Source organism: Myotis nattereri (assembly GCF_964212035.1).
Source record: "Myotis nattereri genome assembly, chromosome: 12".
Taxonomy (NCBI): domain Eukaryota; kingdom Metazoa; phylum Chordata; class Mammalia; order Chiroptera; family Vespertilionidae; genus Myotis; species Myotis nattereri.
The window spans coordinates 4,409,167-4,478,567 of NC_138087.1; the positions used below are offsets into that span (position 1 = coordinate 4,409,167).

General features: G+C 56.9%; 2 protein-coding genes across 4 annotated transcripts in view; both read left to right on the plus strand.

Moving 5' to 3' along the window:
* The first annotated feature begins 7,446 nt into the window (after positions 1–7,446).
* FGD3 (FYVE, RhoGEF and PH domain containing 3) lies at positions 7,447–50,625 on the plus strand. Of its 3 annotated transcripts, XM_081103213.1 has the most exons (16): positions 7,447–7,830; positions 11,233–11,717; positions 22,884–22,973; positions 23,643–23,779; positions 25,186–25,342; positions 28,998–29,136; positions 29,602–29,660; positions 34,459–34,605; positions 34,725–34,817; positions 35,841–35,920; positions 36,926–36,956; positions 37,915–38,022; positions 38,761–38,823; positions 43,913–44,035; positions 46,093–46,233; positions 49,848–50,625. In XM_081103213.1, exons 2-16 carry the CDS (start codon positions 11,280–11,282, stop codon positions 49,971–49,973), a joined length of 1,932 nt encoding a protein of 643 aa, XP_080959339.1. In that variant the 5' UTR covers positions 7,447–7,830; positions 11,233–11,279; the 3' UTR covers positions 49,974–50,625. The 3 variants fall into 3 exon arrangements, with proteins under 3 accessions (XP_080959339.1, XP_080959340.1, XP_080959341.1); XM_081103214.1 differs by lacking the exon at positions 46,093–46,233 and having other exon boundaries at positions 43,913–43,986; positions 50,346–50,613; XM_081103215.1 differs by lacking the exons at positions 37,915–38,022; positions 38,761–38,823.
* Positions 50,626–64,934: 14,309 nt separating this feature from the next.
* SUSD3 (sushi domain containing 3) overlaps positions 64,935–69,401 on the plus strand; it is a gene marked incomplete at both ends in the record, with an annotated part of 16,836 nt that continues 12,369 nt past the window's right edge. Inside the window, one exon of the mRNA XM_081103984.1 lies at positions 64,935–65,022. Coding sequence (XP_080960110.1) covers positions 64,935–65,022 — 88 coding nt within the window. The remainder of the gene's footprint in view (positions 65,023–69,401) is intronic.

Below are 69,401 nucleotides of genomic sequence, written 5' to 3' on the forward strand. Positions count from 1 at the left end.
TTTTGAATCCAGGTCAGGGCACATACCTAGGTTTTGGGTTCAATCCCTGGTCCCAGCATATATGGGAGGCAACTGACTAATGTTTCTCTCTCGCTCGCTCAAAAACAAAAAAAAAATCAATAAACACATGCTGGGGTGAAGATAAGAAAAAAGAAATCTTGCCATTTGCAACAACATGGATGAATCTGAGCAGCGGTTCTCAACCTGTGGGTCGCGACCCCTTTGGCGGTTGAACGACCCTTTCACAGGGGTCACCTAAGACCATCCTGCATATCAGATACTTACATTACGATTCATAACAGTAGCAACATTACAGTTATGAAGTAGCAATGAAAATAATTTTATGGTTGGGACACAACATGAGGAACTATATTTAAAGGGCCAGAAGGTTGAGAACCACTGAATTCTAGAGGGTATTATACTAAATGAAATAAGTCAGGCAGAGAAAGACAAATTCTGCATGGTTTTACTTATGTAGAATCTAAAAACAAAACAAAAACAGAATCATAGAAACAGAGACCAAGGGATGGTTACCAAAAGAGAGGGGTTGGGGAATTGGTGAAAAGTTTATATAGTGACTAGAGGCCCAGTGCACAAAATTCATGCACGGAGGGGAGGGCTGTCCCTCAGCCCAGCCTGCACCCTCTCCAATCTGGGACCCACTGGGATCGGGCCTAAACGGGCAGCTGGACATCCCTCTCACAATCCAGGACTGCTGGCTCCCAACCACTTGCCTAGCTTCCTTCCAGATTGCCCCTAACCCCTCCCCTGCCAGCCTGATCAATGCCTAACTACTCCCCTGCCGGCCCAATTGCCCCTAACTGCCCTCGCCTGCCAGCCCGGTCACCCCTAACTGCCCTCGCCCGCCAGCCCGGTCGCCCCTAACTGCCCTCCCCTGCTGGCCTGATTTCCCCTAACTGCCCTCCCTTGCCGGCCATCTTGTGTCCACATGGGGGCAGCCACCTTGTGTGTTGGAGTGATGGTTAATTTGCATATTACTCCTTTATTAGATAGGATGGCTGATTGCTGAAATTAGTGGGGTGATCTTGCAAGGCATAGAGATGTTGGATCACTATGTTGTACCACTGAAACTAATATAACCAATATAAAATTGTATGCCAACTACACTTAAACAATTTTTAAAAAATTTTAAGAAAGAGGAGAGAATGACTCCAAAGAAATTTTCATGGTCAGCTGTTCTGAAATTGAGAAGTTTCTAAAAGAAATTGTTGTAGTGTGCCAAAATTCAGAGAATAGGGGGTACAGTACATATTCCAGATGAAGGCAAAATATGCTGTAATGGTGTCCATAAGAATCGGCTTAAGAAAGAGTGTACCTTTGCCCTGGCTGGGTGTCTCAGTTGGTTGGAGTATCATCCTGTACACCAAATGTTGAGTGCTCCATTCTGGGTCAGGACACATACCTAGGTTTCAGGTTAAGTCCCTGGTCAATCCCTGGTCATGGCACATGGGGGAGGCAAACGATTGATGCTTGATGCTTCTCTCTCTCTTCCCCCTCCCTCTCTCTTTCTCTCTCTCCTCCTCCCTCCCCTCCCACTCTTCCTTCCTTTTTAAAATTCAATGAAAACATATCCTCAGGTGAGGATTAAAAAAGAGAGAGAGAGTACAGCTCTGGCATTAAATTCTGGCATAAACCCCACACAGTTACAGAGACTTATCAGAATGCCTTTATTCATTAGTCCAACACAGAGAAAACAAAATATCCACTAGCCAACCATTTTTGCAAACAGAGCTTAAGTGTTTTTCAACAAAGTTCTTTTTCTATGCATAATGTCAACTAGAGACATTTTGGCTCCTATCACAACATTGTCACAAAATGCTTTCAGTTAAACATTTTTTCTTTCTCTTGGCTAAAAATAGTTTCAGTTCCTAAAAGGTAGAATTTCCTTTAAAATATGTCTCCAAATTGTTGGAATATTTATACATAGAAATTTTTAAATGTCAATGATTCTGAAGCCAGAAATCAGAGCCCATGAGATTTTTCTGTGTTCTTAAGAAAGACTCAAGTCCATGTGAATGCCTCATATTTCAATAAAGTTATAGTTCCTTCAATTTCCCTTTAGGCTTTAGTGGATGGGATAGAATAATTGTAACTAAGAAGAAAAAAATCAGTGAGCTTGATTCACTGGTAGCTGAATAAGTCTTAGCCAGAAAGTTATTTTTCTAAACTTTGATTAAACATTCTATAAAATACCAAATAATTATACCTATACTAATAAAAGGATAATATGCTAATTAGACCAGACATCTTCTGAACGACCTTCTGGACATCCTCCTAACAAAGCCGGGCCCGGGTGAAGTTGCTCTGCCCCCATTCCTGGTCCCGGGCACCTGCAGCTGCAGCTCGGGGAAAACTGCCCTGCCCCCGGTCCCAGTCCAGGTCCCAGACCTGGGCTCCTGTGGCTGTGGCCCAGGCAAAGTTGCCCCACCCATGGTCCTGGTCCCGGATCCCAGGCACCTGAGGCTGTGGCTGCAGCTGGGCAAAGCCGCCCCACTCCCCATCCAGGTCCCAATCCTGATCCCAGTCCTGGTCCCGGTCCCTGGCACCTGTGACTGTGGCCTGGGTGAAGCCACCCCAGTCCGGATTGTGAGAAGCATGTCCAACTGCCGGTTTAGGCCCAATCCCTGTGGGGTCCTGGACTGGAGACATCCCCCGAGAGGTCCCGGATTGGAGAGGGTACAGGCCAGGTTGAGAGACCTCCCCGCCCCCCCCCCCTCACAAATTTCATGCACTGGGCCTTTAGTATATATATAAAAGCCTGAGTGACCGTCCAACAATCTGATCATTCAACCTTTTGACTGTTCAGCCGGTAGCTATGATGCACACTGACCACCAGGGGACAAATGCTCAATGCACAGGCATGGAAATATGGAACAGACTGATGAATCTCACAGGGAAGCGGGGAGGGGAAGGGCGGGAAGAGATTAACCAAAGGTCTTATATACATACTAGAGGCCAGGTGCATGGATTCATGCACGGGTGAGGTCCCTCAGCCTGGACTGCGGGGAACGGGCAGAAACTGGCAGTCTGACATCCCCCAAGGGGTCCCAGATTGCAAGAGGGCGTGGGCCAGGCCAAGGGACCCCACACCTGGCCTCTTGTGTTCTTATAAAGACCAGATACTTCTTCCTAAGAAGCTCATGGTATCTATGAGAAAAGTTTCTATATTGACAATTATCAAAAGACAATGAAATGGTGATCACAAATCACTCTTCTGGGTAATCCAAAATGAGTGTATCTACTGTTATATGACTAGTGGTCAGGGCCAAGATCAGGATGTCAAGAAGAGCCACTGTTTGGGGTCAAAGTGATTATAGAACTGACTGTTCAGGAGCTAATTTACAGGCAAAAATGTCTTTTTACTGCAGTGGGCTATTTCTGAGTTCTCTGTATTCCTAAAGTTCCTCTTGGTCACATTATTGGCTACATGAGAGAAGCAAAAAGGGGAAAAATTAGGTTAGGGGAACAAGGACCTATCACCTCATACTCCAAAAGCATGAGTGCTCACTCATATAGTTATATATTGGGCTCCTATATGATTCCTTTTCTTAAAAATATAATTTTATTGATTGCAGAGGGGATGGGAGAGGGAGAGAGAGAGAGATAGAAACATCAATGATGAGAGGGAATCATTGATCAGCTGCCTCACTGGGGATCAAACCCACAACTTGGGCAAGTGCCCTGACTGGGAATCGAACTGATGACCTCCTGGTTCATAGGTCTATGCCTAACCACTGAGCCAGGCCAGCCAGGCCCATATGATTCTTTTAAAAAGGGCTTCCACTAGCCGGAAGAGTGAGGGTGAGTATATAGGATCAATGTTAAAACTTTGGCTCTGCAACACAGCTCCCATTCAGCTTGTCATCCCCAGATTTGGCCTCCCCACCTCACTGCAATCAGATAATGGACCTGCTTTCACATCTCAAATGACTCAACAGGTCTCCTCCACTCTGAATATGCAGTGGAACTTACATGCCCCTACCGGCCCGAATCTTCAGGCAAGGTAGAAAAGACAAATTCCTTAATTCAGTCTCACCTAACTAAATTAACTCACAAAACTAAAGAACCTTAAACTACTCTCCTACCTCTAGCCCTTATGCACATCAAGGCAACCCCCCCCCCACACACACACACACACACACACATCATGCACCCTCCTTTCTTAGTCCCTTCGAACTCATGTATGGAAGACCCTCCTATTAGGAAACTTCCCTTCCACAGGGACCCCTCTAAGGGCTATGTCCCCATTTTAAACCTCATCATACAATTACTGAAGGACATGCTGGTCGGGCCTTCCTTCGGAGACCCTGACAGAGGGACTCGCACCCCGAGGGAAAGTAGGCTGTGCTCGCTGCCGAGCGTCTGCACAGCCGGACATCTGCTCTCCAGAGCATATTAAAAGTCTCATTCTCACCACACGTTTGCTTCTGAGTCTGTTATTTGAATTCAGACAGGTGAGCATTTCTCACAGTCATAGAGCATTCCATGAACTTGAACCTGAGTTCAGCTGAGGCGTCCCTGTGTCTGTTTCTCTGTTTTTAGCTGATGGTGCAGAGAAATTATAGTTTCTACCTCGAGAGGAGCCCAAAGCTGACAGAGTGGCCCGGCGGGGGGCGGGGGGGGGGGGGGCGGGGGGCCTGGTAGAGCAGGGCTGGAAGGGCATTGGTGTCCAAGGGATGGGCATCTAAAATGGGGTGCGGGTGACACTGTACCTGGTTGGGTGTGGCTGCCACAAGCTGGCTATTTGGCTCAGATAGTCTGGCTAATCCTGGTCACTGGGTGAAATTAGGGTTGCTTAGTACAATATAGGGTGCCCAGTTAGATCAGAATTTCAGATACACATTCAATAATTTTGTTAACCTAAGAATGCCCCAAATGTTGCCCTGGCCAGGGGGCTCAGTGGTTGGGCATCATCCCATGCACCGAAAGGTCACATTTCATTCCCGGTCAGGGCACATGCCTGGGTTTTGGGCTTGATCCCCCGGAGGGGACGTGCAGGAGGCAGCCAATAGACATTTCTCTCTATCATTGACGTTTCTCTCTCTCTCCCTCTCCCACGTCCTCCCCTGTGAGGCTGAGCTGGGCAGGAGCCTCCCCTTGGGATGTGGGCTCCCCTGGCTCAGCCTTCTCCTGCCCAGGGTTTCTTGCCTGTCCGGGCCCGCCCCTCGGGTCAGTGCTAAGTGGAGCGACTGGCGCCCCCGGTTGAAGGGCCGCTGTGCACCTGCTTTTCCGGTTCTGGCCCCACACAGGCGCTGAGGCCTGCGGGAGGGGGCTGGCCAGACACGGCCGCCTGCCGCCCGCGGGAGGTCCCTCTCCAGGGGAGCTGCCGCCCCACAGCAGGCTGGGGAGGAGGAAGCAGCCCCGCAGCTGGCGCTGAGCAGGCGGGGGCAGAACAGGGGGGAGACCTTATCGAGAGCAAACAGCACAAGTGGACCTTCACCATTGTCACCAGGAAACCCTTCAGGGATGAGGACCCGGTTTGGACCAGTGAGTCAGCGATGAAGTAATTGGACAGAGAAGTAGGAATGTGTGCCAGTAATTCCCTGTGGACACTTCTCCACTGTGGGCTGATGCTCCCCCATCCTTAGATCACCCCTTGCTCCTTTTTTTTCTGATAACCATGTTATATCACCTACCACTGCATAACAAATTATCCAAGATTTAGTAAACACTTATCAACTCAGTTAGTTTGGGCAGGTCAGGAATTTGGGTGCAGAGTGGCTCTAACTCGAGGTCTCCCTTAGGCTGGGGTCCAATGTTGGCCCGGGGCTGAGAGCTCATCTGAAGGTTTGACTGAGGCCAGGGATCCACTTCCACATGATTCACTCCCTCATGGCCAGCAGGTGCAGGCTGGGGGCCTCCTCACACGGGGCTCTCCTCACAACAAGGCAGCTGGCTCCCTAGAACGAGTGACTCAGGAGAGAAAGGTTGAAGCTGCAATGTGGTGCCTGGCCTGGTCTCGGAGGTCACCACTCATTTCTGCAGTGTCCTACTGGCTCCATCACAGGTCAGCCCTATTCGAGGTGGGCATGGCTTCACTGGTTCGGGTCACCAGGAAGTACCTGCCACGAGCACGCTCTTCTTGGAAAGCGTCGCCTCCCTGGTGGAGACACCCCACAGGCTGAGAGGACTTTCAAGCCCAGTCTACTTTCCAGCCACACCCCTCATTTAACTCCACCTTCTGTAGTCACCTGCCAAGACCCCTCACCTTCCAGGTCATTACACCAGGCCTGCTTTCGTGATGCCAACACTCCCACTGCCTTCTTAGGCCATTTTAAAAAGTATTTTACTGTTTAAAATTGTTACTGATTTTAAAGGGAGAGCGAGAGAAATGTCAACTTGTTCCGCTTACTTATGCCTTCATTGGTTGATTCTAGGGCAGGGGAGGGCAAACTTTTTGACTCGAGGGCCACAATGGGTTCTTAAACTGGACCGGAGGGCCCGAACAAAAGCATGGATGGAGTGTTTGTGTGAACTAATATAAATTCAAAGTAAACATCATTACATAAAAGGGTACGGTCTTTTTTTTTTTTTTTTTTTTTTTTTTTTAGTTTCATTCATTTCAAAAGGACCGGATCCGGCCCGCGGGCCGTAGTTTGCCCACAGCTGTTCTAGGATGTGTCCTGACCAGGGATGGAACCCACAACCTTGGCCTATCAGGATGACGCTTTAACCAACTGTGCTGCCCGGCCGGGGCCTCCGGGCCGTTTCTGGTCAGTAGGTCCTGCGGCCAGCCTCCGGCGCAGCAGTGTCCGCGCGGCCCTTGGGGGATGGCTGCCGTGCTGTGCTCCCACAGGCCGGCCGCCGCCTTCTCTCCGTTTCACAGAGCGACCGGGCCAGGAGGCTCAGTGCTGTGCGTGTCGGGAGCTCTGGAAGGTGGGCTCAGGGGCCTCTGAGACGTGGCCACAGTCCGCTGCTGCCCGCTGTGGGTGGTCTGAGTCCTCAGCGATGGTGGCGGCCAGCGGGCCAGGAGACGTGTCCGCACCCTGTCCTGCGGATTCCTGGGTGAAGTCCCCCCGAGAGCTGGCTCCGGGTGGGTGGTGGGGCTCACTGACCGGCTAGGAGGGCACCGCGACCTGTTTGCGGAACCCTTCAGGCCTTGGGATGGAGGGAAGTCTGTCTGGAGGGGAGTGGGCCGCATCTCCCAGCACACAGCCTCGGCACCATTGGTCAACATTTGGAGGAACCGAGGGAGGGAGCAGCCCCGCCCAGCTGCTGTGAGCCTCTCTCAGGATGTGGGGGCACTGGGGCCCCAGGGAGCCCGAAGCGGACTTCAGCTGTCACTCAGTTCCCTGTGTGCGGCGCTGGGGGGGGGGGGAGGGGGGGGCTCCACGTGACCCGTGTGACAGTGAGGAAGCCGGAGCGCAGGAAATGACTGTTTGTGAAAGGCCTGTAAGGCTGGGTGACGAAACCACCGTCTGAGCTGGGTAGGGGCTTGTGGCCTAAGCCTCGCAGGACCCGGGTGGTTATGTGCGCGTACTGGCTCCCAGTGGGCGCTGGGAGGCAAGTCTGGCTGGAGGGCTGGCGTCACCCCTAGAAATAAGCATTTTCAGGGGCCTCTCGAGTTCCCACCCCTCTGTGCGTGGTCCCCGTTCCTGCCCGGGAGGGCCCTGTGCCCGGCCCTCGCGCCCGCGGCCGGCGCCCTGTGGGCCGCGCTGAGTGCCCCGGGGCCGGTCTGCTAGGAAATGAAGCCCTCGGCCGGCGGGCGGGCCTGGGTGTGACCGCGGAAACGCACCCCTTGTCGCCGTGACGGCACCGGAACCACAGGAGGAAGTGCTCTGCCCGAGGCCGGAGCAGCCGCCGAGGCAGGTGAGTGGTGGGGGCTCCGTCCGGCGAGGGCGCTTCTGGGCCGGGAGCATCCGGAGCAGGACGGGGGCGCCTCGCGGCGGGCGCGGCCCCTGGTGAAGGTGTCCCTAGTGGAAGCTTTGTCTGGCCAGGTTGGGGCTGACCTCCTCCTCCCAGGCCACACTGCTCCCTGAGAAACGTCCCGTCTCACACACTGACCAGCTCCCAGCTCGCCCGGCATCGGGGCGCTGCCAGGGAGGCACGGTGGAGTCTGGCTGTGTCCGTGCCCCCAGGCCACTGCGCCTGAGTGGACAGTCGGGTCACTGTGCAGAGGCAAGCGTGCGGGTCCCTGGGGGACGCCGAGAGCGGGGACAGCGCTGGGTCGTCGGTGTCTCCGTCTCCAGGAAAGATGATCTGAGCCCAGGAGTGGCCGACCCCACTCCAGCCGGGCTTCCAGGCCTGAGCCAGAAAGGGGGGGCGGGGGAGGGATGGTCCCACACACAGTTCTGGGGCTGGGCCCTCCACACCCTTGGCCCGGAGCCTGCAGCTTTGTCTGGGTGGTGCCTCGGGAAGAGGGTGCGCCGCAGGCCTCCCAGGGCCCACGGTGTGCGGACATGGGGACGTGGAGCAGGCAGCAGGCCGGGTGAGCAGCTGGCTCTGGGGTGGGGGAGCCAGGGCAAGGCCAGCGCTCAGACTCTGCAGTTCTTGCCCGAGAGAAGGCGCGCACACAGCACCCCACTACCTGCTCCTGACCCCCAACTCCAAGCCTCCCGAGTCTGACAGCTAGCGGGGCTGGGTGGGGCGGGCGCAGAGGAAGTGGTTGTCCCCGGCTGGGGAGTCGCAGGGACCCAAGGCCCTGGTTCCGCTCAGAGGGAGGGGTCGGGGCGGGGGGCGGGGCTGACAGGCCTCTGACCACAACCAGCCCCTCCTCAGGCAGCAGCTCCTCAAGCTGCCCAGGCTGCACCTGCACCCGCACCTGCACCCACACCCAGAGGCCTGGGTCGCGGGTCCTTCCAGCACGGAGCGGAGAGGCGGAGCTCCGTGAGTCCGCAGGGCCAGGCCGGCCTGGCTGTCCTGCGCCCACTGTGAGCCCAGGTCCCCGCATCCCCACTGCAGAATTGTGATCACCGGGCGGGAGCAGCTACCTCCTGCAGCCTCTCCACCTGCACCAGGTGGGCTCTGGCGGCCACCACATGGCATTTGAAGAAACAGAGGGTCCGACATAAAGGGGATGAGCTTGGGGCAGCCCTGACCGCAGGGCAAATGTGAGACACAGACCTGCCTCTGCTGGTCTGAATGAAATGTCACTCAGCTCACATCCTGTCTGCCTGGGACGCCGTTCCCTCTGCCTGGGACGCGGTTCCCTCTGCCTGGAACGCCGTCCCCTCTGCCTGGGATGCCGTCCCCTCTGCCTGGGACGCGGTTCCCTCTGTCTGGGACGCCGTCCCCTCTGCCTGGGACGCGGTTCCCTCTGCCTGGGACGCGGTTCCCTCTGCCTGGGACGCCGTCCCCTCTGTCTGGGACAAGGTCCCTAGGGCGCTGTGTATGCATGCACACATGTGTGCTGTGGAGGGGTGTGTGTATGTGGGAGCTCATGTCCACATGTGAGTGCCCTTCCCTTCCCAAGCCCACTGCCCCCTGAGCTGTGTGGAGGGAAGCGGGGCAGCCTGGCCTGCCCTGGTGCTCACTTTGACCTGGGGAACGCTGCAGCTGGGAAGTCCACCCTTAGTTGAGTGAGGCCATGGCTGCATCCCTCAGCTTCCTGATCTGATCCGGTGGTCTCGGCTGTTCCCCACCAGGACCTATCCCTGGCCTGCTCCGCCCGCACCAGGGCTCCCCTGTCTGGCCCAGCATCATGGCTGCCCTGGCATTAAAGTCCTGGAAGATGAGATGATCATGGTTCCAGGCTCCACTGGAAAGGTGCATGCCTGTCCTTGGGAAGGGATGTCCACACGTCTGTCCTTGGGAAGGGACATCCACATGCCTGTCCTTGGGACGGGGACGTCCGCATGCCTGTCCTTGGGAAGGGATGTCCACACGTCTGTCCTTGGGGAGGGATGTCCACACGCCTGTCCTTGGGAAGGGATGTCCACACGCCTGTCCTTGGGAAGGGACGTCCACACGCCTGTCCTTGGGACAGGGACGTCCGCACGCCTGTCCTTGGGAAGGGACGTCCGCACTCCTGTCCTTGGGAAGGGACGTCCGCACGCCTGTCCTTGGGAAGGGACGTCCGCACGCCTGTCCTTGGGAAGGCACGTCCGCACGCCTGTCCTTGGGAAGGGACGTCCGCACGCCTGTCCTTGGGAAGGGTCGTCCGCACGCCTGTCCTTGGGAAGGCACGTCCGCACGCCTGTCCTTGGGAAGGGACGTCCGCACGCCTGTCCTTGGGAAGGGACGTCCGCACGCCTGTCCTTGGGAAGGGACGTCCACACGCCTGTCCTTGGGAAGGGACGTTGCACACCTGTCCTTGGGAATGGACGTCCACATGCCTGTCCTTGGGAAGGGACGTCCGCACGCCTGTCCTTGGGAAGGGTTGTCCACATGCCTGTCCTTGGGTAGGGATGTTGCATGCCTCACCTCGTGCTCTGGACATCAGCGCCCTCTGTAACATGAGCGCTGACACTAAGGATGCCAGCTGCTGGCCAGGCCCCCACATCCAGAGGCATCCTCTGCTCTGAGGTATAACTGACACATCATTCATGGTCCAGTGGACACTCAGTGTTTTGACTACATGTACACCATGAAGCCGTCCACCCAGCCCCGCCCGCGAAGGCTCTGCTGCAGCCCGCCCCCTACCCGCAGTCCCCACTCCAGGTAGCCCCGCTGCCAGACACCGCACTCAGCAGGCTTTTCCTCCCTGTGAGGGGCAGAGTGTGAGCGCAGGGTGTGTCTGAGGGGCAGTGAGGTGCTCAGGTGCCCCGCCTGCACCCTGGGTGAGCTCTGCACACTCCAGGGGACCCGGCCGCTCGGGCAGGCGCCGCCTGTGGCCAGGGACCAGCTCAGTTCTGGCCTGAGAGTGTCCAGATGGCCCCAGGCGCTGCCCACACCAGGGGACACTGCTTCAGCGCTCAGGGCTGGGAAGGCAGCCTGCCCGCCCTCCCTGCAGGCCCTCTCCACTGACGGGTGCTCCCACGGCCTCACTGTTGTTCTGCGCGTATATTTTGAATTCTTTGGGCGGCAGGTAGCTTCTACTGTAGGATGTCCTCCTCCCAGCACCTCCCTTTCTTCCTCACTCTCTTCCTCCTCTCTGCCTTTCTTCCGCGTTTATGTCGAAGAGATTTAGTTTCCATTGGCCATTGCCCCAAAGCCCCAGGCAGGGAGCGGAGGCCACGGAGGCTGACCCCGGGGAGGCATCCTGGGTGCTGCATCGGGCCCCAGGGGCGGGCCCAGGCCCAGCGGCACTGACCTCGCTCCTTTCTCCTACAGGAAGCCCCCGCCCCCCAGCCCCTCCGTCAGAGAGCTCAGCCCTGAGGATGGAGGCAGGAGGAGGGGTCTCCACAGCCCCGGCCCCCCGCGCCGCCCCCGAGGGGCCAGAAGATGGGCCTGGCGGCTGCTCCCCAGAGCTGCCCAGCACAGACCCAGGGAAACTGCAGGCGCTGCCCATAGGGCCCGGAGCCCCCCGTGCGGCCCCTGCCCCGAGGAGCCCTGGCGGCCAGGCTGCTGTGAGCCCCGCCAAGATCCCTAACCGGGACAGCGGGATCGACAGCCCGACCCGCAGCGCGCCCACTGGGCCCTTCTCCTGCCAGGAGGGCAGCGAGGCGGGGGGCCCCACCCTCCTGGCACTGCACCCCGAGGCGGCCCCAGGCAGCAACACCACCCGGAAGGAGGCCAACAGCGACATGGGCCAGGACAGCGGCCAGGAGCCAGCGCCCGAGAACAGCCCCCCGGGGGCCTGTGCAGACCTGGCCAAGGTGGGTTGCCCTCCTGCCCAGGACGGGGCTCCTCCAGGGGGTCTGTCTGAGGTGGCAGTGGCCTCACTCCCGCTTGGTGCCAGTAATTGTGTGCCTGCTCAGACACCACGCTCGCAGAGGCCCCTGGACGAGTTGGAGGGGGGGGGGGGGGGGACACACCCAGTCGGCCCTGGTCTGGAGCCTGGCTGCCTGTCTCAGCAGGAGCCGTGCCACCGCCAGCGCCCTGGGCTTGCTGTCCACCTTGAAGGGCTGCGAGGAAGGCACACACACGGGTCATCGGATGGGGTGGGGCGGGAAGGGAGCCGGTGGGGCGGGTGGAGCACCGAGCAGCAGCCTGGGGAGCTGCTGTGTCCACGGCAGGGAGCCCAGGGCTGGCCTCACAGAAAGCCCTTCTGCGTCCCGTTAGCATCCCGGGCTCTGACGCATAAGGACAGAAACAGAGCAGACACCCTGCGAGGGAGGCCCTGTGCTGGAAGGGCCAGCGCTGCTCCCTAGAGAAGCGGGGTGTCTGACGGGTGAGGCCGGGCCCCTGGCTGTGTGCTGGCTGCTGTGGCAGCACCAGGAGACGGGCCTGGGGCCAAGGGCAGCTGCCAGCCTCACCGCCCAGAACAAGCCTCTGGGGGCTGCTGCCCCGGCTGTAATCCAGGTCTCATTATCCTTTGAGTGTGATGAGGCCACAGGTCAGGAGATGACAGCCACTGAGAAACAGTATGACTCCCAGTTCCCAGGACAGCGCCACCCAGAGGCCCCAGGGGAAGCTGCAGGGCCGCTGGGGGAGGCAGGGGGGTGGGGGAGGGCAAGAGGCTTTCCTGTAACTTCTGAGGGAAGGACCAGGTGAGGCAATGAGCACATTTAGGACTGGCCAGGTGGTCATCCCAGCGGGCTGAGGCACAGCTGTCCCTGATGTCTGGTACAGCCCAGGGTGATTAGAGCGGGGGTGGGGGAGGGCAGGGGGGATGGGGAGAGGCAGGGACCAGCAAACAGGGTGAGCAAGGCCCCAAAATGCCAAAACATCGTAAAATAAAAATAAATAAATGCTGTGTTTACTGTGGGCCCCACCACCTGGGCCTCTCCAGGGAAGCTGACTGCCTGTCCCAGCTCCTGGGCAAGTGCAGGCCTCAGGGTGGCGCTCTGCCCACCCAGCCTCCGGTGCTCCCGGGGCAGGCTCTGTGTCTGCGACATGAAAGTGGCATGTCACATGGCCACGCGGGGAACGGTCCACGTTCTTCATCATGGGATTCTGATTTGTCGCACGTCGGCCCATTTATTGCACACGGGCCCAACCCTCAGGGCGGGGCTCTGGACCAGGGGCCTGGACCCTGTGCTCAAGTTCCCACCCAGCGGGGACGAAGGGGTGCTGGCATGGGGGGGCCACCCAGGCGTACATCCATGTCAGATTGGCCTGTATTATGTGGAATTAGTTTCCTTGTTCTAGTCCTAATTTGTTGATTGTTCTTGTTACAAAAGGATATTGCATCTTGTCAAATGATTTTTCTGTGGCAATTTTCCCTTCATTCTGTATTACATTGACTGACTTTCATCTAGTGAACCATTCTTGTATTCCAGAAATAAATTCCACTTGGTCATGGTAGATGATCCTTTAATTTTTTATTTTTTTAAAACATGTTTTTACTGATTTCAGAGAGGAAGGGAGAGAAAAAGAGGGATAGAAACATCAACAATGAGAGAATCATCAACCGGCTACCTCCTGCCCGCCCCACACTGGTGATCGAGCCCACAACCTGGGCATGTTCCCTAACCGGGAATCAAACCGTGATCTCCTGGTTCATGGGTTGACAGTCAACCATTGAGCCACACTGGCCAGGCTGATCCTTTTAATATGCTACTGAGTACAATTTGCTAATATTTTGATGAGGATTTTTGCATCAATATTCATCAGGGATAATGACGGATAATTTTCTTTTCTTGTGACATCTTTGTGTGGCTTTGGTATAAGGGTAGTGCTTATCTTACAGAATAAACTTGGACGTGTCTCTTCAACTTTTTGGAAGTATCTGAGACAAATGGTTCTCCAGTGTTATTAATTCTCTAGTGAAGCCACTTGGGTTTTTTCTGTTGGAAAGTCTTTAATTGCTTATTCAATCTCTTTACTCATTACTGGTCTGTTCAGATTTTCAGTTTCTTTGTGATTCAGTCTTGGTAGGTTTTGTGTTTCAAAGAATTTATCCATTTCTTCTACGGTATCCAATTAATTATTCATAGTATTCTCTTATAGTCCTTTTTATTTCTGTGGCATCAATTGTCATGGTTTCTCTTTCAATTTCTGATATTAGTTACTTGAGTCTTCTCTTTTCTTCTTAATTAATTTAACTAAGTGTTTGTCAATTTAATTGATTCTTTTCAAAAAAACAACTCTTAATTGTGTTGATTTGTGTCATAGTTTTTCTATTCTGTTTCACTTATACTCTAATCTCTACTGTTCTCTCCTTTGGAGCTGCTTTGGGTTTCGTTCTCGTTCTTCCAGCTTCGTGAGGTGTTGGGCGGGGCTGTTGGCTGAGGCCTCTCCTTCTTCCCATGTGCACTTGCAGCTCTAAGCGGTCCTCTCGGCGGCTCGGCGCCGTCCACACAGGGGATGCTGTGCTCTTACTCCCACTTTCCTCAAGGCACTTTCTAGTTTCCTTTGTGACTTTTTGTTTGTTTGTTAGTTAATCCTCACCTGAGGATATTTTTTCCATTGACTTTTTAGAGAGAGTGGAAAGGAGGGAGAGAGAGAGAGAGAGAGGGAGAGAGAGAGAGAGAGAGAGAGAGAGAGAGAGAGAGAGAGAGAGACATTGATGTGAGAGAGAACATTGATTGGTTGCCTCCCACATGTACCCCGACTGGGACTGGGGATCGAACTACAACCCAGGAATGTGCCCTTGACTGGGAATCGAACCTGTGACCCTGTGGTGGGCCAACACTCTAACCACTGATCCACATCAGCCAGGGCTATTGATTTCATTTTATCCTATTGTGATTAACAAAGATATTTTATTTTTTAAATTCATTATTTTTATTTTTTTTCAATTACGGTTGACATACAATATTATATTAGTTTCATGTTTACACCCCAGTGATTAGACATAAAATTTATTAAATGATCATCCCTATAAATATCATACCCTTCTAACACCATCCACAGTGATTTGGAACTAGAGGCCTGGTGCATGAATACATGACCAGGTGGGGTCCAGCCGGCCCGCCTTGGGGCCGATCGGGCTGGGTGGGCCATGGAGAAGGGCCACAGGTGGTTGGCAGGCTGGTCAAGGGGACAACTTGCATATTAGCCTTTTATTATATTGGATTGCCATTTTATTGTTTATATATGCATACATATATTTAAATTTTTATTATTGAAAATATAACATATTTCCCCTTTTATCCACCATTGACCACCTCCAGCCCACTCCCACCCTGCCCCAGGCCTCACCTCCCCACTGTCTGTGTCCATGGGCCATGCATATATGCATACAAGCTCTTTGGTTGATTACCTCCCAGCCCCCACCCTCCCTGCCTTCCCTCCAAGATCCTGCACTCTGTTCCATGCTTCCATGTCTGTGGATCCACTCTGTTCACTTTATTTTGTTACGTAGATTCCACATATGAGTGGGATCATGTGATACTTGTCTTTCTCTGACTGACCTATTTCACTTAGCATGATACTCTCCAGGTCCCTCCATGAAGTCTCAAAGGGTAAGAGAGCCTTCTTTTTTACTGCTGCATAGTATTCCATGGTGTAAATGTACCACAGCTTTTTTATCTACCCATCTACTGATGGGCACTTGGGCTGTTTCCAGATCTAAGCTATTGTAAATTGTGCTGCTATGAACATCGGGGCGCATACATTCTTCTGATTGGTGTTTTGGGATTCTTAGGATATATTCCTAGAAGTGGGGTCACTGGGTCAAATGGCAGTTCCATATTTAATTTTTTGAGGAAACTCCATACTGTTCTCCACAGTGGCTGCACCAGTCTGCATTCCCACCAGCAGTGCATGAGGGTTCCCTCTTCTCCACATCCTCGCCAGCACTTGTCATTTGTTGATTTGTTGATGGTAGCCATTCTGACAGGTGTGAGGTGATACCTCATTGTTGTTTTAGTTTGCATCTCTCTGATGTTCAACGGCTGAGCATTTTTTCATGTGTCTCTTGGCTGTTTGTATGTCCGCTTTGGAGAAGTGTCTATTTAGGTTCTTTGCCCATTTTTTAATTGTATTGTTCAATTGTATAAGTTCCTTATATATTTTGGATATTAACCCTTTAACAGCTGTATCATTGCCAAATATTTTCTTCCATATAGTGGGCTCCCTTTTTGTTTTGTTGATGGTTTCTTTTGCTGTGCAGAAGCCTTTTATTTTGATGTGGTCCCATCTGTTTATTTTCTCCTTAGTTTCTTTTTTCCTAAGACAGTGGTCACCAACCGGTGGTCCATGGACCACTGACGGTCTGTGAGGCCCGAAAGGTTGGCGACCGCTGACCTAGGAGATGTATCTGTAAACATATTGCTACAAAAGATGTTTGAGATTTTGCTGCCTATGGTTTCTTCCAGGATTTTTATGGTTTCACAACTTACATTTAAGTCTTTTATCCATTTTTAGTTTATTTTTGTATATAGTATAAGTTGGTGGTCTAGTTTCATTTTTTTGCATGTATCTGTCCAATTATTCCAACACCATTTATTGAAGAGACTGTCTTGATTCCATTGTATGCTCTTGCCTCCTTTGTCAAATATTAATTGAGCATAATGACTTGGGTTGATTTCTGGAGTCTCTGTTCCATTCCATTGATCTATATGCCTGTTCTTGTGCCAGTACCAGGCTGTTTTGATTACAGTGGCTTTGTAGTATAACTTAATATCTGGCATTGTGATCCCTCCAATTTTGTTCTTCTTTCTCAAGGTTGCTGTGGCTATTTGGGATCTTTTTTGGTTCCATATAAATTTTTGGAGTATTTGTTCTAGATCTGTGAAATATACTGTTGGTATTTTAATAGGGATTGCATTGAATCTATAGATTGCCTTAGGTAGTATGGACATTTTAATGATGTTGATTCTACCAATCCATGAACACAGAATATTCTTCCACTTGTTTATATCTCCTTCTATCTCTTTTTTCCCCCAACGTCCTGTAGTTTTTCGAGAATGTCTTTTACCTAAGTATCTTAATATTTTGGTTGCAATGGCAAATGGGATTGTTTGTTTAGTTTCTCTTTCTGAGAATTCATTATTGGTGTATAAAAAAGCCATTCATTTTTGGGTGTTGATTTTGTATCCTGCTACATTGCCAAATTCATTTATTAAATGTAGTAGTTTTTTGGTGGAGTTTTTAGGGTTTTCTATGTATAATATCATGCCATCTGCAAATAATGAGAGTTTTACTTCCTACTTTCCAATCTGGATGCCTTTTATTTCTTCTTCTTGTCTGATCGCTGTGGCTAGGACTTCCAGTACTATGTTGAACAAGACATCCCTGTCTTGTTCCTGTTCTTAGGGGAAATGGTTTTAGTTTTTACCTGTTGAGTAGGCTGTGTGCTGTAGGTTTGTCATATATGGCCTTTATCATGTTGCGATATACTCTCTCTATTCCCACTTTACTGAGAGTTTTTATTTAAAAAATGGGTGTTGGATTTTGTTGAATGCTTTTCCTGTGTCTATTGATATGACCATGTGATTTTTGTCTTTCAATTTGTTTATGTGATGTACCACATTTATTGATTTGTGAATATTGTACCATCCTTGCATCCCTGGAATAAATCCCACTCTATCATGTTGTATGATCTTTTTAATATATTGCTGGATGCAATTTGCTAGCATTTTGTTGAGAATTTTAGCATCTATGTTCATCAGGGATATTGGCCTGTACTTCTCTTTTTTTGTAGTGTCTTTATTTGGTTTTGAAATTAGGATAATGCTGGCCTCGTAAAAAGAGCTTGGAAGTGTTCCGTCCTCTTGGAGTTTTTGGAATAATTTTAGGAGGATGGGTGTTAGTTCTTCTTTGAATGTTTGAATGTTTTCTTTCTTCTACTTTTCTTGTTGTTCTCTTTCTGCTCTTTAAGTAGTAGGGTTAAATAGTTTATTGTTACTTTTTCTTGGTTTTTGAAGTATGCCTGTAATGCTATGAACTTCCCTCTCAGGACTGCTTTTTCTGTGTCCCAGATGTTTTTGTTGGTTGCATGTTCATTTGTTTCCAGGAAGTTTTTAATTTCTTTCTTGATCTCATAAGTAACTGATTCATTGTTTAATAGCATGCTATTTAGCCTCCATGTGTTTGAATGTTTCTGGGTGTTTTTACTGTAGTTGATTTCTAATTTGATTAACTACTGTGATCTGAGAAGATACTTGATATGATTTCCATCTTCTTGAACTTGTAGAGACTTGTTTTGTGTCCTAACATGTGGTCTCTCTTTGTGAATGACCCATGTGCACTCGAGAAGAATGTTTATTCTGCAGCTTTGGGGTGAAAAGCCCTATAAATGTCAGTTAAATCCTCCTGATCCAGTGTGTCCTTTAAGGACCCTGTTTCCTTGTTAAGTTTTTGTCTGGAAGATCTATCCAGTGGAGTCAGTGGGGTGTTAACATCCCCTACTATGACTGTATTGCTGTTGATCTCTCCCTTAACGTCCTCTAGAAGTTTCTTTTTATATATTTAGGTGCTCCTATTTTGGGTGCATATATGTTTACCAAGGTTATATCCTCCTGTTGGATTGATCCCTTTAGTATTATGTAATGACTTTTGTTGTCTCTTGTGATGGACTTCATTTTGAAGTCTATTTTGTTGGATATGAATATTGCTACCCCAGCTTTTTTTTTCTTTTCCATTTGCATGGAGAATTTTTTCCCATCCCTTCACTCTCATTCTGTGTGAGTCTTTTGTTCTAATGTGGATCTCTTGTAGACAGCATATAGTTGAGTGATGTTTTTATAGCCATTCAACTACCGTATGCCTTTTGATTGGAGAATTTAATCCATTTACATTTAAGTTTATTATTGATAAGTACTTACTTATTGCCATTTTAATTCTGTATGTCTAGGTTTCTTCTCATTACAGCAGTCCCTTTAGCACATCTTGTAATGCTGGCTTGGTAGTGATGTACACTTTTAGCCTTTTTTGTCTGGGAAGCTCTTTATCACCATCTATTTTGAATGATAGCCTTGATAGATATAGTAATTTTGGTTTCAGATGTTTGCTTTCCATTATCTTGAGCACTTCATGCCATTCCCTTCTGGCCTATAGAGTTTCTGATGGGAGCTCCTTTGTTGGTAACAGTTTGCTTTTCTCTTACTGCCTTTAAGATACTCTCTTTGTCTTCAATTTTTGGCATTTTAATTACCATGTGACTGGGCATGGACCTGTTTGGGTTCTTTCTGCTTGGCACTCTCTGTGCTGCCCTCATTTGTGTGACTTTTTCCTTCACCAGGTGAGGGAAGTTTTCTGCCATTATTTCATCAAACACGTTCTCTATCCCCTTTTCACTTTCTGCCTCTTCTGGCACACCTGCTATGTGAATATTGTTACATTTCACATTGTCCCACAGCTCCCTTAAGCTGTCCTCCTGTTTGTTTGTTTGTTTGTTTGTTTGTTTGTTTGTTTAATCCGCACCAGAGGATATTTTTCCATTGATTTTTAGAGAGAGTGTAAGAGAGAGGGAAAGACAGTAATATTGATGTGAGAGAAGCACATTGATTGGTTGCCTCCTGCATGAGCCCCAACCAGAGCCCAGGCCGGGGAGGAGCCTGCAACTGAGTTACATGCCCTTGACTGGAATTGAACCTGGGACCTTTTGGTCCGGAGGCTGATGTTCTGTCCACTGAGCCAAACGGGCTCAGGCTGTCCTCCTGTTTTTTAATTATTTTTTTTCTTTTTGGTTCTCTAATTGAATGATTTTTTCAACTCTGTCTTCTATTTTACTGATCCTGCTTCTATTTTACTGATCCTATCCTCAGCTTCCCCTAATCTGCTGTGTATTCCTTACAATTTGTTCTTTATTTGTGCTATGTCATTCTTTATTTGTGTTTTCATAGTTACTATATCTTTTCTCATACTGTTGAGCATCTTTACCATCATTATTCTGAACTCTGCATCAGATCAATTTCTTATCTCTGTTTCATTTATCTTGTCTTCTGGAGAATTCTCTTGTTATTTCATCTGGGGGTTGTTTCTTTGTATACTCCTTTTGGCTGCCTGTTTGGGTTTGTGACTATGTAATAGGTAGATCTAATATGCCTCTCAATCTCCAGTGCAGGGCAGTGCCAAATGCTTTCTGACTAATTAGATCAGGCTAAGACTCAAAGCTTCCAGTGTCCACTTATGTTTGCAGACTGATTGGACTTAGCCTGGACTAGCCTGCCATCAATTGTCCACAGGTGTGAAGAGAGCTTTTCCTCACAGGGCTGGGTGATTGCTTCTGCCCGGAGGCTGGTTGTTATTCTTAGGCTCTTAGTGGGACTCAGCACCTTCACACCATGGGGCAAGGTGTTTTCCAACAGGGTGGGTCAGCTGCCCGCGCCCCCAAGACCCCCACCCCCCCCACCCCCGTCCCCAGCAACACTGCCTGGATAGCAATGTCAGTCTCTATGGGGTCTCCACTTTCGGTCCTCAGTCATCAGGATTCTCTCCAGCAAGCCTCCAGTTGATTATTCAGAAAGTTTTTCTGTGTTTTAGTTGTAATTCCAGTTTGGTCCTGGAGCGTGTCCGTGCAGCATCTACTTACTCCATCGCCATGTTTAATCCTTCCTGGATGCTATTTTTTCAATCCATTCATCCAATTTATGTCTTTTGATTTAGGGGTATAATCCATTTTCAAGTAATTACTGATAAGAAAGGAATTATGGTTGCTTTTTGTCCCTCTCTCACTGCCTTCCTTTGTTTCACTGAATTTTGTCCTTATGTGCTTTGATTTCTTCTCATTTCTTTTTGTGTACTTTTTATAGCTATTTTCTTTTTTTTAATATATTTTATTGATTTTTTACAGAGAGGAAGGGAGAGAGATAGAGAGTCAGAAACATCGATGAGCGAGAAACATCAATCAGCTGCCTCCTGCACATCTCCCACTGGGAGATGTGCCCACAACCCAGGTACATGCCCCTGACCGGAATCAAACCTGGGACCTCTCAGTCCGCAGGCCGACGCTCTATCCACTGAGCCAAACCGGTTTCGGCTATAGCTATTTTCTTTATAGTTACTATTGCAATTATATAAAATATATTAAAGTTATACCTTTCATTTTGAACTGATAACTTGAATGGCATATAAAAATTCTACTCCTTTACAGCTCTCCTTCTTCCCCACTCTGTTATGTCAGAAATTACATATTTATACATTGTATACTCATTAATAAATACTTATAGTTTCAAAATATTCTTGTCATTTAAATTTTATGTACCAAAATTACAACAGGGCATGTTACTATATTTACCCATGCATTACCTTTACTGAGAACCTTATATTTTTGTACAGCTTATGTTGCTTTCTACCATCTTCACAATTTCAAGACTCGTTAAACATTTCTTGTAGAGCAGCTCTAGTGGTAATGAACTCTTCATCTTTAGTTTATTTGGGAAGGTCATAATTTCTTCATTTTAAGGCAGCTTTCCTGAATACAGTATTCTTGGTTGACAGTTTTTTTCTCTTAGCATATTAAGTATATCATCTCATTCTTTTATTATTATTACTAGAGGCCCAGTGCACAAATCTGTGCATGGGTAGGGTCTCTCGCTCTGGCCAGTGATCGGGGCCAATCAGGGCCAGCCGGCTAGTGGGAGGGACTGCGGGAGTTTGGCTGTGGGAGTGCACTGACCACCAGGAGTCAGCTTCTGCATTGAGTATCTGCCTCCTGGTGGTCAGTGCGTGTCATAGCTACCAGCCAGTCGTCCGGTTGTAACAGTCGCTTAGGTTTATAGAGAGAGAGAGAGAGTAGAGGCTCAGTGCATGAATTTTTGCATGGGTGGGATCTGGCCAGCCTGGCCCCAATCAGGGCGGATGGGGGATGGGCCTGTGGGGGGGAGGAGCTGGTGGGAGGTTGGCCAGCCAGCCTGCCCCGAGGACACAATCAGGGCTGGGCCAGCTGTGGGTAAGGGCCACGGCCGATTGGCCAAGGGGGTGGGGGGGGGGCCGATTGGGGGCAGGGCCGGCCGTGGGGAGGGGCTGTGGGTGGTGGGCCAGCCAGCCCCACACCAGAATGGGGTGGTGGGGCCAACTGGGGGCCAGGGGAGTGGCAGTGGGAGCTTGGCCGGCCAGCCCCACCCCTGATTGGTGTGGGGGTGGCCGATTGGGGGCAGAGCTGGCTGGGGGGTGGTCTGCAGGCTGATCGGGGTGGTGGGGGCCCATTGGGGGCAGGGCTGGGGGGGGGAGGGGTTGTAGGAGGTTGGCCAGCCGGCCCCACCCTCTGATCGGGCCAGTTTGCTGGCCACAGTGGGCGTCATAGTGACCAGTCGTTCAGGTCATTCTGGCATTCCAGTCATTGGCTTTTTATATATATAGATAATAGATCTCAGTGTGGTTCTTTTGTTTTAGTTTTTTAATCCTCACCCAACTATATGTTTTAGAGGAGAGGAAATGAGAGAGAGGAAGAGAGAGAGAATAGCAATGTGAGAGAGAAACATTGATCAGTTGCCTCCCATACACACCCTGACAGAGGATCAAACCTGCAACCTTTTTGGTGTACGGGACCATGCTCCAGCCAACTGTACCACCTGGCCAGGGCTCATTCATTTTAAATACAACCTACTTGAAGTTTCTTGAGCTTCTCAAATTTGTATGTCCATTTCTTTACTCAGATTTAGGGAGTTTTCCGCCATTATTTCCTCAAATAAGCTCTGTTCTCCTGTTAGGACTTTCATCATGAATATATTAGTCTTTCTGTTAGTGTTCCATAAGTTCCTTAGGTTCTCTTTGTTTTTATTCATTCCTTTTTCTCTTTGCTCCTGTGACTTGATGATTTCAAATGACCTATCTTCAAGTTTGCTGAATCTTCTGCCTGATAAAATCTGATATTAAATTCCTCTTTTTTATAGTTTCTGTGTCCTTGTTAATCTTCTGCACCTTCCAATCCCAGAAGCCTCCTCTGGCCTCACAGCACCCCTAGTCTTCCCTGGTGCAGAGCGGCCCTTGTCAGATCTGCTCTCCAAGGCTCACCTTCCCCAGTTCATCTCTGGCTCTTCTCTCCCCAGCGCTCCAGGTCCCAGGAGCTGCTCCACATCGCCCAAGAGCTCCTGCACACCGAGGAGACCTACGTGAGGCGGCTGCACCTGCTAGACCAGGTAGCCTTCTGGCTGGGGCGTGCCTTTGTCTACGTTCATAGTTTCATGGGCAGTTTCACAGGCAAACTCCCCATCTTAACATTGGCTAGGCCATATATTTGGAATACAAATGACTATACTAAAACTCAGACAAATTTAAGTACCCTACAGAAACTTATACTTCTTGCTTTTAGAGCTTGTGGCTGTGGCGCAAAGGTCTTGCCTGGTCCCCTTGCGGGTTTTTACTCCTTATTCCTGGCAGTCACATTATATGAGCATGTGAACGGTCTCTGGACATCTTTCTGAATAAACAGTGGGATCTGTGGGTGGCACTTTCTCTGTCCACGTGACAACATGGGATTTATGAGCTCAGGCAGTAACTCCAAAGGACGCACAGGGTGTTACAGGTGTTGCCTCTGTTTGGACCTCACAAGTAGAGAACGGAAATTGGGACCTTCCATTTCCCATGAAGGTAGACGGAGGAAGAATGGTCTGTCCCCATCTGCCTCATCCCCGTCCTTAGCCATAAGGAAGCTTGCTGTAAGACCCAAAGGTTACTGGAGCCACTTTGCTGAAATGGGAGGTTTATTAGGGGAAGGGGAGGCGTCACAGCCTCTCCTGGGCACCCGCACCCACAGAAGAAGCGTGACCGCACCACGTGGCCACCCTCAGTGACCATTGTGTGCCCAGGTCTTCTGCACCCGGCTGACAGAAGCAGGGGTCCCTCCGGAAGTCACCACAGGCGTCTTCTCTAACATCTCCTCCATCTACCGCTTCCACGGGCAGTTCCTCCTGCCCGCGCTGCAGACGAGGATCACAGAGGAGTGGTGAGTGCGGCCTCTCCGGGAGCTTGGCTCTGCGCCGCGGACAGTTGGCTGTCCTGGTGATTGTGTCATGGTGCTGTTGTTTCTTAATTCTCTTTGCCAAGTGGCTTCTAAATCTGGAGGTTTTATGTCTTAAAAAGCCCGGAGGCACTTGGGCCTGCTTCCCAGCTCTGACCTCAGCGACCCACGGCTGCTAGTGTCTCCCAGCCTTAGCTTCTTCATCTGAAAGGGACCTGCTTAGGGCTTCATGGGATTAAGTGGGGTTAGACATCTGCAAGCACCCCAGCAGCCAGCAAACCGAGCCTTTTTCCTCCTACGGACACTCCACCTTTGCCTTAAAATATTAGGCTTCCCCTCAGTGTACACCTTGGGTCCTCCTCTGGGGCGGGGCCTTGCCCTCTGCCACTTCTGTGCATTCTCAGCGGGGCTGCAAGTCATAATCACAAAACATCCCGGCACAGTGCCACCAGCCCTCCCCACCGGCCCCCCAACTGGCCCTCCCCCCCACCGGCCCGGCTTTCTGCTGTTCTGCTTTGGTCTGTGGCTTCCCGCTGCTGCCCTTTGCTGGCCCTCAGAGCCAGTGTCCTGGCCCCTCTGGCTGCAGCCAGGCCCGGGCTCCCCCCACCAGGACCAGCTGGACACTGGGTCCCTATGTCAATCTTCAGAGGTACAGGCTGCACCTATGGAGCAGGCGCCCAGGCCTTTGGGCTCAAGCTCAAGGCTGGGCTGGCTGACTCGTCCTTCTGGAGAGAAAGGGGTTTTCTCCTCCAGGCCCGGGAGAGGCCATCCGCACGGTGCCCGCAGCTGCTGGGCGATAGCAGTGCAGGGGCAGCGCCTGCGGCCACCTTCCCGGCTGGGCCTTGCCTGAACCCCCGGGCACATTTCCGGTGAGGCCGCAGTGGCTGGTTTTGTCTGTGTGCCCTTTTCCTTCTTTTCGATGATTTATTTAGGATCAATTCCCCCACAGTTCTAAGATCAAAGAATATTAATTTACGTTTATGCTTTTTGCGGCTTATTTCTCAATCCCTGGCCCAGTCATGGTCAGGGGTGCGCAGTGCCGCGTCGTCCATGCTGAGCTTTGCTCCTGGGAGGGGTGCGGTGCGGTTCCTCGCGTCTCTTTGAGGCCGTGGCGTCATGACAGTGGCTCCCGCCTGGGTGTGAGCGCGGCTCTGTGCCTGCCCTGGTGACGGTTCAGGCACCTGCGTTTGCCATCGGGCATCTGCTGTTTTCTCCTCCCTGTGAGTCGGGGAAGGAGACGGAGGCTCTGGATGGCGGATGGCGACAGTTTGCCTCCCGCCACACAGAGGGGGTCAGGCCGACGCCCCCCCTCCTCGCCCCCCAGTGAAGTCCCTCTCACCTGACCCCTTGCCAAGTGGTTTCTCTGATGATCTCACCCCCCCCCCCCAAAGGGACGTGAACCCTCGGTTCGGGGACATCCTGCAGAAGCTGGCCCCGTTCCTCAAGATGTACGGCGAGTACGTCAAGAACTTTGACCGGGCGGTGGAGCTGGTGAGCACCTGGACCCAGCGCTCGCCCCTGTTCCGGGACGTGGTGCACAGCATCCAGGTAGGGCCTGCGAGCCTTGGTGTGTGTGTGTGGGGGGGGGGGGGGTGCGGGGTGCTGGTCTCCACATGGAGGACTCGGGGCCATGGCAGGATGTGTCCAGATGTGCTGTGGACACTTTGATTCACAGACTAACTCCCAGAGACATATCATCCTTCTTATGCCCCCAGTGGGGACACCGTGGCTAGAGAGGTGTGCGATCTGTGCTGTGTCCGGCTGCTGTGGACAGACCTGAGCCCGGGCTGTGGGCCGCGGGCGGCTAGCCAGGCAGTTGGGAAGGTGCTGCTAAGCGTTTCCTCTCCTGCAGTCTGTTCGCCTCTGGCTGCTGCTGTCTCCTGCTGTGGCGCCTTTTTGTGTGGATTCATGAGGTTTCTATGTTAAGAATGTTAATTGCCACCTGTCATATGTGTTACAAATGATTTTTTCCTATTGATTTTTAAAAACTTTTTAGCTTTTTGATGTTTTCTATACAAAAGTTTTGGTTTTTAATTAGCCATATTTGCCAATTTTTTAAAATAAAGTAATGCTTTTAAAGTCTTTAAAGTAATGCTTATAAATGCATTTTTCACCTCCCAACGTTATAAAAATTGTTTTCTTCCAATGTATGGCTTCATTTTAAAAATTAAAAAATGCTATTTCATGCCAATCAGAAAGGATATATGCACCCCTATGTTAATAGCAGCACAATTCACCATAGCTAAGATCTGGAAACAGCCTAAGTGCCCATCAGCAGATGAATGGATTAGAAAACTGTGGTACATCTACACGATGGAATACTATGCTGCGGTAAAAAAAAAAAAAAAAAAAGGAACTCTTGCCTTTTGCAACAGCATGGATGGAACTGGAGAGCATTATGCTAAGTGAAATAAGCCAGTCAGAGAAAGATAAATACCACATGATCTCACTTATTTGTGAATTATAGAGAACAACATAGACTGATGAAAAGGGACAGACCCAAAAACTGAGAAACAGCGATCAGGCTATCAATCCCCAGAAGAAAAGTAGGGGAGGGCGGGGGTAAGGGGAAGAGATCAACCAAAGGACTTGTATACATGTATATAAGCCAAACCAATGGACATGGACAACAGGGGGATGGGAGCATGAGTGTGCAGGGCGGGGTGGGGGGGGGGAGGTTGGGGGTTAATGGGGGGGATGAGGACACATTTGTAATACCTTAACTAATAATAATAATAATAAAAAAGAATTAAATGCAAAAAAAAATGCTATTTCAGAACAATTTCCCGGTGGACTGTGGGAGGAGGTACGAATCTAGTTTTATTTTTGTGAATAGTTAGCTGCTTACCCTAACATCACTAGCGCGCGCGCGCACGCGCGCACACACACACACACACACACACACACACACACACATGCTTTAGTATGTCCTGGAGGGTTAATGGGCCCAGAGACCCTTCGTGCAAGGGCTTGGAGACCAGACAGGTCTGGCCTGGCTCTTCCACACTTTCTGCATTTCCCAGACCCTCTGTCAGCGTGACTTCCCGTGTGGAGTCCCCGAGCCTCCCGTGTCCCTCAGCACCCTGGCCCTCTCCAGAGAGGAGGCTCGGACCCGACTCCTTCCTTCTCCCATCCACCCCCCCTTGCCCCCCTCCCCTCACTATGTCTGGGTGCTCCCAGCTTTCCCCATGGAGGTTTCTCTGCCTCCCTGAGCTGTGCCTGGGTCTGACCCACAGCCCCGAGGGTCTCGTGCTTCCAGGGCCTGCAGGCCCAGTCACCCTGTGGCAGGGCGGGTTGGGGTTGGCCCAAGCAGGGCCCCCCAAGGGTGGAGGTCTAGGTGGTGTGAGTGCCATGGCTCTGCACCTGTCGAGGCCAACAGACGGAGAACAAACCCCACTTCCTGGGACACAAATCACAGCGCGCTCTCCTGCCCTGTGTGCCCCTGTGGCCTCGCCAGCAGTCACTGTCCGGCTGACCGCTGTCTGGCAGCATCGTAGTTGCCAGAAGAGCTGTGGGCTCACCCCCAGCCTCACAGACCCAAACTCCCGGGGCTCCACTGCCCTCACAGCCCAGATGCCTGTGTTTGTTAGTTTTCTTTTCTCTTCCTACATCTCTTCTTCTTCTTCTTAATAATAATAATAATAATAATAAAGCTATAACTGAGGAAGTTGAAACCTGTCTAATTTGCATTGGGCAGTTGGTATCTGATTGGTTATCCTGAGGAAGTAGAGAAGCAAAGGCAGCATGGGGTTCCATCTGGTGCAGCTCCCCGCTAAGGCCAGGCCTCGCCGCCTCTAGATGCTGGGCTGTGGTGGCCGGGCCCTGGGCGATGCCTAGAGCGCCCTCCTGGCTGGGGCAGCTCACCCCGCAGGCCAGGTCCTGGGTCTGCAGCCTCGGGGGTGGGATGACCAATGTGTTGTCACAGGCAGACATGGTCCGGGTCAGAACCAGGCTGGACACTGCACCCCACACCCTGGACAGACCTGGGCCCTGGATGGTGCGCGGTGGGGACTCCATCACAGAGCAGCATGGTCTGCGGCCCTCAGAGGCCACCCGCTCCCAGGCCCTGTGGCGTGGCACCTTCGTGGGTGAGGCTGGGGTGTTCTGGAGGCCTGGGCACAGGGAGCCCCCCAGCTGAGAACCCCTGTGGACAAACCAGGGAAGGCGTGGCCTTTGGAGGGTCCCTTGGTTCCATCCAAAGCATAGTCTAAATTTTTGGAACTTTTATTTTGAAATAATTTCACATCTTTACAAGAAGGTTGCGAAAATAGGGAACTTCACATTTTGTCTTGTTTACTTTACAGTCTTTCCAACCACACACATGGGGTCATTAGTTTTGAACCTTTAGACCAAGTAGCAGCTGTGTAGCCACTGGGTGAGCACGGCGCGTCCTGCTCGTCGGCCCGCGGCGCCGCCATGCTGTCCCCCGCCCTGCAGACGCCACCTGTTGTCCATGTGCTCCATTCTCTGGCCCACACGCCAGCCCGGGACCACGGCGCCTTTGCTACCATGTCTCCGTCTCGTCTCGGCCTCGGCCCTGCCACTCCTGCAGGAGGCAGCAGCCGCGTGTGCGCACTGTCTCTCCATCTGTGTTTGTCCGCGGGTTCTCCACGCCATGAGCACCCTGTCCTGCCCGGGGACAATCTCCAACTGCCCACTGCTGGGGTGCTCCTGCAATTCAGGTGCTGCCAGCCCCCCAGGGTGCTGGCCTCGAAGCTCCTTTCCACGTCGGGGGTGGCGGGGGGTGGGGGGGGCGGGAGTGCAGGTGCCCCGGACAGCCAGAGGACAGCACTCACACTTGTGGTTGGTCTGGAGGAGGTGCTGAGGCCAGAGGGAGGGTTGTGTTGAGGAAAGAGAGGGGGAGCCTGGGAGCACCTCATCCCACCCACACAGCTTCCGTGGGGAGGAGGCCAGGCTGGACCCTGGGCTTCCCTCGGGGGTTGGGGAAGCTCCTGACTTCCTGGGGCGGGGGGGGAGGGGGGGGGCGGGGGCAGGGCTCAGTCAGGCCCGGCAAATGTGGTGGGGCGGCACTCAGAGGGAAAGTAGGGTCTCTGTCCCGTTGAGCATCCTCCCCCAGGGCGAGGTGCAGGAGCCAGGTGGCAGGCTGGGTCGTCCTGGCGCCACTGCTCCGCCTCTCCAGGCCTCGGGCAGCTCCTGGAGGCGGTGGGGGCCCCTGCCCCACGTGGTGCCCTCTGTCCCACAGAAGCAGGACGTGTGCGGGAGCCTGACGCTGCAACACCACATGCTGGAGCCCGTGCAGAGGGTCCCCCGCTACGAGCTGCTGCTCAAGGACTATCTGAAGCGGCTCCCGGCAGACGCCCCGGACCGGCGGGACGCGGAGAGTGAGCAAGCCCCGAGGCCACGGGTCCTGGGCGGCGCAAGAGACAGCCACAGGGACACAGACAGACTGGGAGGGAGAGAGCTCCAAGTGCCCCGGAACATTTGGGAGGCGACCGAGGGTCTTGGAGACGGAGGAGGCCCCTGTTGTGCGCAGTGTGGGGGAGACAGGGTCCTGGGAGGCGCTAAGTGCCTGGGCTCAGGGAGGGCCTCGCTGGGGGCCGGCCACTCCTGGCCCGAGCACAATGGCCGGCACACAACACAGCACAGGGCGCACCCATGGGATGAGGTGCGCGCCCCCAGGCCCAGCAAGCCAGGTCTGTCTGCAGGGCCGCATCCCTGCCTCCCCAGGAGCCAGGCCTCTAGAGCAGGCCCCACCCGTGGGACAGGCAGGGCAGGGCAGGTCTACAGCCTCGCGGGTCCAGGGGGTGTGGAGCCGCTGGCGCCCTGAGCCACGCTTCCTCCTGCAGAGTCCTTGGAGCTCATCTCCACAGCCGCCAGCCACTCCAACGCTGCCATCCGGAAAACGGTGAGTGGGAAGAGACCCCAGAGGGTGTGAGGGCCCCTCAATGTGAGGCAGGGAGAAGTGGGGGGGCAGTGCCATCGGCGAGCAAACACACCTGTCCCCAGGTGGGCTCCATCAGTGAGCACACACACAGAAACACACACACACACACACCTGTCCCCACGTGGACTCCATCAGTGAGCACACACACACACACACACCTGTCCCCAGGTGGGTTCCATCAGTGAGCGTGCGCACACACACACACATGCACACACACACCTGTCCCCACGTGGGCTCCATCAGTGAGCACACACACACACACACATACACACACACACCTGTCCCCACATGGGCTCCATCAGTGAGCACACACACACACACACACACACCTGTCCCCACGTGGGCTCCATCAGTGAGCACACACACACACACACACACACACACACACCTGTCCCCAGGTGGGCTCCATCAGTGAGCACACACACACACACACACACACACACACACACCTGTCCCCACGTGGGCTCCATCAGTGAGCACACACACACACACACACACACACACTTGTCCCCATGTGGGCTCCATCAGTGAGCACACACATGCACACACACGCACACACCTGTCCCCAGGTGGGCTCCATCAGTGAGCACACACACACACACACACACACACCTGTTCCCACGTGGGCTCCATCAGTGAGCACACACACACACACACACACACACACACACACCTGTCCCCAGGTGGGCTCCATCAGTGAGCACACACACACACACACACACACACCTGTTCCCACGTGGGCTCCATCAGTGAGCACACACACACACACACACACACACACCTGTCCCCAGGTGGGCTCCATCAGTGAGCACACACACACACACACACACACACACCTGTCCCCACGTGGGCTCCATCAGTGAGCACACACACACACACACACACACACACTTGTCCCCATGTGGGCTCCATCAGTGAGCACACACATGCACACACACACACACACCTGTCCCCAGGTGGGCTCCATCAGTGAGCACACACACACACACACACACACACACACACCTGTTCCCACGTGGGCTCCATCAGTGAGCACACACACACACACACACACACACCTGTCCCCAGGTGGGCTCCATCAGTGAGCACACACACACACACACACACACACCTGTTCCCACGTGGGCTCTATCAGTGAGCACACGCACACACGCACACACACACTTGTCCCCAGGGGGTTTCATCAGCATGCACACGCTCCCACATGTCCCTCAGGGCAGACCGGGCCCTGCTGAGCACTAACTAGACAGGCTGCCCGTGAGCTCGGTGATCACCGCTAGGTGTTCAGCGCTCCGTGCCTTAGTCTGTAAAACAGTCACTGGCAGACCTGTCTCACTGGGCTGTTCGGGGGCTAAATCACGGTGGGAAGGAGAACAGGGCCGGGCACAGGTTCCCTCACTTCCATTCACTCACTCGTCCACTCACCTGCCGGCCAGGTCAGGGGCTGTGACAAACCCACAGACGGGGCAGCTCACCCAGCGCACATCTCGCACTCTGGAGGCCCAGATCCAGGTGCCAGGGCTCGGCCTGGCTCCCAGCAGCTGCCTCTGCACTGTGTCCTCCCGGCCGAGGGAGCAACCAGTGCCCTGGGGTCTCCTCTCAGGCTCCAGCCCCGTCCCGGGCTCTGCCCCAGGGTGACCTTTCCTCCACATGCAGCCTTGCTGAGCGAGCCTCTGTGTAACGGGCTCGCGGGGCGTGGAGCCCTCGCCGACCCCGGGACTCGCGGCTCCGTCCCATTGGGCCCGCACACCGCGCTCTCCGGCGGCCGCGTCCCACCCAGCCCCGTGCCCGTGTTCCACCCCTGAGACCTGGCTGCGTGCACTGCTGCTGCGCTTGTTCTTTCCGGCAGTTTACAGTCAATACTATTCTGCAGGGCACTGTTGTTTTTTGAGAGAAAAAAGAAAGTGAAATACCTTTTTAATCCCAGTTTTCTCAAAGGTGAGATTGAGGGTGGGCGGCTTGGGTTGGGACAGCTCTGTGTGTGGTCTACTTCCTGCATCCTCATTCCCCATCTGCTCCCAGGTCTGGGTCTGGGGCAGGTCCCTGGAGGGTGCCCATGACAACCATCAACAGGCCATACTTTACTCTGGGGCTTTTAAAATCTAACCCCCCTTTTCCTACCCAAAACTGAGTCTAGGGAAGGGGGAAGCTGCTCTGCAGAATGGACTGTGGACAGCGGGCAGCTTCCTGGGCCTACATCTCGGAGGGGGATGGACAAGCCCTCCCTTTTGGGTGGCCTCCGTCCCACCTGCTGTGGGGCCTCCGTTCCACCTGTGCCATGCCTGCTACATGGCATCTCTCCCCCCAAGTCCAGGGAGGCCTCCTCCCACCAGGTGTGAGCACGGGAGGCTCCGGTGGAGGCCCAGTGAGCGCCCAGGGGTGGCACTAGGGAATGATCAGTGTGTGCTCACTGGGCTCCTCATGCTTTCATCCCTCCCCGCCTACCCTCAGCCTCGGCCACAGACCTCCCCAGCCTCCCCAAGCCACCAGTCAGCCCCCTGGCCTCTGACCCACCCTTCTCCACTCAGAGATTTCCCAGGGGCACCTATGTTGTCATTCTTTTTTCAGAACCCTCTGGCCTGCAACTGCTTCCCAAGTGCAGACCAGCTCTCCCACAAGCCAGGTATCTGCCCAGCCCATCGGTGCACCCCAGGTGCGCACCCAGCCCCCAGTACACCCATGTGCGCACCCAGCCCCCAGGACACCCAGGTGCGCACCCAGCCCCCAGTACACCCAGGTGCGCACCCAGCCCCCAGTACACCCATGTGCCCACCCAGCCCCAGTACACCCAGGTGCACACCCAGCCCCCAGTACACCCATGTGCGCACCCAGCCCCCAGTACACCCATGTGCGCACCCAGCCCCCAGGACACCCAGGTGCGCACCCAGCCCCCAGTACACCCATGTGCGCACCCAGCCCCCAGTACACCCAGGTGCGCACCCAGCCCCCAGTACACCCAGATGCGCACCCAGCCCCCAGTACACCCATGTGCGCACTCAGCCCCCAGTACACCCAGGTGCACACCCAGCCCCCAGTACACCCAGGTGCGCACCCAGCCCCCAGTACACCCAGGTGCGCACCCAGCCCCCAGTACACCCATGTGCGCACCCAGCCCCCAGTACACCCAGGTGCGCACCCAGCCCCCAGTACACCCAGGTGCGCACCCAGCCCCCAGTACACCCAGGTGCGCACCCAGCCCCCAGTACACCCAGGTGCGCACCCAGCCCCCAGTACACCCATGTGCGCACCCAGCCCCCAGTACACCCAGATACGCACCCAGCCCCCAGTACACCCAGATGCGCACCCAGCCCCCAGTACACCCAGGTGCGCACCCAGCCCCCAGTACACCCAGGTGCGCACCCAGCCCCCAGTACACCCATGTGCCCACCCAGCCCCAGTACACCCAGGTGCACACCCAGCCCCCAGTACACCCATGTGCGCACCCAGCCCCCAGTACACCCAGGTGCGCACCCAGCCCCAGTACACCCAGGTGCGCACCCAGCCCCCAGTACACCCATGTGCGCACCCAGCCCCAGTACACCCAGGTGCGCACCCAGCCCCCAGTACACCCATGTGCGCACCCAGCCCCCAGGACACCCAGGTGCGCACCCAGCCCCCAGTACACCCATGTGCGCACCCAGCCCCCAGTACACCCAGGTGCGCACCCAGCCCCCAGTACACCCAGATGCGCACCCAGCCCCCAGTACACCCATGTGCGCACCCAGCCCCCAGTACACCCAGGTGCACACCCAGCCCCCAGTACACCCAGGTGCGCACCCAGCCCCCAGTACACCCAGGTGCGCACCCAGCCCCCAGTACACCCATGTGCGCACCCAGCCCCCAGTACACCCAGGTGCGCACCCAGCCCCCAGTACACCCAGGTGCGCACCCAGCCCCCAGTACACCCAGGTGCGCACCCAGCCCCCAGTACACCCAGGTGCGCACCCAGCCCCCAGTACACCCAGATGCGCACCCAGCCCCCAGTACACCCATGTGCGCACCCAGCCCCCAGTACACCCAGGTGCACACCCAGCCCCCAGTACACCCAGGTGCGCACCCAGCCCCCAGTACACCCAGGTGCGCACCCAGCCCCCAGTACACCCAGGTGCGCACCCAGCCCCCAGTACACCCAGGTGCGCACCCAGCCCCCAGTACACCCAGGTGCGCACCCAGCCCCCTGGTCCATACAAAGCCCTTCAGCCCTACCCTCCTGGTCCTCCTCGCTCTCAATGCCAGTTCCCTTCTTGTCCCCGCACCCACATGTACCATCTGTTTCTGTACCAAAAGCACAGGGCTGGCCAACCAGTCTGCTCCTGGAGTTTGCAGGCTGAGATGACTCCGGCTCGAGGGCAGAGGCTGCTGCGGTGTGTGGGTCAGCACTGCGTGTGGGTCGGGGTCCCTCGGGTGCTGCTGCCTCTACTGCACTCCCCCTTTATTCCTGGCTCAGGCCCCGTGGGAGTGACAGGCCAGGGCCCCTCCCTCCTGGCTCAGGCCCTGTGGGAGTGACAGGCCAGGGCCCCTCCCTCCTGGCTCAGGCCCCGTGGGAGTGACAGGTCAGGCCCAGGGCCTCTTGGCTCAGAGCTGGGGCACAGTCGCCGACTCTCCCGTCACACCCCTGGGGCACTGGTTGGTCATGCTGCCACCAGCCAGCCGTGGGCCAGCGGGAGATGGGCGGCAGGCAGAGGGCGGCCTGGCTCTCGGGCTCGTGGAGGGGACAGCGCAGCCGTGCCGGCCGCTCAGCCGCCTGCCTGTCCCGCAGGAGAAAATGCACAGGCTTCTGGAAGTGTACGAGCAGCTGGGCGGGGAGGAGGCCGTGGTCAACCCGGCCAATGAGCTGGTCAAGGAGGGCCCCATCCAGAAGCTGTCGGCCAAGACGGGCGCCGCCCAGGACCGCCACCTCTTCCTGGTGAGCCCGCCCGCCTCCCCACCCCGTCCCCCACCCCGCTCGCCAGCCCTGCCCCTGCCCAGCCTTCTCTGAGGGCCCCTGGCAGCAGCCTGCCCCTCACCCTGCTGTCCCTGTGGAAGTTCAACAGCATGGTCCTCTACTGCGTGCCCAAACCGCGGCTCCTGGGCCAGAAGTTCAGTGTCCGGGAAAAGATGGACATTTCCGACCTCCAGGTGGGTGAGCCCCCGCCAACCCCCCTCCCCCCCCCCCCCCCAGAGGCACAGAGCAGGCTTGGGGACACGGCTCTGGTCCCCGCTGTGCAGCCAGCACTGGCCCGCTTCTGTAGCCTGTGCTCTGTCCGTGACCCAGGCACAGCAGGGCTGCCGCCGAGCTGCCTGGCCTGGCATCCTGGGCCCGTGGGCAGGATCCCGTCCCTCTGCTTGGCCCACCTGCCAGGGTAGGTCCTGTGGGGCTCATGCTCACAGCTGAAGGATGGCCCAGGACCTTGGCTGGCCCGTGGCCCCTGTGCGGTCAGTGCGCAGGGCCCCCTGACAGCACCACAGGTGAAGTCGAGGTGGGTGCCTGACCCGTCCATGCTCCCGTCTCCTGCCCCAGCTCGGGGCCCCATGAGGCTCCAGGGCCTGCGCCTGAGCCGGGGCGGCAGCTCAAACATAATGGCCAAATCCAAGTATTTGATCCGTTCTAGAAAGGGAAGTTTCGCCCTAGTGGTACAAAAGAATTCTTCTTACTTTGAAATTCTCTGAATCCAGGTTTAAGAAATACCATTCAAAGTAATGACTAACTAATGACCATAGTTAGAAGCAACTAGTTTTCTAGTGTTTCCCTGTAAAAAAAGAAAAGAAAGAAAAAGTCAGTGTGTGTGATCCACTGGGTGTGTTAGAGCAGCGGTCCCCCTGTGCGGCCCCCTGAGCAGCCCGGCCCTGCCCCGAGCGCGGGCCCTGGTCTGCGGGTCACGCTGAGGGCCCCCCGGAGCCAGGCACTCCTGCCGGCATGGGCACCCTCCCCCTCTCCTCCTGCTGTGGGTTCCTTGGTGGGGACGGGCTCAGCTGGTCCAGGGCGCGGGGCAGGCGGGCTGAGGGGGAGAGGTCCTGGCTCACCCTCCGCAGACCTGCCGGTGGCGCCTTCGCTCATGGGACCCCGAGGGCGGGCGCCTCCTCAGAAGGCCTCCGTGGGGGAGAGCGGGGGGAGTGCAGGCCCTCGGTGACGGCTCCGTTCTGTCCTCTGCGGTCCTGTAGGTGCAGGACACCAGCAAGCCGCCAGCAGCCCCCACGTTCGCCCTCACGGGAAGGACCCGGGCCCTGGAGCTGCGCGCCCGGTAGGCTCAGCTGCGCAGCCTTCGCTGCCCTGTGAACGCAGTCCTTGGCCGGGAATTTCGGCCGGCGGCTTCTCTTTCCAAACCAGAGCACCCTGCCGTGTGTTTCTATTTATTCATTTATTTGTGGTTTAGGCCGTACCTGAATGAGGGGGGTCCGTGCAGGATAAGCCCCCTCCTCACCCCCCAGGGGGCACCCTTCCCACCCCTCACACGCCCGCAGGGTCTCTGTGCTCACACACGTGTATCTACTTTTAGAGTCACAGATGGCTGTTCACTGTATAGCCTGTTCAGCATCTTGCCTTTTTCACTTAATTTATCAGAAATCATCTCAGTCAGAGCACCTTTCCTAAAGGGCGTAATGCTTCCCAGTGGTCACTCACTGGCTCTCTGGCGGGCCCCAGGCTCCACGGGGTCTGGCCACAGCACCTGTCCCAGGTGAGGTGCAGGTGCGCTAGGCCTGCCAGGTGGGCTCCTGACACAGAACTGTGGGCCATAGGGCAGCACGTCTGCTTTCGGGGCCGGTAGCTGTTGTCACACCACCGTGGAGGGCCGTGCCAGGCTGTGCTCTGACTGGTGACAAAGTGTGGAAGACCCTTCCTCCCACCCAGGGCCTTGGGGATAATCCACTGTGTCCAGGAGGCATTGCCTCACCTCCACTGCAGAGGCCTCTGCACTCCACACCTGCCCACCCCAGCCACTCCTGACCCCATGTGACCCATGTGACTATCCCTGACCCCACCTGTTCACACCTGACCCCATCTGACCCACGTGACTCTACCTGACCCTATCTGGCCACAATTGACCCCACCTGTTCACACCTGACCCTCCCTGGCTGCACCTGACCCCCTCTGGCCAGTGTCCTGGAGCCCTGGGGGCTGTCTTCTGGGTCTGAAACTGCCCTTGGAGACAGTGCAAGGCTCGGGCATGGCGGCAGGGTGGGGAGGAATCAGGCGGTTACTCAGGATCCAAAGCTGAAGTCATAAAACCTGTTTCTGTTTCTCCTAGGACGGAAGAGGAGAAGAAAGAATGGATTCAGGTGAAGCTCCTAAAGTCACCTAATTCTTGAGCAGTATGGCCATTTCCTGTTGGAACAAAGGCTTGAGTAGCCCCAGGCCGTGCCCTACCTGTCTGCATTGAAGTGGTGGAGTGACCAAGTTCATAAGCACCTTTAGACACCGCGAGCCTTTCGATGTGCTTGCTTGGCCCCCTGGTAAATAGAGAAACATAAAGAGCTGGCCAGCATGGCTCAGTGGTTGAGCATCAACTATGAACCAGGAGGTCATGGTTCCATTCCAGGTCAGGATATATCCCAGGTTGCTGGCTCCATCCCCAGTGTGGGGCGTGCAGGAGGCAGCTGACCAATGATTCTCTCTCATCATGGATGTTTTTCTCTCCCTCTCGCTCTCCCTTCCTCTCTGAAATCAATGAAAAACATACATATGCAGGGTCTGGAGGTGGGCATCAGGGAGGTGCCCTCCGCTTGGGGTGGACGTCTGCTGTCAGCTGGCTCTGGGGAGGGGCCACACTGCCCTCTCCACGGCCTGGCAGGCAGGGCAGGACGAGGGGTGGGGCTCACAGGGTGGAGCCTGTGCTTCCAGGGGCGATGGCTGGGAGGTGGGCAGCACCCGGGGCAGCACAGGGAGCCCGGAGTGCCAGGCCAGGCCAAACCCTAATTGTTAGAGACTGTGGCTTCCAAAATGCGTAGAAGAGTATCTGGGTGGGAGAGAAGGCAAGTCAGAGATCAAGTGGAAATGGACTGCAGGAAAGGGAACAGGCCTCACACCCACAAAGAACATCCGTGGCTGGGAGCACCACACGAGGAGCCCGCTGCACTGTGGCACCGGACGGTGCGGGTGGAAGGCCCAGCTGCTGTCGGTCATGTCCCAGGGCCTCACTTTCTCCTGTCAGGGGGTGCTTCCCGTGTGCAGGGTCAGGGGACGTGGGCGCACAGGACGCTGTGGGCACCGCTGAGGCCTGTGCCCTGCCTGCTCCAGGTCATCGAAGCCACCATCTCGAAGCACAAACAGAACAGCCAGACCTTTAAGGCCTTCAGCGCCGCCTTCAGCCAAGACGAGGACCCCTCCCAGACTCCAGAGCCCCCTGTGAGTGCCCGAGCCGGGGGCTGTGCGGGAGGCGCCTGGGTGGGCATGAGGCTGCGGGAGCCAGTGCCCAGCACACTGCCCAGCCTGCGCGCAGGGCTGGCGTCAGGAAGGGAGGCTGCCCCCATCCGGAGTTATCCTCATGCCCAGGGCCAGGGCTGGTGGACAGCTGACGTCTGCCCACTCTCTACCGAGTACCTCCGGGGACCACTGTGCCTCCAGGCAGGTGGTCCCAGTGGGGCCGCAGCGGGAGGCAGCGCTGTGGGCTGCTCACTGTCCCACCCAGGACGCCTGGGCCTGGCGGTGGGGTCAGGGCTGTAGCCACCCCTTGTCCCTTGGGGGCCACCTGGGGTTTCGGCACAGCCTCTGTCTGGGCTGCAGAGTAAGGTTGCCCCCCGGGTGTCTGAGCTGCTGGGTGCCCCGCCAGCCTGGCCAGCAGCCCCGAGACCCAGATGCCAGGTGGCACCCTTTTCTGCGGCCAAACTTCGGCCTGCAGGCCACCTCGCTATCTGCTTAATATTTGCATTAAATCTGCTCACTTTTTTCTGCTTTCTGGATTATTTTGAAAGAAAATGGGCAGGTGCAGAGCTCTCTACAAGGACACCTGAGGGAGGAGCTGGAACCAGGGCTGCTCACTGCAGGGCTGATGGTCAGGTGCAGGTCTGGGCTGATCCCAATGCTGCCCTGGACTTTGGCATGTGGCCAAGCCTCCACTCTGCCAACTGTCTCTGTCCCTTTCAGACGACGAGTGCTGGCTTTGAGGAGCCTGCGGTGGCCGCCGACAGCAGAGGGGGTGCTGCAGGGGTGAGTGAGCCCAGCAGAGGCAGGAGGTGGACACTTGGGTCTAACTAGGGTGGCCTGAAGGGTGAGTTCAGACCATAGTGACCTGTGTGTGAGCAGGTCCCCACAGTGATGATCCTGGCCTGTTGGGGGAGGGTTGGGGGGCCACTGGGACCTGAATGTGCGTGTCCTCGAGTGGGTGGAGGTCCCAGCTGAGCTCTGGAGACCTGAGCTCTTCTCCTTGTGTGATATGTGCTGAATCAATGTGAAACGAGGCAGTTCCACCCTAAAGGGCTCCACCGTCCAGAGAGGAAAGGTCATCCCATGGACAGGGATTTCGGGCAGGCAGGGGCCCTGTCAGGAGGGCCTGAGGGGTGCTATCAGGGAAGGCTTCTTGGAGGTGGCATCTGACCAGTCTGTTGGGCCCAGGAGGATGGGTCCAGGCAGGCATGTGCCCAAGACCCCTATCCTGAGCCTGCTCACCTTCCTCAGCCCGGGCAGTGCAGGCAGGAGGCACTGCCAGGCTCCTTCCTGGAACAGCTACAGCGGTTCTCAACCTGTGGGTCGCAACCCCTTTGGCGGTCAAACGACCCTTTCAGAGGAGTCGCCTAAGACTATCCTGCATATCAGATATTTACATGACGACTCATAACAGTAGCAACATTACAGTTATGAAGTAGCAACGAAAATAATTTTATGGTTGGGTCACAACATATGGAACTGTATTTAAAGGGCCAGGTGGCTGCACAGGGGCTGAGCCCTGGATGTGGTGCAGTGCAGCCCATGGGCTGCGTGTCAGGGGGACCCAAGGTGCGGAGAGAGGAGCAAGAGGTGGGTGGGGTGTGTGGGGCCCCCTCAGAGAATGTTCTAGGTGGAAGGGACCCCTCCGATTGGCCGCCCCCCTCCTTTGATGGGTGAGAAGGTGGGTCTGCCTGAGCCAGGCTTTGACCAGTAGAGCTGTGGGGCAATGGCCATGCTGGGCCAGTGGCGCACAGGCTCCGCCTCCTCCTGTCCAGGGCTCAGCCTTCCAGGGGCTCCAGGTCGCAGTCCAGGTCTCCTTGTTCCGGGGCCCTTTACCCACCCAGGTTGGGGCTGGGCCCCAGTACGAACAAACAAGCAGCAGCCGACGGCCTGTGGGGCCCGGCTGCGTGTGGCCCGGCTGCGCATGGCCCGGCTGCGCGTGGCCTGGCTGCGTGTGGGGCCGGCCCAGCTGCACATGGCCCAGCTGCATGTGGCCCGGCTGCAAGTGGTCCAGCTGCACGTGGTCCGTCTGCATGTGGCCCGACTGCACGTGGCCCGGCTGCGCGTGGCCCGGCTACACATGGCCCGGCCACGGTGTGCAGCTCTGCGTCTCGGGGCAAGACTCAGTGACGTTGTAGGAGGCACTCAAAAGTGGGCCTTAATTCTGACACCCAAAAAAGAATGATCTTTGCTACAAGATGCCAGGCATAAGCTTTTTCTTAGCATATTTGGAGAGGAAGAGGAAGCTCATTTGTGGGGTGCTGGTCTGATCCTGGGGTTCTCAGACACAGTCCCTGCAAGCTCCTCTCTCCTACGAGAAGTTAAGCCCCACCAGGAAGCCCCGCAGGGGGCCTGAGCCAGAGCCTTCTCGCTCTGTGCTCTGTGCAGGAGCATAGAAACATCCCCTCCCAGGCCAGACCCCCTGTGGGCGCAGGCCCTCTTCCCGCTGCTGCTGCGTGAGCACCTCCCCTAGCTCCCAAACAGTCTGGCTGCCTCACCCTCTTCCTTTCCCTGGGGCTCAGCCCTTCCTCCCGCTCCGCACCACAGACCCCAGCAGTCCTGAGAGACGTCTCCAGGGAAGGAGCCCTGATAGGGGAGGGCTCAGTGTGGCTGGGGAGGACACCCACAGGCCTTCGCCACCCTATTGTCTGTGTCTGTAGGTAATGCATATATGCATATAAGATCTTTGTTTAATCTCTTCCTGACCCCCCCAACCCTCTTCCCTTTGAGATTCATCAGTCTGTTCTATTTCCATGCCTCTAATTCTATTTTATTTACCAGTTTATTCTGTTCATTAGATTTCTTATTTGTTTATTTAGATTTTTAGATTCAATTATTGATAGATAAATATCAATATTGCCTTTTTATTGTTCATATTTTTTATCTTTTTCTTTTTCTTCTCCTTCTTCCTCTTCTTAAAGAATACCCATCAGCATTTCATGTAACACTGGTTTGGTGGTGATGAACTCCTTTAGCTTTTTCTTGTCTGTGAAGCTCTTTATCTGACCTTCAATTCTAAATGATAGCTTTGCTGGGTAGAGCAATCTTGGTTATAGGTCCTTGCTATTCACCACTTTGAATACTTCTTGCCACTCCCTTCTGGCCTATATAGTTTCTGCTGAGAAAGCTGACAGTTGTATGGGCGCTCCCTTGTAGGTAGCTGACTGCTTTTCTCTTGCTGCTTTTAAGAGTCTCTCTTGTCTTTAGCCCTTGGCATTTTAATTGTAATGTGTCTTGGTGTGGGTCTCTTTTGGGGTTCTCTTGTTTGGGACTCTGTGCTTTCACCAGGTAGGGAACATTTTCTGTCCTTATTTCTTTAAATAGGTTTTCTATATCTTGCTCTCTCTCTTCTCCTTCTGGCACCCCCATGCGAATGTCGGTACACTTGAAGTTGTCCCAGAAGCTCCTTACACTTTCTTCATATTTTTGGGTTCTTTTTTCTTTTTGCTCTTCTGATCGGATGTTTTTTGCTTCTTCATATTTCAAATTGTTGATTTCATTCTCAGAATCCTCTACTCTATTGTTGAATCCCTGTAAATTATTCTTTATTTCAGTCAGTGAATGCTGAATTTCTGACTGGTTCTTTTCCTTTTTTTTTTTTTTTCATTCTCACTAAGATCCTTGAAAGTCTCACTAAGTCCCTTGAAGCTCTCATTAAGATCCTTGAAACCTTATAACTGTGGTTTTTGCACTCTATATCTAGTAGTTTGCTTTCTTCCATTTCTTTCATTTGTGACATGTTTCTTTGTCTCTGCATTATGGCTGCTCCCTGTGTTTGTTTCTGTGTATTGGGTAGAGCTGCTAAGTCTCCTTGAGTTGGTAGAGTGGCCTTGTGTAGTAGGTGTCCTATAGGGACCAGTGGCTCAGCCTCCACAATCACCTGAGGTGGGCACTAGGTGCACCCCTTTGTGGGCTGTGTGCACGGTCTTGTAGTTGAGCCTTGATTGTTGTTCATGTCACTGTGAGGAATTGACCTCCAGGCCAATTGGCTGTGAGGACCAGCTGTGACTACAGTGGGAGAGCTACTTGGCAGGGAACACCCCTATGGAGCAAGACTTGCTTCAGTGGTGCTTTGGTGCTCACTGAGTCTGGCCCTTGAGTGTGTCACTATGGATGTGTAGAGTTGTAATCTGGTGTGGTCTGAAACTGACCACTGGGTGCACTGGCTCTTGAGTCTCCAGGGAGGTGCAAAGTCAGCCACTGCCTGGGGCCACCTGTCAGGAGCTACAGAGGGATCTGCAGACGGCTGCTATTTACTATTTATATTGGGCTTGGAAGTGCCCAGGTGAGGCCTGGCTGTGAAGCAAAGCAGGCTGGTGCTAATGCCAGGTCTTGGACCTTTTATTGATACGTTTGGGGCATGCTGTCACCAGCTGCAGCTTGTTTGAGAGATTTTAACAAAGTCTGAAGTATGAGCAAGGACAGACCATTAATATGCAAAAGCCACTACAAACAGCTTGGATGGGGCTGCAAATTGGATGGGCCAGGGTCTCAGGGAATTCCCAGGGCGGAGCAAACAGTGTGCTCCAGACTGATGGAGACTCATATATGACTGCCAGTCAGTTCTGTGACACAGGAGGTCCCAGCACAAGAACAATGACCCCTGCGAGCACCCTTGTCTGGGAGAAAGCCACTCCCAAGTCCCCGCCCTAATGTCGCCTCTTATGTATCTGGGCCCCCCAGAGCTTTGCCCTGGTGCTGGAGTTCAGAGGAAGATACCTTGTAAGTGCGCTATCCCTTTAAGAGAAACACCTGGGTCTCTGAGCCTCAATCCCCATTGGTTTTTACAGCCTGAAGCTATGGGGGCTTCTCTTCTCAGCTCTGGGACCCTGGGCTGGGGTCTGGGACCCCTTGCTCCTCATGGGGGGAGAGGAGGAGCTCTGCATACATGCTCTCCCTCCCGATTAAAATGTGGCACACGTGGGTGCCAGACCAGCTCATTCCAAGCATCTACTCCTCCTATCAGCCTCCCTGTGCTTCTTCTTTCTCTGGTTGTAAGACTTCCGTTCAGCCAGCTTTCAGGCAGTTCTGGGTGATGGTCTTCTGTATTTTAGTTGTAATTTTGATGTGGTTGTGGGAGGTGGTGAGTACCAGCGTTTACCTACACCGCCATCTTGGTTGTTCTGAGAAGCATTGGTTTTGCTTACAGTGGTTGTGATGCCCATTCTCCCCTTAGCAGGGCCTCTGTGGGATAAAGTGAGAGGAGCCCAGGGCTGTCTGACTCGCAGTGTCCATGGGGCAGGGGGTTATGACATGGAGGGAAGCTGAGCCTAGGAGGAGCCAGCTTGCCCCTGGGCACCTTGTGCCATTCTGTGCAAGCATCACATGGTGTGGCCCATGGGGGCTGGTGAGTGGGGGCCACACAGCTGGGAAGCACAGTCAAAATTTGAACCCAGGTCTCAGTATTAGTCAGCTCAAGCTCTGTAACAAAATACCACAGACCCGTGACCTACACAGGCATTCATTCTCCCGGCTCTGGAGCCTGGAAGTCCACTTGTCAGCCCCAGGGATTGCACTGCCACACGTGTGCCGTGAGGAGTGTGTGCCAAGCTCCAGGGCCCAGTGAAGATAGAGTAGGGGCATGAGTGCCGTGTAGCCGATGCTCAGGACAGACACCCAGTCCTTGACTGGGACCTCTGTGCAGACAGCCACCGTCTCTCTCAGCATGGCCTCCGGTGGCAGAGTCCCTGGCCAGCATCCCAGCATGGAGTCCGGATCACTGTGTGCCAGGGGAGAGGCGGGCAGCCATGGCCACAGGCTCCTGCTTCCTTCCCTTGTCTACATCAGCGATTTCCCCTGTGGGTGCTGCCAATGCATCATACAGCCCCCCCTACGCGTGCTGAGGGCTGACTGCACCGTGTGTCTCCCACAGCTCGAGCCCAAGAGGGGATCCTCCAAGATCAGGCGGGACAAGGAGAAGCAGAGCTGCAAGGGCTGTGGCGAGACGTTCAACTCCATCACCAAGAGGAGGCACCACTGCAAGCTGTGTGGGGCGGTGAGCTGGGCAGTGGGGCCAGGCAGCCATGCTCACACCTCCTCCCAGCCCCCCTCCCAGCCCTCCTCTGTGACGACTCCTCCCAGCCCCCCTCCCAGCCCTCCTCTGTGACGACTCCTCCCAGCCCTCCTCCCAGCCCTCCTCTGTGACGACTCCTCCCAGCCCTCCTCCCAGCCCTCCTCCCAGCCCTCCTCTGTGACGACTCCTCCCAGCCCTCCTCTCAGCCCTCCTCTGTGACGACTCCTCCCAGCCCCCCTCCCAGCCCTCCTCTGTGACGACTCCTCCCAGCCCCCCTCCCAGCCCTCCTCTGTGACGACTCCTCCCAGCCCTCCTCCCAGCCCTCCTCCCAGCCCTCCTCTGTGACGACTCCTCCCAGCCCTCCTCCCAGCCCTCCTCTGTGACGACTCCTCTCAGCCCTCCTCTGTGACGACTCCTCCCAGCCCTCCTCTGTGACGACTCCTCCCAGCCCTCCTCCCAGCCCTCCTCCCAGCCCTCCTCCCAGCCCCCCTCCCAGCCCTCCTCCCAGCCCTCCTCCCAGCCCTCCTCTGTGACAACTCCTCCCAGCCCTCCTCTCAGCCCTCCTCTGTGACGACTCCTCCCAGCCCCCCTCGCAGCCCTCCTCTGTGACGACTCCTCCCAGCCCTCCTCCCAGCCCTCCTCCCAGCCCTCCTCTGTGACGACTCCTCCCAGCCCTCCTCCCAGCCCTCCTCCCAGCCCTCCTCCCAGCCCTCCTCTGTGGCGACTCCTCCCAGCCCTCCTCCCAGCCCTCCTCCCAGCCCTCCTCCCAGCCCCCCTCCCAGCCCTCCTCTGTGACGACTCCTCCCAGCCCCCCTCCCAGCCCTCCTCTGTGACGACTCCTCCCAGCCCTCCTCCCAGCCCTCCTCTGTGGCGACTCCTCCCAGCCCTCCTCCCAGCCCTCCTCCCAGCCCTCCTCCCAGCCCCCCTCCCAGCCCTCCTCTGTGGCGACTCCTCCCAGCCCTCCTCCCAGCCCTCCTCTGTGGCGACTCCTCCCAGCCCCCCTCCCAGCCCTCCTCTGTGACGACTCCTCCCAGCCCCCCTCCCAGCCCTCCTCTGTGACGACTCCTCCCAGCCCCCCTCCCAGCCCTCCTCTGTGACGACTCCTCCCAGCCCTCCTCCCAGCCCTCCTCTGTGGCGACTCCTCCCAGCCCTCCTCCCAGCCCTCCTCTGTGGCGACTCCTCCCAGCCCTCCTCCCAGCCCTCCTCCCAGCCCTCCTCCCAGCCCCCCTCCCAGCCCTCCTCTGTGACGACTCCTCCCAGCCCCCCTCCCAGCCCTCCTCTGTGACGACTCCTCCCAGCCCCCCTCCCAGCCCTCCTCTGTGACGACTCCTCCCAGCCCCCCTCCCAGCCCTCCTCTGTGACGACTCCTCCCAGCCCTCCTCCCAGCCCTCCTCTGTGGCGACTCCTCCCAGCCCTCCTCCCAGCCCTCCTCTGTGGCGACTCCTCCCAGCCCTCCTCCCAGCCCCCCTCCCAGCCCTCCTCCCAGCCCCCCTCCCAGCCCTCCTCTGTGGCGACTCCTCCCAGCCCTCCTCCCAGCCCTCCTCCCAGCCCTCCTCCCAGCCCCCCTCCCAGCCCTCCTCTGTGGCGACTCCTCCCAGCCCTCCTCCCAGCCCTCCTCCCAGCCCTCCTCCCAGCCCCCCTCCCAGCCCTCCTCTGTGGCGACTCCTCCCAGCCCTCCTCCCAGCCCTCCTCTGTGGCGACTCCTCCCAGCCCTCCTCCCAGCCCTCCTCCCAGCCCTCCTCCCAGCCCCCCTCCCAGCCCTCCTCTGTGGCGACTCCTCCCAGCCCTCCTCCCAGCCCTCCTCTGTGGCGACTCCTCCCAGCCCTCCTCCCAGCCCCCCTCCCAGCCCTCCTCTGTGGTGCAGACTCCCGGGCCCCCAGCCTTGGTCTCTGCCTTCCCCAGGCTCCTGGCCCCCAGGGCCTGCAGAGGACCCCCCCCCCTCACCCGCCTGTTCCGTCTCCTGGCCGTGGCCCTTCCCGCCTCTTCCAGGACAGGCCTCTGTCTGCGGGAGGGAGGGTCACGGTGCCTCTGTCTGGCAGGTCATTTGTGGGAAGTGCTCCGAGTTCAAGGCAGAGAGCGGCAGGCAGAGCCGAGTCTGTGGAGAGTGTTTCCTGACACAGCCAGTGGCCCCCGCAAGCACTAGCCCCAGGGCACCTGCCGAGCCCCAGCAGAGCGTGGAGGTGGGTGTCCCTGAGCCTGTGGCACAAGCTACCACCTGGCAGCCTGGGCAGCCTGGGCTCCTGGGCAGCCAGCTTCCCTGGGACCAGGACTGAAGGGCTTGGAGGCCTGTAGGTGGCTGAGCAGCGGCACTGGAAGGTCGAGCATCCTGCCTGTGCGCCAGGCTCCCGAGGGTCCTCCCAGCTGAGTGCTGGGAGCCATGTGCCCCCACGGTCAGGCGCTGTTAGCAGCCCAGGCTGGGACAGACCCTCCAGGCCAAGGTGCCTGTCTCAGGCCTAGGAGGGGAGTCCAAGGCCCAGGTGTGGGCGGTGGGTCCCCTGCGGCCTCGCCACGGCTTGCAGATGCCGTCTTCTCCGCCCTCATCTCCGTGTGAGAACACCAATCACATTGGCGAGGGTCCACCCTAGTGATTTCACGGGACACAATTACCTCCCTAAAGGCCCCTTTCCAAATATAGTGGCACAGAGGGTTAGGGGTGCAGCACATGGATTTGGGGGCACACAATTCAGCTGAAGCAGATGGGAACCAGTGGCATCTTCATTCACGATCACTGTGATTGGAGACCTGGAGGGGAGACCTGCTGTGCCCCCAAAGCCGTTGAGGGCCCCACCCTCCTCCCCTCCGCCCTCCTGAGGTTGCCACGCCCCTGCGGCTCCCCTTCAAGGACAGGCCTGAGTTTATGGAGTGCAGGGAAGATGGAAAAGAGAAATGGGGCTTTCTCCAAAAGTGCGTTTTCCTGTTCTCTGCACATAATGGTCTATGGCTCTGAAGCCAGATTCCTGCTGGAGCCTCCTGGGAAGCTATTTATGATATTGGGGTCCCTCCCTGGATATTGCAGGCGTGGTCGAGTGGGCCCCGCTGTGGCAGGGCCCCTGAGTGTCTATCACAGACGTCGAATGGTACGTATATCAGAACCAAGTGTAGATGTGAGCGCGACCCTGCGCTCTCAGCACCAGTGCCTGGAAGGCCCGGTCTGAACAGGCACCAGCCCGCCAGGGGTGTCTGAGGGGCTTCCAAATGGCACTGAGCTTGTGTCCATGGCTGCTCTAAGCATGCCAGAGCGAGGAGGTGTGGTATGTGTGGTGGATGGGGTGTGTGTGTGTGAGTGTGTGCGAGTGTGTGTGTAGGTGTGTATGAGTGTGTATGTGAGTGTGTGAATGTGTGTGTTTATGTGAGTAAATGTGAATGAGTGTTCATGTGAGTGCATGTGTATATGTGAGTGTGAATGGGTATATGCATGTCTGAGTGTGTATGTATGTGCATGTGTGTGAGTGTGTGTATGTGCGTATCTGTTCATGTGTATGTGGGTATGTATGTAAGTGTGTATGTGTGTATGTGTATACGTGCATGCGTGTATGTGAGTGGGTATGTGTGTATGTGAGCATGTGTTTGTAAGTGTATGCATGTACATGTGTATATGTGTGTGACTATGTGTGTGGATATGTATATGTCAGTGTGTGTGCCTGTGTGCCTGTGTGTGTATGTTAATGTGTGGGGAGGTGCGTATGGATATGTATGTGTGTATGCATCTGTATGTGAATGTGTGTGTTAATGTGTATGTGCATGCATGTATGTGCAGGAGTGTGCATATGGGGTGTGTGTATGTGTGAGTCTGTATATGCCTATTATGTGTGCATGCATGAGCATGTGTGCATGTATGTGGGGGTGCACTTGAATGTGAGTGGTCAACCAATGGTCATTGTAACCAATTCGATGCCAACAGGAATCCCCAATTTGGGGTTCAGTGAGGAAAGAAACCATTGAGTGCAAACAGCTCAATTGTGACACGCAGGGCTGCCAACATAGTGTGTGCGTGACAGCAGCACTGGCTGCCGAAGAGCCCAGCTGTGGGCTCAGCGTAGGTGCTCTGTCCCGGTGGGAAGGGGAAGTGCACTCCCAGAACCACAGGGGAGCTGCGTACATAGACAGATGCCGACCCCTGGTCCCTATAGTCTGTCCTCAGGCGAATGAGAACGCCAAATCCTTGCAGTTTGATTGTCCAAAAGCCACTGTACTGATTGGTCAGAATAGAGCCACTCTGGGTGGTCCGAGCTGCGCAGCTCTGGCTGGATGGGAAAAGCCTCAATCCTGTTGGTTGAAATGGATTCCAGGACCTCCGTTATAAGGGCCAGCTCGGGGGGGGGGGGGGGGGGGGGCGGGGCAGAAACAGCGCAGGCAGGCGGTTCGATGCAGCTTCTCCCTGTGCAAATGGCTGCCTGGCTCTGTTTTGTTTTGTTTTTTTAATTTAAGCCCAGTAGCCACCAGGAGCCCTTCTTAGTAGGTGTCTTTTTTCTCAGGTCCACAGTGTGCGTGCGTGTGTGCGTGTGTGCGTGTGTGTGTGTGTGTGACAAGCGAACAGCTGGATCACTCCCGGCCCCTCCTTGCTGAGCCGCGCTCTGGCTCTTGCTGGTTCACTCCTTTCCTGTTTTATATCTGTCCTGACCCCACGGTGGCTTCATTCCCGAGGGGGTACGGCCCATCCAAATGCCCTTGCAGTGACCCTAGGAAGTGTCAGCAGGCCCAGCCCTTGTCTTGGTCCTCTACCCCCCACTCAGGCCCCACAGCACCTGCAGGGAGACAGAGCACTTGGCCCCGCTCTGTGGACCCGCCCGCCCGCCTGCCCGTGTGGCCTCTGTGGTATCCGATGGCGGCCTGGCCCGGAGGTACCGGCGGCCACTCCCGCGTCGGCCTTCTCAAACGTTCTGTGCCAGGAGGCTGCCGTGGCAGCGAAGCCGCAGACCGCACCGAGGAGCCCAGGCCATGCCGCCTGGGACCAACCCCTTGCAGCCCAGAGTCACTCCTCTGCGGCCCAGCTGTGGGCAATGGCAGCTGGTGATGCCAGGACTCAGGAGGCGGTGCTGACTCTTCTCCCCTCCCCTCCCCTCCCCTCCCCTCCCTTCTCCTCCCCTCCCCTCTTCTCCTTTCCCCTCCCCTCCCCTCTCCTCTCCTCTCCTCCCCTCCCCTCCCCTCCCCTCCCCTCTCCTCCCCTCCCCTCCCCTCTCCTCTCCTCTCCTCTCCTCCCCTCCCCTCTCCTCCCCTCCCCTCTCCTCCCCTCCCCTCCCCTCTCCTCCTTTCCCTCCCCTCCCCTCCCCTCCCCTCTCCTCTCCTCTCCTCTCCTCCCCTCCCCTCCCCTCCCCTCCCCTCTTCTCTCCTCTCCTCTTCTCTCCTCCCCTCCCCTCCCCTTCCCTCCCCTCCCCTCCCCTCCCCTCCCCTCTCCTCCCTTTCCCTCCCCTCCCCTCCCCTCCCCTCTCCTCTCCTCTCCTCTCCTCCCCTCCCCTCCCCTCCCCTCCCCTCTTCTCTCCTCTCCTCTTCTCTCCTCCCCTCCCCTCCCCTCCCCTCTCCTCCCTCCCCTCCCCTCTCCTCTCCTCTCCTCTCCTCCCCTCCCCTCTCCTCCCCTCCCCTCTCCTCCCCTCCCCTCCCCTCTCCTCCCTTTCCCTCCCCTCCCCTCCCCTCCCCTCTCCTCTCCTCTCCTCTCCCTCCCCTCCCCTCCCCTCCCCTCCCCTCTTCTCTCCTCTCCTCTTCTCTCCTCCCCTCCCCTCCCCTTCCCTCCCCTCCCCTCCCCTCCCCTCTCCTCTCCTCTTCTCTCCTCCCTTCCCCTCCCCTCTCCTCACTGCAGGACAGTGGGCCGCCGCCCACCCTCCCCTCTGGCTGCACAGTGAGTGCCGGACCTGCGGAGACGCTGCTGGCACCGGGACTGTGCGGCAGGCCTGGCAGGCCTGTGCCTGAGCATCCCAGCCACTGAGCTGCAGCCGAGGTGGCTGGGAGCCCTGAGCATGGTCGCCGTGGGGACCCGGCCGGGCCAGCCCGGGCCTGCAGCCCTGGCCCGTGGACCGGGAGCTGAGCCTTGGCCATGGCCCTGCTCTGCAGTCGCCCCTGCAGGGCCCGTGCTCACCTGAAGGTGGCCCTGGAGATGAAGTGTGCCCACTGTGGAGGGGCTGGCGCCACAGGAGGGTGGCCACCTGCCCAGAGTCACCTGGCACATCTCGGGAAAGAGCCCGGCCTCCGCCCTCAGGCCAGCGGCGAGGCCCAGGAAGGACGCAGGGCGACTGTGCGCGGGGCGCTGGCAGGAGAGGGGAGGCCAGACAGGGCCTGGGGACTCCTGGTGGACGTGCAGTCGTGCCTCCCTCTGGCCCCTGCCCACCTGTCTACACCGTCTGCACATGGGAGCTGAGCCGCCACCAGCCCGACCCCACTCCTTCTCTGCGCACCCCGGCTCCCAGGTGCCCGCGCCCCACCACCTCGTGTGGAGCCGCTGGGGGGTGCGCTCCTGAGCAGCCTCATGAGAAACTCACGGGGGCCCTCCTGTGCCACACGGGCTCCTGAGAGTGGTTCCTGGAGGGGTGGGCAGAGCTTGTCTGGGTGAATAAATGCTGGCAGCCAGCAGGTGAGCAGTCTTGGTTTAGAGTCACTGGGTGGGCCTCTGGTGGCTGGGTGGGTGACGAGGGTGACAGAAGGGCCCAGTGACCCAGCCTGTGGGGCATAAGCACGGGCACCTGGAGACCTGCTCTGTCCCTGCCCATGCGGGTGAGGCGGATGGGCCCATGTCCCGTGGGGGGCAGGAACGCGGATGCGGGGTTCACAAAGAAGCTAGGAGGTCAGGCTGGGAGGTCCTGATTGTGCTACAGCTCCAAGGGCCTTAGGAGAGAGAAGAAGGAGTTAGGGGCCAATGACCAAATGGACCCCCATCTCTCTAATGTCCTCGTGGCTCCCTGGGGGCATGCCGCTGCTGCCCAGCCATGGCACACTCTCCGTGCCTATCTGAGGTACTGAGAGGGCAGCGTCGGGGCCAGAAATGGGCACCAGATCATGGGTGAGGTGGGAGCAGGGCACAGTGAGGGGCACACGTGGGATGGGGGGCCCAGCTGAAGTGGGAGTGGGTTCCAGGGGAGGTGGGTGGGGCCCAGATGAAGGGGACAGGGTACAAGTGAGGTAAGCACAGATGTGACACCACCAGGAGGCAGGCGGGCGCAGAGGATGGGGCGAAGGCTCAGGTTCGGTGGGACACGGTGAAGGAGGGCCCGGGAGCGGCTGGCAGGGCATGGGGGAGCTTACGCATGAGCCAGGCCCCCCGTGGGCCCACCCAGGTGTCTACACCAGTGACGGCGAACCTTTTGAGCTCGGCGTGTCAGCATTTTGAAAAACCCTAACTTAACTCTGGTGCTGTGTCACTTATAGAAATTTTTTGATCTTTGCAACCATAGTAAAACAAAGATGTATGTTTTTGATATTTGTTTCATATATTTAAATGCCATTTAACAAAGAAAAATCAACCAAAAAAATGAGTTTGCGTGTCACCTCTGACACGCGTGTCAGAGGTTCGCCATCACTGGTCTAGATGCTGCTGCCTCGGTCCCGAGTCCCTGGGAAGCGAGGCCGCCTCCCCCAGCCCTGGCCAGGCCCCTGCAAATGCAGGAGACAGAAAGCCCTGCAGAGCCGGCAGGGGCAGGGCAGGGCAGGGCAGGGGCAAGGGCAAGGCAGGGGCAGGGCAGGGCAGGGGCAGGGCAGGGCAGGGGCAGGGGCAGGGCAGGGCAGGGCAGGGGCAGGGCAGGGCAGGGGCAGGGGCAGGGCAGGGGCAGGGGCAGGGCAGGGCAGGACAGGGCAGGGGCGACGGAGGCCCCACTTGCCAGTCTCATCACAAGCCCAGGGTGCTCCCCCTTGACAGCTGCGGAGACTGGGTCAGAGTCCTACAGCTTCAGAGTGGGAAGCTGGAATCGACACACGGGGCCGCAGCACGAGGGGTCTTCCAGGGGAAGCTGGGCACCCCACCGAGGCCCACATCTGGGCTCCCCGGGGCTCTGGACCACGGGGGCCCCAGCCTCTCCTGTCTGCCCAGCCTGCCCCCCGCCCCCCACACACGTGCCCACAGTGCTCACAGGGCCCTTTTCTTCTGCGGGGGGTGGGGTGGGGGCGGGCATAGCGAGGGGCCCTGCCCGCCGGCCTGGGAGGGGGGGGGGGTCGGGAGGCCCCCAACTGTGGCGGCAGCAGGAGGAGGAAAGACACCCTTCCGCTGGTTTCAGACAGTCTGGGCCCCAGGCTGCCCCTGCTCCTGTGGAGATGGGAACTGGCTGAGCGTCTGTAGGAAGATGCCTAGGTTGGGGAGAACAGAAATGGGTGGTGGGCGTGCAAGGGACAGGTCTCTGGGAGCCCCTCCCCAGGAGGCCAGCCAGGGGGCACCAAGGCCTAGAAGGGCAGTGGGAGGAGCACTGCGGCCTGAGGGAAGGCGGGGCCTCGGCTTTGGCATTGAGGGGGAGCAGGGGGGGACAGGGGGCACTGTGGGCACTGGGGTGGCCTTGGGGCTGCAGTGAGTGGAGATGGAGACAGGGCCCCACATCCTCAGCAGGGTGGACGCTGACCCTCCAAGGGCACCCAGAGGCCGGCCATCAGGTCAATGTGGGGACTCCCCCCGAACTGTCCCACCTGTGGCTGGAGCTTCAGAGAGAAAGGAGCCCTGGCCAGAGCTGCTCAGTGGTTAGAGTGTCGGCCCGTGACTGAAGGGTCTCAGGTTCGATTCCAGTCAAGGCCACGTACCTCGGTTGCAGACTTGATCTCTGGCTTCGGTCTGGGCACTTGCGGGAGGCAACCAATTGATGTGTCTCTTTCACATCGATGTTTCTCTCTCTGTCTTGCCCCCTCCCTTCCACTCCCTCTCTAAAAAAAAAAAAAAGAGAGAAATCAATGGAAAAAATAGAAGATTAACCGAGAGAGAGAGAGAGAGAGAGAGAGAGAGAGAGAGAGAGAGAGAGGTGAAAGAAACTCAGTTCTTATGAAATATCCTGAAGATATTAGCAACTATTGCAAAGTCTGAAACCTTGGGGTGGGCAGCTGCTGGGCAGCGCTGCCCCCCAGGTGGACACTGGGCCCAGGGTCCCTGCCGGGGGACAGCCAAGAGCTGAGCTCATTTTGGCCGCAGACTGTTGTCCCCACTTTTCCCAGAAGTGGAAGCAGAGGCTCCGAGGCCATGGAGGGTGTCGGCCACAGGGCCCTGTGCTGCGCTCTTTGGCTGCCGACCTTCCTGAGGTTGTGCCCAGGGACCTCTCGCCTGAGGCCTCTGCCCGTCCCGCTCCCTTCCTGCCCAGGCTCCACACCACCCACCTCCTAATCTCTCACTCATCCTGCACCCCCAGGAGCAGAGGTTGGAGCAGGGCGTGCACCTGAGCAGGGTGCACAGGAGCGAGGTAGACGTGAGAAAGGAGAAAGAGAGGTGGCAAAGTTCCTGTTGGGGACAAGCCCAGGCTCCCGCCATGGGCTCCAAGGGGTTGCTGACCACCCTGCCAGGGGAACACATCCCCACTAGGTCCAGGAGGGTGCTGGCTGTGCCCTCACAATCCTAGGAAGAGGAAGGAGGCAGCGTCCCCGTGGGCCTCCTGCAGCCAGGTGCCTGGCCCAGCCACCTGCTGGCAAGAATTATGACCCGGAGAGCATCCTAGCAGTCGTGATACTGAGGCCCAGAGAGGGAAATACACTTGCCTGAGATCACACAGCGACTTAGGGGCCAGTAGGAGTCACTTGTCCCTCTTCGTCCATTTATCACTCAGCAGGCACTGCTAGCACACCTTCTGTGTGCTCGGCACTGGGGGGCCGGCCCTGGATTTCTGGGACTGGGGTCAGGTGACACCCGTGGCCTCTGGCTCTGCCACCCTTCCCACCGTGTCTCCTCCTGCTCTCTCTCCGCCCGGGTCACCTCTCGGGCCCCAGCTCCTCGCCACGCGGCCCTTGCATGTGCTGTTCTTTCGCTTCCTGTAGGTCTCTGCACAGACAGCCCTGTCCTCTCAGCTCTGTGCTGGGCATCTGCCCTCTTGTTTCAACTCTCCCCACCTTAAGGGCAGCAGCACCTGCCACAGGCCTCTGCACCCCTGCACCCCTGAGCACGCGGGTCTGAAGCCCTCAGGCTGCAGATGGGAAATGAAGGCTCCTTGACTCCCCGTGATTCCAGGTCTCAGGGACCCAGAGCCAGTTCCCCTCAGAGGCCTGTTCCATTGCAGAGATCAGCACGAGACGAGGGGAGCCACCACCCAGAACAGAAGCAGAGGGGCGCTGGGACCCAGGTGGGCTCGATGTGTGGCTGTGCGGCCCCCGCCCCCCCAGGGCACAGCAGGTCACCACTGTGCACAGTGAGGTGGTGGGTCAGCCCCCAAAGTCCCAACTGACCCCAGAACCCAGAACCCAGGCCTGGGGGCTGAAGCCCTTGTCCCTCCCCAACGGCTCAAGGGGCCACCCCACTCCTTGGATCTAACTGCGCCTGGGAACCCCAGTTCCTCTGAGCAAACAGTCCTGGTGCTGGGCCTCCAGGGAGGCGGAGGGCTCGCCTGCCCCAGAGCTGCCTGGAAGGTGTCTGCAGGCATGCTTCCACTGCATGGCCCGCCGGGCCACTGCCGCCCTGATCCCCGAGGGCTCCAGGTGGTCCCCCAGGGGCTCCAGGTGGCCCCCACCCCGAGGGGTTCCAGGTGGCCCCCACCCCGAGGGGTTCCAGGTGGCCCCCACCCCGAGGGCTCCCAGGTGGCCCCCACCCCGAGGGTTCCAGGTGATCCCCACCCCGAGGGCTCCAGGTGATCCCCACCCCGAGGGCTCCAGGTGATCCCCACCCCGAGGGGTTCCAGGTGGCCCCCACCCCGAGGGGTTCCAGGTGGCCCCCACCCCGAGGGCTCCCAGGTGGCCCCCACCCCGAGGGCTCCAGGAGATCCCCACCCCGAGGGCTCCAGGTGGTCCCCACCCCGAGGGCTCCAGGTGATCCCCACCCCGAGGGTTCCAGGTGATCCCCACCCCGAGGGCTCCAGGTGATCCCCACCCCGAGGGCTCCAGGTGATCCCCACCCCGAGGGCTCCAGGTGATCCCCACCCCGAGGGCTCCAGGAGATCCCCACCCCGAGGGCTCCGGGTGGCCCCCACCCCAAGGGCTCCGGGTGGTCCCCCAGGGGCTCCGGGTGGACCTGAGGGCTCTGGGTGGACTCGAGGAAGCCTGCTACTCCCTTTCCACACACTCTCTCCGCCCAGCACCGCTTCCCGTTTACAAGGAGAAACCTGAAGGCCGGGGTGAGGGACGGTGTCAAGGAGGTGGGCAGCCCCACCCCACATTCTGCACGCGCCCTCCTGGCCACCCGCCCTCTCCCCTAATTGGACGGACTTTGGCCTCAGTGCCCTGCTCATAGATGCGAAGCCCTGAGGGATGCCCGGCCTGGAAGGCTGCCCCCGCCCCCACCGCCTGCTGACTGTGAGCCCTTTCCTCGAAGCCCCGGTGCTCAGGCCCTGGGCCTTGCTGGCACCCCCGGTGGGAGCGTCCCAGGGTCCCTGAGCCCCGTCCCACACTCCTAGTGCCCACACCCACCCCCTCCACCCCCTCCACCCCCTCCAGTGCTGGCCCCACGTAGACGTGGCCTCTCCGGCCAGCCGGGCGGGAGACTCAAGGCTGTGCTGGGGATTTCCTGCAGAGCAGCTGGCGCTGGGTGGGCCACAGCTGGCTGGCCCCGCCCACTCCTGCACCAGGTTGGTCCAGGTGGCCCTTGTGACACGGCAGCCCAGCCACAGGTGGAGGGAGCCGCACGCTGTGCCCTGGGAGCGAGAGCCAAGCTCCTCTGGAGTCAGATGTCCTGGTCCCTGCGGTCCTGCCACCCCCAATCCCCACAATCAGCCTGCAACCCCCAACCCCAAAACGCCCTGCCTTGGCGCTAGCTCCCTGCCTGAATCCAGCCTCTCAGAGGCTGGCAGCACCTCTGAGAGGACAACACCCTCCACTCTACTGTCAGGGCCAGGCTTGCCTGGGAACCCAATCTTCAGGGCTCCCCAAAAACCTCACAGGAAGGGGCCATCGTCCTCCCCTTCCCCCCCCCCCCGTCACAGAGGGGAGCACTGCAGGACACAGAGGCGCTGCCTGAGGCGGTCCCTAATACCTTAGAATGGGGGGCTCATGTCTGAGGCGGGTCCCCAGTAGCTAAGAATGGCAACTTTTATCAGTTGGGTCCACAGTATTCAAAAAGGGGCCTGTATCTTAGTTAGGTCCTCGTAGTGTAGAGCCATGGTCGGCAAATCGCAGCTCTCGAGCCACATGTGGCTCTTTGGCCCTTCAGTGTGGCTCTTCCACAAAATACCATGTGCGGGCGCACGTACAGTGCGATTGAAACTTCGTGGCCCATGCACAGAAGTCGGTATTTTGTGGAAGAGTCGGTATTTTGTGGGAGAGCCACACTGAAGGGACCTAAGAGCCACATGTGGCTCGAGAGCCGCGATTTGCCGAGCCGCAGTTTGCCGACCACTGGTGTAGAGCAAGCATGTCAAACTCAAAGGCTACCATGGGCCAAATAAACAAGGTTTAAGTTTATGTGGCCGCAAAAAGCAAAAGCTTCCATTTTCATAGAAACGTAGGTTTATTTCGATAGAGACATGCTGACTACAAAAAGCTGAAATAAATGAGTCATCGTTAACATAAAATAATAGAACATTTTAATAAAAATTATTACTTTTTCTTGAACATTAACTTACCAGACACTGAATAACTTCACAAATTAATAAGTGTGACGCAAATAAACCTATTTTTCTTATTCTCTGAAAATGAAATATTTCCTGTTACACACACCAAACAAGTCAGTCCAAGACTGATGACATGGCCATCCGCTGCTAAAATATTCGCTGCTAGTATTAGTGGAGAGAAATGGTGCGCCTGTGTGTAAGGTGTGTAAGGGAAATGAATGCAACACAATTACAGTAACCAGTCACTAGCAAACGTTGTAGTTCATTATTAATAACTAGAGGCCTGGTGCATGAATTCGTGCAAGGGTAGGGTCTGGCCGGCCTGCCCCAATTGGCTGATCAGGGGCAGGGCTGGCCAGGGGTGGGGGGAAGGGGGAGAAGGGCCATGGTCGAACTCCCAGTCCAACTCCCAGTTGAGGGGACAATTTGCATATTAGCCCTTTTTATATAGGATTATGTATAACAGGATATTTTAAAAATTAAGTTATGAAATTTTTATTAAAATGTTTCTTACATACTGTTATAATGGCTGGGCCACAAAAATATTCATTGTGGGCTGCATGTGGCCTGCGGGCCGTGAGTTTGACACGCTTGTAGAGCAGTGGTTCTCAACCTTCTGGCCCTTTAAATACAGTTCCTCATGCTGTGACCCAACCATAAAATTATTTTTGTTGCTACTTCATAACTGTAATGTTGCTACTGTTATGAATTGTCATGTAAATATCTGATATGCAGGATGGTCTTAGGCGACCCCTGTGAAAGGGTTGTTCGACCGCCAAAGGGGTCGCGACCCACAGGTTGAGAACCGCTGGTGTAGAGGGAGGGACTCATGTCTTAATTAGGGCTCAAGCAGCTCAGAGCATGGGCCATTTCTTATGTGGATCCCCAGTGGCTCAGAGCAGGGGTGTGTGTCTTAGGTGGGTCCCCGGTAGCTCAGTGTAGATGGCCCATGTTTAGGTGGGTTCTCAAAGCTCAGAAGGGAGTAGTGTCTTAGGGGTCCCCAGATACAGAGAGTAGGGGAGTGTTTGGGGTGTTTCCCTAGTACTCAGAGCGGGAGGTCTATGTCTGAGGGGAGGCCCTGTGTCCAGGGGGGGCTCTAGCAGCGGAGGGCAGGGGCCGGTGCTCCGGTGGCTGTCCGTGCTGCAGGAGCCCCAGTGGCGGGCTGTGTGCAGGCAGGTCTCGCAGCAGCTGCTGGGCAGGGGTGCCATGTGCGTGAAGTGGGAGGAGGGGGCCCGGGAAACAGTAACGCAGTGGAGAGCGAGGCCAAGAAGGGCAGGATGCCAACACTGGTGTCCTGGGTTGAACAGTGTCACCCCAATGCTCATGTCTACCCAGAACCTCAGAATGTGCCGTTATTTGGAAATAAGGTCTTTGCAGAGTAGTTAGTTAAACTGGGGAGAGCGTGGGTCCAAAGCCACTGCCGAGGAGAGGACACAGGGGAAAGGCCACCTGATGGTGGGGGTGGAGACGGGCACGGTCACCACGGGCCGAGGGCACCAAAGGTCACCAAGAGGGCCGGCTGCTGGAGAGGCGAGGCGGCTCCCCGCGGGCTCGCAGAGGGGCGCGCCTGCTGACACCTTGCCTTTGGACTCCTGGCCCCCAGAGCAATAAGAGAATAACTTCCGTTCTTTCATGAAGCCATGAAGTGTGTGGCTATTGCACAGCAGCCGTAGCAAAGCACCGCACAGCGTGCAGAGGAGAGAGGTGCTGCTGTGCCCAATGCCTAACGCTGGAAATGCCATGGGCGCGGGCGTGTGCAGGCGCTAGAGGGGTTCTGAGGCTTCTGATGGAAATGCCTAGATTTCCTTGAGGAGACTGTTGATGGAAACAGAACCGTGGGAGGTGAGCCTGCGAGAGCGCAGGAAGGAGGGAGGAGCAGGCAGAGCAGGGTCTGCTTCGGAGCACGCTGTCCCCGCAGCCGACGCGGCGGGGGGTGCGCATGGCAGGCGCGTGCTCAGAGGCTGCGGCTCAGAGGCTGCGGCTCAGAGGCTGCGGCTCAGAGGCTGCGGCTCAGAGGCTGCGGCTCAGAGGCTGCGGCTCAGAGGCTGCGGCTCAGAGGCTGCGGCTCAGAGGCTGCGGGACAGGCTCTGCGAAACGGGATGAAGACCGTCCTGTGAAGAGGCAGAAACGTGGCTGCACCGTGGTCGAGTGTTGAGCAGAAAGTAGACGTTTTAAGGGGTGAACGTCTCGCTGAGGAGCTGTCCACGCCGGTGCGGGCAGTGGAGCCGGGTCTCCGGCTGCAGGTAACGGTCTCAGAGGAGAGAAGCCAATTGGGGAAGAAACTGTGAAGCGGAAGAACCAGCGCTCGATGGATGACCCGGGAAGGAAGTCCTCAGCCCGTCCAGACGGTTAAAATTAGAAAGTTCACTGTTTAGCCCTGGCTGGTGTGGCTCAGCGGATGGAGCGTCAGACTGCGGACTGAAGGGTCCCGGGTTCAATTCCGGTCAAGGGCACATGCCCGGGTTGCGGGCTTGGCCCCAGTTGGGCGCGTGCAGGAGGCAGCCGATCACTGATTCTCTCTCATCATTGGTGTTTCTATCTCTCTCTCCCTCTCCCTTCCTCTCTGAAATCAGTGAAGGTATATTTAGAAAAAGAAAAGAAAGTTCACTGTTTAGAAAGTGTGGCCCGAAAAGAACACCAAGAAGAACACGGTGGAGGGAGGAACTTGCTGAGGAGGTTCGGTGGGGACCTGGGTGCCCCCGCGCAGTGGGGTGCGGGACCGAGGTCAGGTGCCGGGGGGGGGGTGTCTGGAGCTCCTGTCTGACGGTGTGGACCCCTGTGAATCACATGGGAGGCCGACACGGCGTCTGAGAATGTTATACGAGCAGAAACCCCGCCAGCCTGGCCTGAGAGCAGCGAGCGATGGAGTGAAGGAAGAAGCCCTTGGAGGGCAAAGCCATGAATGCAGACAGAGACCAGAGGGGGGCGGGGGGCTGAGGCTGCTGCAAGGCCCCCAAGAGGAGGGGCTACAGGAACCAGGGGCGCAGCGTCCGGCCGCAAGAGGCTCTTCTCAGGCCTGGGGCTCACGGGACTGGCACGGGGCTCAGGCTTGCTCGGGGCAGTGGCCCCGTCATCCCTCCATTGTCTCCCTTTGGACTGAGCTAAGACCGGAGAGATGTTGAGATGAGGAAGGTGTGTTTTAAACATGGGACCAAAGTGACTTTTGAGGGGGTCAGACAGAAGAGGAGGGGTTGAACAGTGTTCCCCCAAGTTCATGCCCACCTGGAGCGCTAGGATGCGACCTTGTTTGGAGAGAAGGTCTCTGCAGGTGTGCTCAGCTGAGGTCACACGGCATTGGGGTGGCCCCTAAGCCCAGTGGCTCGGTCCTTGTGAGGAGAGGACACGCCGTTGAGGTGGAGGCCCAGGGCGGCGGGCAGCACAGCGAGGAGCCCGGGGTTCCGCTGCTGTTGGAAGCCCCTGGCTTGTGGTACCTGGTGTGGTGCCCAGGTCACCGGTGCCCGAGGCCACAGTTGGTAAGAAGGCCGCAGCCACTCAGATTCCCAGGACGAGGACGCTCGCTGGCTCGCTCGGGCCATCGTCACTCGCCCCTGTGCAGACAAGGTGACGGGCGGTGGTGACCTTGTCTCAGGGTGACCTTGTCTGAGGCCAATGACCTGCGATTGTTTCTCTTTAACAAAAGAGCCCGGTGGCCCAGCTTCCGCCCAGTGCAGAACCCTCTGCCCCAGGAGAGGGAGCACACACAGCCGCACGGGGCTCTAGGCTCTGGCCTGGGTGGCTGCTGGTGGGGGGCCTCAGATGCCCAGGAAGAGGTGGGGTAAAGAACAGGAGGCAATAGAAGTGAGCGCGGCCACAGCCTGGAGATGCGGCAGCTTCCCCTCCCCCTTCGTCTTCAGGATGTTTACTCCCAGAAGCCAGCCACCGCGTGGTAAGGAGGCTCAAACCCCCTTCCCCGCCAGGGGAGGCGTCCAGCCGGGACCAGGAAGCTGAGCAGAATGCCCGCGGCCGTTCTGAGCGGTGCTGTTGCCATGCGGCCTTGTCCAGGGCTTTCTCTGCTGCTGCTCCGGAAGGTCAGATGCACTGGCCCCTGGCCTCCAGCTCTGGGACCCTGTGGCACAGGGCCTCCCTCGGAGCTCAAGCTGCCAGCAGCCATCGCCCCATTGCAGCCGCCTGAGGCAGCCCGCCCCCCCCCCCCCCCCCCCCCCCCGCGAAGCAGGCCTGAGCCTGTCTCAGGTGTGGAAGGAGTCCCTGGGCACCTGCTTATTAGGACCGTGCAGCTGTCAGCGCAGGCATGGGGTCTGTGCTGGGCAGGGGGAGGCCAGCAGGGAGCACGGAGGGAGGGGAGTGTGGAGAGCAGGCTGGCACACTTCGGGGGGGGGGGGTCGAGTGCCGCCTTCCTCCCCTGCACACGCTGACTGGGCGGGTGCACTGAGCCCCCGGATGCCTGACCCGCGGGCACCGCTTCCTGCTGCTTCCCTGGAGCAGCTGGGCGGTGGGCACAGCCTGTCCCCAGCAGGCGCCCAGCCCTATCACCACCAGGGAGCCCTCAGCCAGTCAGGTGTCAGGACCCAGCACACGAGCGCCTTGGCCAGGACCGTCCTGCTCTCCCAGCCTCGGGCTCCCATCTGTGAGGGAGGCGTCAGGCCAGTGTCTCCTGCAGGTGGAATTCAGAACTGTCCTGTCCGTGTGTCCAGTGCACCCACCCTTAAACCTTTATTATGTCCTGCTTTCTGCTTAGATAACAGGTCCAAGCTCACACACAAGAAGTCAAGCGGCAGGAAGACATAACCACAGTCGGGCTGCCCAGAAGGGCAGAGGAGTCCCAGGTACACAGTCCCAGCTCGGGGAGGCCAGGCGCGCACAGGGCTGGTCGTGTCGCCTGCTCTCGCCCTCTGCGTGTCTCCAAGTAGTCACTTCAAACCTGTGGCCAGTGGCTCGATGGCATCTGAAGTGACTCCACGGTCTCCTCCTGAAAGCCCAGGCGAGCCTGGCTTGTGCGGGCGCCTGGCAGGGAGGACACTCTGGTCAGGGTTCGGACCAGGGCGGTGAGTGCGCTCCAGGCAACGGCTGCCTGCATAAGGGCACCAGCTCTTCCTGTGGGATGCCGGGGCCTGTGTGTGGAGGGTACCAAGCAGCCTGGCAGAAAACGCTGAGGGAAATCTTTTAATTTTTATTTATTTTTTAAAAATTGATTTCAGAGAGGAAGGGAGAGGGAGAGAGAGAGAAGCATCAATGATGAGAGAGAATCATTGATCGGCTGCCTCCTGCACGCCCGTACTGGGGCATGAGCCCCCAACCCGGGCAGGTGCCCTTGACAGGCCAACGCTCTGGGGGAAATTCTTTTCTCCCCCAATACCTCGCTCTTTGGAGCTACAAGCTCAGATTACTTTTATTTTTAAAATGCTTTTAATTTTAAAAGCGTAAAAGAAAAAGAGGCAAAGCCCACGAGGTCACCTGCTCATGTGACTCTTGCAAAGGAACTTCTTGGACTTGGAGTTGAAGTAAAGATGAACAATATTTATTTAGAGAAAAACAAGAGGCATTTTACAATTCTAGTTATGACTGAACTTGAGGGAAACACACCAATAACCACCTCCCCTACCAGGCCGATGTCCGGGCTCCCTCAGGCCACCAGTGCTGTGGGTGCTGTGCCAGAGGCTGGGGCTGAGGCGGGCAATGCCTCAGCTAAACTGGTGGGAAGAGGAGACCGCCAGGCTAGACCCTAACCATCCCCCCGATATCTCTGGCAGCACGTGGAAGCCCCTTTCACAGAGCACAGCACTGAGGCCCAGACTTTCAGACTCCTCCCCCGCACCAGCCTCCTTGGCTCCTTACCCCAGACTGTGCTCCCAGCTGCAAACCTAGATGGGGGAGTAAGTAATGGGGTGGGAGCTGGACCCCCAAATGCAGAAAGGTCAAGGCTGTAGTCAGTCCCTCGGCATCTGTGCGGGGCTCTCCTTGCCTCCCTGCCAGCTGCCCACATGCTGTCTCCACCAAGGAAGCCGTACGTTCTCTCCAACTCACAGACATGGCACAGGCTTTAAGGTCAGAGCATGCCTGTGCTGGGCAGGCATCAGGGAAGGCTCCCTGAGGAGGTGGCTGAGCCCGAGGGCAAGGAGACACCAGCCCAGCACCACCCAGGCACTGCTCCGGGTCTGGGCTGGGACGCAGAGAGCCTGGGTAGCTGGGAGAGCCCGGAGCAGGTGGCAGGTGCCCAAGTGCAAGCGCTGTGCCATCTTGGAGCGGGTCACCGCCTCCCTTGCCTCAGGAGGCGACAGAACCTTCTCTATCCCTCAGATGAGAACGTTAAGGCCCCGGCACGGGGAGGCCTGTCAGGTGGGGAGAGGTGTGTACAGGGCCCAGCTGGTCTATTGTCTGTGATGGGCTAGAACCTGGCCTAGTTTCTCTCCCTGTGCCATCGGCGTTGCTGGCACCCTCCAGGAGGCCCTGGGAAGGTGCATGGGGCTGCCAGGCAAGGCCCATCCTAGCTGGGCTTCCACCTCCAGAACCAGCCCCAGGGCCCCCCCGAACCCCGCGACGGCCTTGACAGCAGGTGGGTCCTGAGGTGTGGCAACACGCATGGCTTCCTAGGCACAGGAAGGAGGTCTCGGGCCACCCAGCTCCCAGCGGGTACAGGCAGAAGCTGGCCCACATGCTTGAACACCAGAACGTGTAGCTAAGCCACAGATGGCCGAGAAAACATGTCTGTTATGGACTGAACTGTGCTTAAGTCTTAACCCCCATCCCTCAGAACACGCCCTCTTTAGAGACAGATGCAGCCAAGTTAGCGAGGTTGTTAGGGTCCCTAACCTAGCAGCACTGGTGTCCTGTGCAAAGGGGGAGTGTGGACAGATATGCACCTGGGACAAAGCAGCCATGTGAAGCCGCAGTGCTGCTGCCACAGCCGAGGAGCCAATGGAAGCTGGAAGGGCCTGGGACAGACCCTTCCGAGTGCGGCCTCCGGAACTCCCGGACAATACGTTCTGTGGTCCTCAGGCGCCCAGCCTGCGGCACTCTCTACAGCGGCCCCAGGAGGCACGTCCACCTCCTGGCCAGGCTTGGATTCAGCATGTGGGCTCCTGGAGGCCTGGGCCAGAGTGTGGTGCTGTGGGCGGCCCGCGGGCAGCTGCCACCAGCTCCAGCCTGCAATTCCAGGGCCACCGAGCTTCTCCCCAGCCGGTCCCCTGCCTACAGACAGCTGCCCTCCGCACAGCCCTGTGCATAGGGCTCAGACCCAGTGAGGTCCCAAGGCCCCAGAGGTCAGCTCCGGCCATTCAGCAGGGAATTCTGGGGTTCCAGGTCCCCAAGTTTGGTCTGGGGTGGGGGGTTAAGAGGCCACTGGGGGCCCTGTAGACTCACCTGGCCTCCCGATGTGGCAGACGGGGCTTGGTTTCACATGGAGGAGCTGAGGAACGTCCTCAGGTGTGGCCCGCACGTCCGCAGTGGGAATGGGAGACACGGGAAACCAACCTGACTCGCTGTCATACTGAACCTCAGCTTCCGCCGGGCTCGGAGAGGGGGGCGCCTGCTCCGCACTGCGGGGTCCCAGGGAACACTCACCTATCGCCGCCACTGGCCAGGCCTCCAGAGCCAGTCCCGTCCACGGACCCCCTTCCCACACCTCCTGTGCCAGCCACACTAGCGGGTCCCTCAAGCTTCCAACGTGCGCAGGCGTCGGGGCCTTTGTTAGGGCTGCAGGACCGCCTACGCCACTCGGCCCGCATGGCTCCCGCTCAAAAGCCGCCCTGAGCCCAGTCTGGCTCCAGCTCCGGCTGTGGTCTGAGCCCCCCACCCTCCGTGGTGTCCTGGGCTGGGCTGGGCGGGGATGGGGACTGGTCAGGCCTCTTCAGAGGGACCAGGGCAGGATGGGCGGAGTCAGGAGAGTGCGGGTCCGCGGGTGTGTGCGCTAGGCGCGCTGCGCCAGACCCCAGGGTCCGAATCCTGCCCTGCAACCCAGGCGTCCCCGAGTGAGGCGCACAGTGCCTGCCCCTGCCACCGAGGGCCCGGCCCACAGTGACACAGTGGGGTCCCCCTGACATCTGGCCTAGGGAGGCCCGCTCCATCGGAGAGGCGGGGGAGAGGGCACCACCTGCGCCAGGCCCTGGAGCGAGACTTCCTGCTCCTGGGCTTCGCCCCACTTGGGCGTTGGGCTCCCTTGGGGCTGGCCCCGCCCCCGGGCCCACGGGGGAGGGGGCGGGACTCTGAGAGGAGTGGCCGGGTGCCCCGCCCCGTCCCGCGGCCGAGTCGGGGCAGTCGGGCGGGCGGACCGCCGGGAGCGCGCAGGGATGCGTCAGGCGTCCGAGACCCTCCGTGGCAGGGCGAGGCCTAGGGGCCATTCGGGGGACGCCACGACCGCCCCCGGGAACAGTACAGGTGAGGCCAGGACCGCGGGGCGCGAGCCGGTCTCTGCGCCCTTTTCCCAGACGGGGGGCACCGCACACCCCGGGAGGCGGGGGTTCATCTACCGCCTGGGAGACACCGCACAGCTGGCGGGGGCGGGGGCGGGTGGCGGTGTGCACTGCCTAGGGGGGCGCACTGCCTAAGGGGGGCGCACTGCCTAGGGGGCGCACTGCCTAGGGGGGCGCACTGCTGGAGAGGGCGCACTGCCTAATGGGGGCGCACTGCCTAGGGGGGCGCACTGCTGGAGAGGGCGCACTGCCTAGGGGGCGCACTGCCAGAGAGAGCGCACAGGGGACCCACAGCGCGCGCGGGTGGGGGACCATGATGGGAGGAGGCACAGAGAGGGAGACCAGCTGAGGGCGCACTTCCCCAACCCTCTCCATCCCGCGGGCGTCCCTGGGGACCGAAGGCTGGCGATGGAGGCCAGACTCCTAGGTGGCCAGGTGCGCGCCCTTTCCTGTGGGTCGTGGGCGCCCCGGCCGGTGCTGGGGAAGTCAGCAGACGTGAGGAGATCGGAACTGGCCTCGCCTTGCGAGGATGTGCCCTGGTTCCTGTCTAGCTCCCAGCCCCCCTTCACTGTGGGGAACCCGAGCCTGGGGGGGAGCGACAGCCGGGGGGTCCAGCAGATGCCCACCTGCCTTGAAGCTCAGGGTATCCTTAAGGGCTGGAGGGCTGGCTTGGTGTTTGGTTTCGAGAATAATCTGAAGAGGGTTCACCTTCGTGCCCTGGTTCTGGGGTAGGAAGGCATCTGAAGCGCCAATGCCGACTTTGTCCCATGAACGCACCTGAAATCTAACGCTTTTAGGGACAGAATCAAGCCCGGACCATGAACCCTGGATGCCCCAGAGCAGTGGTTCTCAGCCTGGCTGCACATTAGAATCACCTGGGAATCTTTTTAAAATCCTGATTTCTGGGCCTCATCCTCTGGAAATTGTTTCTCTGTTATGGGGTGGGGCCACAACATGAGTAACAAAGAATTTCCAGAGGATGAGGCCCAGAAATCAGGATTTTAAAAAGATTCCCAGGTGATTCTAATGTGCAGCCAAGGTTGAGAACCACTGCCCCAGAGGCTCACTATAGACATTGAGGAGTCTTGGCACCTGTGCCGTGCCCGGCAGGATGGGGCCAGGTGGAAGCTGGCCCAGGTCAGCCTGGGTGCAGCTGGTCCCACTTACAACAACGACACCTGCCATCAGGAGGCGGCGGGTGGAGGGGTTCCTCTCAGATGGGGAAACTGAGGCCCAGGGAGTTGAGTCACCAATAGGAGCTCAGACCTGCCCTGGCCTGGTGGGTGGCTTTATTTTGTTTGGCTGTTTGACATCCCAGGGCAGCTTGATGCCCAGTCCTGACCTGGGTGCTTCGCCGGGTGTGGGAGCGACACAGCGTGTATGCTAGCGTGCTGGGAGGAGGGTGTGGACAGAACAGGGACTTGCCCAAGGTCAGCCAGGACAGGGAGAGGGGCCTTCCAAGGTTTGCATACAAAAGGCTGTTTGCTGGGGGAGAGGCACGGAGTCAGGCCCTGCCCTCTGGCCGCCAGCCCAGCCCCAGCCCTGCTTCTGGCCTGCTGCAGCGCAGCTTCCTGCCCATGGAAGCCCTGGGTCCCAACCCATAACCCTCCCTGAAACTGGAGGTTGGAAGCCCCCTTTTACTTGGGGTGCGTCTCAGCCTCTGTGCCTCAGTTTCCGGGTGTGCTAAGTGGTGGACACTATCCACCTGCCCCCAGGCTGTTCTGCTCTGGGGTAACACCGTCCTTCCCACCGCACCCCTCCCCTGCCCTATGCACCCGGGCTCTTGGGCTGTGAAATGGGCACCCTTCTCTCTGTGGGGCTGTGAAGGGAGGGGTCTTTGGAGATAGTTTGGCACTGTCTAAAACACAGCAATGGGTTGTGTTTTTCCTGCAATCTGTAAAATGGGTGCATTACTCTGCTCTTCCTGAAAGTCTAACCAGATGGATTCAGTGTCCTGGGGCCTGTGTCCTTCCCTCGTCCCCCTGTGAGGCTGGTGAGGGGTGGTGGGGTGGGGAACCTGGCTCAGAGCTGGGCTTTAAATGTTTGTTGACTGGCTGACTGGGCGCCCAGCCCTTGTAGAGACCAGCCTCCCACTGCCCGCAGGCCCAGGCCTGCTCCCCAAGGCTCCAGCACTCCCTGCACCTGGAGGGCCAGGGGGGAGGGGGGGGAGGGCCCAGAAAGGAGGCAGCCGCAGGATGCGGGATGGTGAGGGTCGCTCTGGGCTCCCCTTGGCTTCCCTCTACAGAGGACATACAGATGGCAATAGACATATGAGAAGTAACATCACTGATCATCAGAGATGCAAATTAAAACCACAATGAGAGATCACCTCACACCTGCCAGAATGGCTACCATCAATAAATCAATAAACAAGTGTTGGCAAGGATGTGGAGAAAAGGGAACCATTGTGTATTTATGGTGGGATGGTAAATTGGTGCAGCCATTATGGAAAATAGGATATTCCTCAAAGCTAAAAATGGATATACCATACAACCCAGCAATTCTATTCTGGGTATTTATCTAAAGAAAATAAAAACACTAATTCAAAAAGCTATTTGCACCTCTATGTTCATTGCAGCATTATTTATGATGGCCAAGTTATAGAAGCAACCTAGGGTGTCATTGATAGATGAATGGATAAAGAAGAGGTGGTACATATATACAATGGAATATTTTATAGCAATAAAAAAAATTGAAATCTTGTCATTTGCAACAACATGGATGGATCTAGAGCAGGGGTGGGCAAACTTTTTGACTTGAGGGCCACAATGGGTTCTTAAACTGGACCGGAGGGCCGGAACAAAAGCATGGATGGAGTGTTTGTGTGAACTAATATAAATTCAAAGTAAACATCATTACATAAAAGGGTACGGTCTTTTTTTTTTTAGTTTTATTCATGCCCGCGGGCCGTAGTTTGCCCACGGCTAATCTAGAGGGTATTATGCTAAATGAAATAAGTCAGAAAGACAAATACCATGTGAAAACTTCTATGTGGAATCTAAAAACTGCACAAAAACAGACGGAAGGGGTGGAAGGAAGGGGGAGGGGACTGCAGTCAATCATATTGTGATGAGTTTGCACAGTGACGTGATTACCAGAATTAGTGGGGTGATCAGTTGTAAGGTATCAAAATGCTAAATCACCATGCTATCATCTGGAACGAATATAACCAATGTAAGGGTGTACTAACTATACTGAAATAAATACTTTTTTTAAATGTACACCAAAGGGGGGGAAAGGTACTTAGTTACGGAAAAATAGAGAAGTCACAGCGCTAAATGGAGGACTGGGAAGTGTTGCTTGCCTGGCGATCCTGGGGAAGGGCCACGTGGCCCGCCTGTGGCCGCCCTGCCCATCTACCCTGCCCCAAAGCCCAGGTCCACCTTCTGGCCGGAAGGAAAACACGTGTCCAAGCCCACAGATCCTGGGAAGGGAGGAGCGTGCCCTGAGTTAGGCCTCCGCCCGCCCGCCCGCCCGCGCATGCCCTCGCCGCTTTGGCCGTGTGGCGACACTGTGGTGAACTAAGAGCCCAGACACTGGGCTCCGCTGTAGCCATTGCACCTCTCAGCGCCGCGGCCATGGCCAGCGAGGGTCCGTGGGGGGGTCCTGGACATGTGTAGAGGGGGCCCCCTGCCCCTAAGCCAGCACCAATCTGGTGGGCTGTTTGTCTTTCTAATTTTAACCAAGCTAAGAGGCCAAAAACTGTATTTTAGGTTTCAAATTTGCATTTCTGTGACATATATATTTCCCCGGAGTTTTGTAATAACTTTATGGAGGTATAAATTACATACCATATGATTCACCCATTTAAATTGTACAGTTAATGTGTACCACTCACTGGCTTTTAGAATATGCACAATTTTAGGACATTGTCATCACCCCAGAAAGACCCACATCCCTTAGCACAGTCAGCCCGCCCCCCCCCCCCCCCCCCCGCAACTGCTAATCTACTTCCTGCCTGTGGATTTGCCTTTTCTGGGCATTTCACAGAAACGGATCGTACAATTTTGTACTGACTTCATGCGCTGATCACAATGTTTTGAAGGTTCCTCCACATTGTAGCACGTCAGTGCTTCATTCCTTTTTATGGTCAAATAATATTCCATTGTGTGGATGGACCTATTTTAGTTGGTGGACATTTGGGTTATTTCTCCTCTTGGCTACTGGCAACGATGCTGCTGTGAGCTTTGTGTACAGGTGTGTGTGTGTGTGTGTGTGTGTGTGTGTGTGTGTGTGTACGTGTGTTTCTTCTGCTTCTGTTTCTAGGAGGGCGTCACTGTGACCTGTGGTGATGCTCCATGTAACTGCTGGAGAGATTGTCCAAGCAGCCCCCAGCACGCCCTT

Excerpts from the sequence above, each read along its gene's own strand:
- FGD3 (XM_081103213.1), top strand. The coding sequence starts at position 11,280 with ATGGAGGCAGGAGGAGGGGTCTCCACAGCCCCGGCCCCCCGCGCCGCC. Across the intron at positions 23,780-25,185 it reads ACGAGGATCACAGAGGAGTG|GGACGTGAACCCTCGGTTCG; the intron begins GTGAGTGCGGCC and ends CCCCCCCCAAAG. Across the intron at positions 29,661-34,458 it reads ACGCTGCCATCCGGAAAACG|GAGAAAATGCACAGGCTTCT; the intron begins GTGAGTGGGAAG and ends CCTGTCCCGCAG.